This window comes from Phyllobates terribilis, unplaced genomic scaffold, assembly GCF_046119375.1.
Source record: "Phyllobates terribilis strain yellow unplaced genomic scaffold, ASM4611937v1 Scaffold_8__6_contigs__length_399053987, whole genome shotgun sequence".
Taxonomy (NCBI): Eukaryota; Metazoa; Chordata; class Amphibia; order Anura; family Dendrobatidae; genus Phyllobates; species Phyllobates terribilis.
The window spans coordinates 301189651-301261739 of NW_027362768.1; positions in this window are offsets into that span (position 1 = coordinate 301189651).

Genomic DNA, 72089 nt, shown 5'->3' on the forward strand with positions numbered 1-72089 from the left:
AGCCCATGTGTATAATTAATACCTGCATTCTTGAGAAGAGATATTCCCTTATAGAATGCTGCACGGGTAGTAAGCAAATGAGTTTTTTGGAGACATGGAGGTCCAGCTGCTCAGGTAAGAGATCACAATGGCCGTTCCTTAAAGAAGTTGTCCTGTACTTTTTTCAAATGCCCCAATGTATTTAGCATGTGCCCATAAGTCTTTTTGTAATTACCTTTAGTTGTATGTATGGCCTGTGAGCGGCGCTATAGCTGGCCGCTCACAGGCATCACGTGACCCCCGGCTTTTTCTTCCGCTGATGTCATGTCAAGTGAGGCGTGACATCAGTGACACGGTCCCCGCGGTGGCTGCTGGGTTGTGGGCGGGGTTACCCCACTGCATCACACCCAGCATCCACCGCGCTCCACTCCCAATGAATGAGGAGAGGCAAAGCGCACGGTGGATGTTGGGTGTGACGTGCGGGGTAACCCCGCCCACAGCCTGGCATCCACCATGTAGCACAGCACTCAGTCACGCCCGGCTGCAGCCGGAAGTTGACGTGACATCAGCGGATGTCAGAGTCGGCTGCAGCCGGAGGTCACGTGATGCCTGTGAGCGGCCAGCTATAGCGCCGCTCACAGGCAATACATACAACTAAAGGAAATTACAAAAATACTTATGGGCACATGCTAAATACATTGGCGCAATTGAAAAAAGTACTGGGCAACTCCTTTAATAACGCTTATTCTGTCTTGATTGACGCCCTTCATCAGGATTTTTCTGACGCTAGTCAGTACTCACGCACAATGTCAGCCTGAAGAACATTGGGCACATCAGAGGATTTGATTCTAAGGCCCCACCTTTCTCCCCCACTCAAGAGCCCCATAGCAGCTGCAAAGTTTACACTATGAACTCTCCTGAAGGAGAAGTCAGGGCCCACCGGAAGATTTTCCGGTTTTCTGGTGGGCCAGATAAGCCGTGAGGCTGGGTAGTCAAGAGGACCAAGGTCAAAAGCCAAGAGAGCATGTCATAGACAGAGGGGTGAGACAAAAGCGTAGTCAGGAAACAGTTCGAGGTCAGTATTCCAGAAGGTAGCGGATCAGGACTAAAGGGCTAGGCAAACGGATGGTCAAGACAAATTCTAGGTTGAGCAGCAAAAATAAGAATACCAGATTAGGATCACAGAGCAAGCACACACCTCATGAGAAAAGTTAAATAGCCAGGTACTCAAGACAAAAGACACATGGCTGAAGCCCCAGCACACCCTGGCCCTGATTGGACAGCTAAACTGTCTCTCCAGACACTGACAGATAAATGCACCCCAGCATCTGATTGGATAACTGAGCTGTCCATCACCATACCGACAGCTCAGGACGCACCATTCCTACATCGGACAGCAGAACTGTTATTCACTGCGTCCAGACACTCAGATAAGGAGGAATCGTGACAATTATGCTATCACTGCCCATTCTAATTCATATAAGGACATGCCGATGGCTTCTGACGCATGCTCCGTACACTGATAAAGCCAAGGCAAGTACATCCAGCTAAAACGCAAAGATTAGAATAGATTTGGGGTGAGGTATTCCCGTCAATAGGACATGAACCAAGCCAGAAGAGTATCATTAGAGAACAGCTACCGTGACTGTTGACTTGAGTAACTACGCCCCCAGGACTCCCAGAAACGTATCATGCAGCATTTAAGGTACACTTTACACAGATAGCAGTGGTGTAGCATGGACTGCCAGCAGCCTGGGCAAGGATTTTACTCCACAGAACCTGTGGACCGTTAGTACTCTCTTAGTTCCCTCCATAAGTCCATTATTGAACCCTATTATTTCCCCAAGCACATGTATTGTATTTTAATAAAATATTGATGTAATTATAGTTTACCCTTCAAACCACTATTTTTTTATTTTTGTTGAAATCCAACATAAAATGTTAGCAATAAAAAGTTACACATTGTTATATATATTTTTTTACTTTTTATTACTCTTTTTAATGTAAATATTTTATTACACTAGCTGCTCTTCTAACCCTAACCCTAGTCTATACCTAACCATAGCCCTAACCTTAACCAGCGTTTCGTAAAGATTGAATCTAATAATAAAGTGAACCTGACATCTGATATATGCTGCCCAATCCATGTATCAAGCGCTGGCTGTGCAATCACAGACAGGAATGTTTGACTCTGAAACGTTGCTGGGTTTCAATAGCCGCTGGGGACCGAAACGCGCACGGTATACTAGTCAGACAGCCTGGTCTCCGCTAGCTTCTCCCTGCCCGCTGACTATGACTGACAGGTCTCTGCCTATGCGTGTACATGGGTAGAGACCTGTCAGTCACTGGAAGTGGGCTGGAAGTAGCCGCCGGGCACCCGTCTGTCCGCTAGTATGCTGCATGGCTCAGTCCCCGGCGGCTATTTCAGTATATTTTTCTCTGAAACGCCGCAACGTTTCAGAGTCAAACATACCTGATTACGATCATATGCACATCCACAGTCTGATGCATGCTGCCCAAGAATTTGGCAGTATGTATGAGAAGTCAGGTTCACTTTAAGCAGTGCACATGACAGAATACTGTCTTCATTCATTACCAGCTGTTTTGGTGTCATCTCATTTGCTGCCTATGCAGAGTGAAGCAGTTGAAATGAGTTTGTCATCAGTTCTGCACTGCAAAGGCAGCGACTGAGATGACAAAGCATACTGAATTTTACTGAGAGCTTTGTCATTTCAGTTGCTGGCTCTGCAGAGCGCAGCAACTGATGACAAACTCTTGTCGACTGCTATGCTTTGCATAGGCAGTGGTGGCCTGGCACTCCCTGCACAGCTGTAATCCACTTATGGCAACATGTTGTGCCCCTTTAGACTTTACCACCCGAGGCAACCACCTCTATGGCCTCTCATGCTACTTCACTGAATTTAGGGATATATACAGTATATAGACAGCTATTTTTACACATTAAAGGTAGTTTGGCATTTTGAGGACCTAAATCTTCCTGATAATGTTGTTAAACCTAACACAAAAATAATAATAATAATAATAATCATAATAATAAAAAAGAGAAGGTTCTGGGAGTTTGGGGGCAGATTGACAAAGCTAAATGTGCTAATGTAAATATTCTGGTGCACTTTGCGCATGTCTTGCACCACATTTATTATGTATTTTATGCATTTTTTGCACCTCACTCAACAAGGAGGTATAGCTTAGTAGGTGTAACTTCACGCCGAACACTTATGGCTTAAGATGAAAGAATGCAACAAAATTTTATAGGAAATTTTTAGTGCAAAATAAGTTAATAAGAGGTGTAAAGTTAGAACAAATAGTCTAAAGATGCAACAAAATTGTTATCTAGCGTTGGCCAATATGATAAATTTGACTCATTAAAACTTTACATTGTGTAAAAATTAGTTTTAGTAAATCTGCCCCAGTGCTACATTGTTACATAGGTTAAAAACTGGCATTACTTTTGACCTCTGTATTTTACATTTCTGCAATTATTAATACATTATCATAGAAAACTTTTCTATTAACCATTTATACATCCAATCTTTATCTCTTTATAACCACCATGCATACCTGCTGCATTTACATTATTCTGACATTGCAGTAAGTGACAGATTTGAACACATCAATTCAATCTTAGAAAAGACTTCAGTCCTCCGGGAAATAACGGCAGGCAATAATATAGAAGAATTATATCAGCTGCAGTAATAAAGTACAGTAAATGACACAACACTAAGTATTTACCATTATACTTAGATGCCAACCTGCATAAAACATGACAGCCCAGTTATTGTCGCTGCTGTCATTGGTTGTTATGGGCTCCTGCATAATTGCACAAGTTTTCCTAAAGGGAAAATACGCTTGAAATATTAATATTTCTTCCCTTCCTGAAATTGCATTTTGTTATTTTCAGTATCGACAAAGTATGGCACTGGTGGCCAAATAGCAGATCCTGATCTACCCGTAGATCTCAGAGTAAGGACCAGCAGATCTCAAGATTAGGCTATGTTTTATATAGAGTGCTTTAAGGGGTTCTCCTGTTTAGTGAATTTTGGCTTAAAATGTTTTTCCCATAATGAAAACTTCACGAATAAGTGTTAAGTTGTTTAGTGATGTAAATATATTGATCAACTGCTCTTTGTGACCACACCCCACTAGTGATTAGCAGATTTCTGCCTATGCACAGTGTACACAGAAAGCTGCCAATCAGTGATGAGGGCGGGGTTATACAGAGCTCAGCATTCTGAGCTCTACTAGATCTGCAGCCGAGAATACTTTGATTGTATCACAACTGCTGCACCCAGTAAGCTAACTGACACCCCTGGAATCGGGGTCTCAGCCCCTACATCATGCTGCTGTCGGATTACATAGCACAAACCTGGTGACAGATTCCCTTCAAATTGGAAAAATTGCAAAGTCGTTTTTAAAATGAGAACATTTTCAATTTACCTCTTATTTAAAATTCTTTCCAGTCTCAAGATTTTTACTTTCTTTTATAGTTTATTGCTCATTACCTTGGTTACCAGCCACCTCTGCAGTCTTTCAGTGACTCCTGGTCTTGAGTGCTGCAATTGCCAGCCCTTTGCTTTAAAGTTTGCAAGCACTGACCAGGTCGCTGGCAGCTTCAGTGCCCCTGCACTTTTCCAAAGCTGCAGAGACAAAGCGTCCTCTGCTTGCAGCATCACACAGTTTGGACCAGCGGCACAACTATGCTGGTGGCCCAAACTGTTAATCATCAGTAGCAGCACGGAAGCCGGGAAGTAGGGAAGCAGTGCATTCCTGAATATTGTGCATGAGTCAACCCCCTACTAAGTTACAAGATTTCTTAAAGAGCACTTCTATCAAACTTTTTATCTTCTTAATATATTACAATCATCATATTATATAGCACTGTGTACTTACAATTGCTCATTTTGCCTTTCTACCCAGTTGATTCTTCTCTTTTCTCTACTCTGTGTAGAAACAGGAAGTCTCTTTTCCCTGCATCCCCCTCTTCAACTCCTGACCCAGCTGCTCCGTTACTCCCTCCTGCCAGGGACTTTTGCAGTGATGACACAAGCAGGTCAAGAGGGGTACAGGGCCAGTGCTGTGGGCCGGTTCTGACTTCTCTACGCCCGTCTTCTAAACGGGAACCTGACATATGTGTGCTATGTTGTGAGATACGTTCTGTACTCTCTTGTCGTTCGAGAGTCCTTGTTACCTCTCTGTCCTTAGGACCGGAAACAACTGCACACATATCAGGAGACATTTGGTCCGGTTAAACAGGTTCAGTTTTACTGTAAGAGTCGGATTCAATCAGTTGCAGCATACAGAATGAGACAGAGTCCTCTCCAGTTGCTGTTCCCGTTGCCCAGTACAATTGCCTCCATTCTGCCCGAACTGCCCCCACCTCAAAAGCTCCTGTTGGTACCAGGGACTTCTTATCCGGCATTACAAGTTCTCTGAGGCCAACCCTCTTTCCTTCTCGCTGTGACCCAACTGACCTCTTCCGATGCCTCTTCTGGGCCCTAGACCATGGAATCAGATGCCTCTTCTGGGCCCTAGGCCATGGGCCGCCCCGAGATAAGATAAGATAAGATGTGTCCTTATACTCTTAGGAGATTTGAAACTGATAGGACCCTTCACCGCTTATGCAGCCAATGAACTTGGATCTTTCACTACTGACAATGTCTTAGACTTTCTCTCCAATCGGAAGTGCTTGCCCACTTTAACTGATCTAATCACTACCAATATGTGGGCCATTCCCAAGCTTTTAAACTATAACGTGCCCACACTCCTGCTAACTGTACACCTAAGCCTTGCAATGGTTCCCCTAGTGGTCAGACCTCCCTAATCCCCGGGGACAGCCTTGAGGTGAAACCTCCAGGAAAACGGAGACACAAACCGGCCATAAGGATAAAATGCAGATTTATTTAAAAACATGTAACAATAAAACATTCTTATGAAATTTAGCTCTTTCTTGACTTGGCATCTTCTTCTCACCCCCTTATACAGGGAAAAGAGACTTAGAAGGATTCAGCTAGTCAGTCTTTAATCGCGTGATGTCATAGACGTAATGTAAAAGAGAATAATTAACTGGGTAGAAAATCAAAATTAGCAATTGTAAGTGCACAGTGCTACAGTGGGTACGGAAAGTATTCAGACCTCTTTCAATTTTTCACTCTTTGTTTCATTGCAGCCATTTGGTAAATTATAAAAAGTTCATTTTTTTCTCATTAAAGTACACTCTGCGCCCCATCTTGACTGAAAATAACAGAAATGTAGAAATTTTTGCAAATTTATTAAAAAAGAAAAACTGAAATATCATACGGTCATAAGTATTCAGACCCTTTGCTCAGACACTAATATTCAAGTCATATGCTGTCCATTTCCTTGTGATCCTCCTTGAGATGGTTCTACTCCTTCATTGGAGTCCAGCTGTGTTTAATTAAACGGATAGCACTTGATTTGTAAAGGCACACACCTGTCTATATAAGACCTCATAGCTCACAGTGCATGTCAGACCAAATGAGAATCATGAGCTCAAAGGAACTGCCCAAGGAGCTCAGAGACAGAATTGTGGCAAGGCACAGATCTGGCCAAGGTTACAAAAGAATTTCTGTATTACTCAAGGTTCCTAAGAGCACAGTGGCCTCCACAATCCTTAAATAGAAGAAGTTTGGGACCACCAGAAGTCTTCCTAGACCTGGCGGTCCAGCCAAACTGAGCAATCGTGGGAGAAGAGCCTTAGTGAGAGTGGTAAAGAAGGACCCCAAGATCACTGTGGCTGAGCTCCAGAGATGCAGTAGGGAGATGGGAGAATGTTCCACAAAGTCAACTATCACTGCAGCCCTCTACCAGTTGGGCCTTTATGGCAGAGTGGCCCGACGGAAGCCTCTCCTCAGTGCAAGACATATGAAAGCCTGCATAGAGTTTGCACAAAAACACATGGAGGACTCCCAGACTATGAGAAATAAGATTCTCTGGTCTGATGAGACGAAGATAGAACTTTTTGGTGATAATTCTAAGAGGTATGTGTGGAGAAAATCAGGCACTGCTCATCACCTGCCCAATACAATCCCAACAGTGAAACACGGTGGTGGCAGCGTCATGCTTTTTGGTGTTTTTCAGCTACAGGGGCAGGACGACTGGTTGCAATTGAAGGAAGCATGAATGTGGCCAAGTTCAGAGATATCCTGGATGAAAACCTCTTCCAGAGTGCTCTGGACCTCAGACTTGGCCGAAGGTTCACCTTCCAAGAAGACAATGACCCTAAGCCCACAGCTAAAATAACAAAGGAGTGGCTTCAGAACAACTCTGTGACCATTCTTGACTGGCTCAGCCAGAGCCCTGTCCTAAACCCAATTGAGCATCTCTGAAGAGACCTGAAAATGGCTGTCCACCAACGTTCACCATCCAACCTGAAGGAACTGGAGAGGATCTGCAAGGAAGAATGGCAGAGGATCCCCAAATCCAGGTGTGAAAAACTTGTTGCATCATTCCCAAGAAGACTCATGGCTGTACTAGCTCAAAAGGGTGCTTCTACTCAATACTGAGCAAAGGGTCTGAATACTTATGACCATGTGATATTTCAGTTTTTCATTTTTAATAAATTTGCAAAAATTTCTACATTTCTGTATTTTTTTTCAGTCAAGATGGGGTGCAGAGTGTACTTTAATGAGAAAAAAAAACTTTTTAGAATTTACCAAATGGCTGCAATGAAACAAAGAGTGAAAAATTTAAAGGGGTCTGAATACTTTTCTATATAATATGATGACTGCAATATATTAAAGGGGTATTCCCATTTCCATGTGCAGGCATTGCAGGACCCTGAGTATCCATGGTTATGACCATTAGCAACTAGCTAACTGTCACTATATCAGTTATCAGTGGTCGTAACCATGGAAAACTAAGGTCCTGCAATGCCTGCACGTTAGGAAAGTGACATAGAGAATCAGAAGAACTATACTATATTTCTAATTGGAGGTATTTGCTAATATTATTATTATTGCACCTACTACATTTTGGGATAGGAATGGATCTTGGAGATGGGAATATCCATTTAAGAGGAATGGTTCTTTAAGGTCATATGGAGAAATGTTTTTGAAAGTAAAAAGTTTTATTTTCTGGTAACCCATTTTAACTTAGATACACATTTGGGAAAAGGTAGAGAGGGATTTTCCAGATGTACATTTTTCATTACAAAAATATTACAAAAAATCACAGAATGTAAACTCAGGATTATAGTAATGACAATACAGTATATGTAATCGGTGCGGTATCATTATTTCCACATCTCTATAGAATCATTTTGGCTTATGTAAAACAATTTATTTAAAAAGGGTTTTTGAAAAATTCAAGTTATCTCATGAATGTAACTAGAAAACTGAATATGGAATACATGGATAATATATGGAAAGTCTTTGTGAATTTTCACCATTACAGAAAACTATACAGATAATTTGGGTAAAACTGGAATATTTAATATGTATACTGCAGACTTGTAGAACTTGGGAGACTTAGGATCTTTGATGCAGGAACCCAACTATCTAAAAAGTTAGAACAACGCAGTTAAGTGGCCAAAGAATATCAAGTTTACAAGACCCTGAAGGGCACATAAATCTTCGCTTTTGTACATTCCCATGGCCTTTTTCAATGTCTCAATGCTTTACTGAGCTTGCGTTGGTTGTCAATACCTACGTATGCTCAGTAGGATCTTGTCACTGTGTAATATTCTTTTTAATGCACATTGAAAGTGCGCTCCCTCACCGGCTCAGATGAGAAATGACGAGGCGGCAGGACAACGCAATGTCAATGTGAATTGTATGGAGATTACCCAGCAAGCAGGAAAAGCAAAGGCCAGCCCTCTCCCACCCCCCCAGTGAAGTCAGTTTCAGGGGAGGGGCTGGTCGTTCGGTCATCTTCTTACAATGGGCACTGACAGTGCGCTCTCTTGCCTGTTCTTCACTTCTCATCAGAGACGACGAGGGAGCGCACTGTTACTGTTCATTAAAATCCATATTGCACAGTGACATGATCCTACTGAGCATACTTCAGAATTGACAACCGACCATGCTCAGGACAGCAGGGACAAGCCCAGCCCCTGAAATGGATGTCACTAATGATGCTTCATTTCAGGGTGGGGGAAGAGACTGCGGCAGTGACCACAGCCTCTGCCCCCTATGATGTCTCGTTTGAGTTTCCCAGCATGCACTGGGGATTTTCAAATAGCAAGTTGGAAAAAAAATCTAAATAAAGCAGTTAGATAGAGGAGAGATGGAACGATAGGGGATTTTTAATTAAAGTATATAAAAAAAAAGGATGGAACTATAGTTTCCCAAAAAGATGAGAAAAGTTAGAAGCCGCGTTGCAGAATACAGAAGGAGAACAAAGAACATTAAAAGGAGGTATTCAAGGAGTTATCCTCGGAATAATAAAAAAACGGTTATTTTTTTATTTTACAGGAACAATGCTGTTACGCTCGCGCCTTGACTGACTGGCGTGAGCATGATTAGTGATCACACTGTACCATGAACCGAGGAGTGCCTGGAGGGGCGTAACTAAGTATCAACCCGATCCGACCAAGGTCGCACAGCGGCTTAGTCGACTCCGGGGACCAAGGAGGAACCGAGCAGAGGGACCAGGTGCGACTCCAGGTCAGACCCCGGTCACAGTTGTTGACCCACACCGGGGAATGCAGGAACAGGCAGGTTAGACTGGCATACAGGCAGGTGGGTATTGGCAAGTACGGCTGGTATGCAGACAGGTGGGTACTGGCAAGTACGGCTGGTATGCAGACAGGTGGACACTGGCAAGCACGGCTGGTATGCAGACGGGTGGGCACTGGCAAGCACGGCTGGAGTGCAGACCGGGAGGCACTAGCAGGTTGGAGCGCAGGCTGGATAGGGTCCAGTAGAGACTGGGAGACAGGTACAGAGCCGCAGATGTGGTAGACAAGCAGAGTACAGCGAAACCGCCGGAGCGGAGGACAAGGCTGAGCAGAGAGGAACTGCTGGTGCGGTGAGCAAGCAGAGCGGAGCGAAAACCGCAGGTGCGGTGGGCAAGGCAGAGCAGAGCGGAACCGCCGGAGTGGTAGACAAGGCAGAGCAGAAAGAAACCGCAGGTGCGGTGGACAAGGCAGAGCAGAGCGGAACTGCCGGAGCGGTGGGCAAGGCAGAGCAGAGAGAAGCCGCCAGAGCGGTGGGCAAGGCAGAGCAGAGAAAAGCCGCCGGAGCAGTGGGCAAGTCAGAGCGGAGCGAAAACCGCAGGTGTGGTGGGCAAGGCAGAGCAGAGCGGTAGACCGCCGGAGCGGTAGATAAGGCAGAGCAGAGAGAAACCGCAGGTGTGGTGGCAAGGCAGAGCAGAGCGGAACCGCCGGAGCGGTGGGCAAGGCAGAGCAGAGAGAAGTCGTCGGAGCGGTGGGCAAGGCAGAGCAGAGAGAAGCCGCCGGAGCGGTGGGCAAGGCAGAGCAGAGAGAAGCCGCCGGAGCGGTGGGCAAGACAGAGCATAGCGTAACCGCCAGAGCGGTGGACAAGGCAGAGCAGAGAGAAACCGCAGGTGCGGTGGACAAGGCAGAGCAGAGCGGAACCGCCGGAACGGTAGGCAAGGCGGAGCAGAGTGAAGCCGCCGGAGCGGTGGGCAAGGCAGAGCAGAGAGAAACCGCCGGAGCGATGGGTAAGGCAGAGCAGAGGGAAACCGCCGGAGTGGTGGGCAAGTCAGAGCAGAGAGAAACCGCTGGAGCGGTGGGCAAGGCAGAGAGGACAGGGCTCTGTTCACATGGAACAGACTGGAAAATTCAGGAAGATACGGAGGAAGGGTAAAGGGACAAGCAGAACCAGATACACACAAGGTACTTCCTATGAAGTAGCGAGTGGACACAAAACTCACAAACAGAAGTAAAGACAACGAGTTGGAGTTAGGTGCAGGTTCAGATACTGCAGGAAAAGGGAAGGTACGGACATACAGACAAACAGATAACAGGCTAGGATACAGTTCAGACAGGAACTGCTACTGCAAAGAGATATAAGAACGAGCCTGGGTATACAGCCCCCAGAGATGGCGGAAACGGACAAGAAGTCACAGATAACAGGTCTGGGTATGCAGCCCCCAGAGATGGCAGAAATAGACAAGAAGCAGAACTGGACCTGGCAACTTCAGAGTCAAGGAGCACACTGAATGTTAGTGTTGCTCAGGCACCTCCTTCTGGGTGGAGGGGGGTTAAATATCCAGTGACTCACAGCAATAGGCTGGAGACGCATTAGGGGTGCGCCCACAGCAGCTATAAGAATCAGGAAGTAACCGGGCCGCCGCCCTAAACAGTCAGTCAAGAGACATGCACACAGCATGAACTGGAGCCAGATTTGCCAGCTGGACTGACAGGTAAGATTGCGGTTTTGCATAGTGGGAGGTGATGCACTATGCAAGCACGCTGCCAGGGATGTTACAGTACCCCCCCCTTTACGCCCCCTCATCTTCAAGCCTGCAAGGGTCTTCTGCAGAGAATTTGGAGGCCAATCCTTCTCTTCAAGAAGATTACCTCTTCTGTCCATTAGAGGAAACAAAACTGATCTCATCATATTGGTGACTAGGATGCTTCCTCCTATCAAGCCATCCTCAGCAACAGATGAAGTGGGTGAAGTACCAGGAACAGAACACAGGAAATTCTCTCTCCGTTTGTTATCAGGTAGCACCCTGGTGGATTCAGGAGACAACTGGAGGTCCTCCGCCTGGTTGGAGGGATGCAGAGACTCGGGGGTAATCATTGCTTCGAGGTACATTTTGCTAAGCTTACTGGATGAAGTGGGCGGCGTACCAGGTACCGGGTGTAAGAAAGTCTCTCTCCGTTTAACAGGTAGCACCCCGGGGAATTCAGGAGACAACTGGAGGTCCTCCGCCTGGTTGGAGGGGTGCAGAGACTCGGGGGTAATCACTGCTTCGATGTATACCTTGCCAAGCTTACTTGATGAAGAGGGCGAAGTACCAGATACAGGGTGTAGGAAAGTCCCTCTCCCTTTGTTATCAGGTAGCACCCCGGAGGATTCAGGAGACAAATGGAGGTCCTCCGCCTGGTTGGAGGGGTGCAGAGGCTCGTGGGGTAAACACCGCCTTAATGGACATAGGACCAGATTTATTAGAGATGGAGGGTCCTTGCTTTAGGACCATCTTCAGACTGGTTTCAGAGATGACTTGTCTGTAAGGCGGGACGGTACGTGAAGCCAGATCATTGGTACAATCGTCGAGACTGTGTGGGGACAACGCCTCTGTTTCTCTTCCTTCGGAGACTTCAGCGCACAGCGAGTCAGCGACTAGCAGATCTGGTGAAGAAGAAGAAGAAACTGCTGACTGTCCTGAAGATGTGGGGACTGGACACCCCTTGTACCTTAGCAGTCCCCCAGGATACACCATGCAGGATCTCCAGACCTGAGCGGGCACTAGATCTCTCGGCTCTGGACGACCTGTGGGTAAGCCAGTCAGCACCTGGAATGTGAACTTCTTCATATGTAATGATGGAGCTTAATTTGTACAGACATATTTTGACTGTTTCTGAGTAGGGCTCGTCCTTCTGCTGACAATGCCCAAACCGGTTTCTGGAGTTGTCGGATGGGAATCAGACACCGACTCTTCAAGGCTTTAAGCCCGAAACTTCCGGTTAATCCGAGGCCTTCACTTGCCACGGAGACAGTCATGGTCATCTGTGGAGAGGAAACACTAACGCCAAGGGCAGCCTCTCCTACAGGCCTAATGTCTTGGGATTCTCCAACCTTCGAAGGACAAAGACCGCCAGGGGGTCCCAAACCACCGCAGCGGGACCGCAATCTGATTTTGTGACTGAGTTCTGGCTTCTGCTTTGCCTGATGAACATAGTCATCCTTCATGGATTCTGTGCGGAAAGCTGCCTCTACAGGCTGGGGAACAGGAGGTCTTTGGGAGGACAGAACCTGGCGTGACGATTTACCTCTACGGCTTGCACGTCTGGACTGCCTCTTGAGGTTGGGAAGAGAAGTATTCTGTGGAGCATAGTCATCCTGTGTGGATTCTGGGTGGGCAGCAGTCTCTTCGGGCTGGAGGACTGGTAGGCTACCTACACACATTACCCATCGGGGCTGCTCTGGGATATTGGGAAGGGGAGCTTTAGCAGAGGCTTCAGGATTAGGGTCATCGAAGACCATTAGAAAGGCCACCAGGAAGGCCTGCAGGTCAAAGATGATAGGATCCCATGCTTCCCATAGGGGGGTGATCCATTTCAAGGCATCACCCGCTAGGTAGGACATCATGAATGCTACTTTAACCCGATCAGTAGGAAAATAGTGAGCATAGAACTTGAAATGCAGCATGCATTGCTCCACAAATGCACGGCTTCGTTTCGGATCCCCATAGTACCGTGGTGGATCTGCAGGAACGAGTGCTGATAGATCCATTTGGGCTGGTGCATAAATCGCCTGGGCCATAGCTTGAGATAAAAAATTTTCTTGATGCACGTATTCGCCAGAAAAGGATTCAAAATGTCTCTGAGAGCGAAAGGCCGTGGGGCTCAACGGGAACCATGGCCTGAGCAAACTGTTACGCTCGCGCCTGGACTGACTGGCGTGAGCGTGATTAGTGATCCCACTGTACCATGAACCGAGGAGTGCCTGGAGGGGCGTAAATAAGTATCAACCCGATCCGACCAAGGTCGCACGGCGGCTTAGTCGACTCCGTGGACCAAGGAGGAACCGAGCAGAAGGACCAGGTGCGACTCCAGGTCAGACCCCGGTCACAGATGTTGACCCACACCGGGGAATGCAGGAACAGGCAGGTTAGACTGGCATACAGGCAGGTGGGTATTGGCAAGTACGGCTGGTATGCAGACAGGTGGGTACTGGCAAGTACAGCTGGTATGCAGACAGGTGGGCACTGGCAAGCACGGCTGGTACGCAGACAGGTGGGCACTGGCAAGCATGGCTGGAGTGCAGACTGGGAGGTACTAGCAGGTTGGAGCACAGGCTGGATAGGGTCCAGTAGAGACTGGGAGACAGGTTGCGGTGAGCAAGCAGAGCGGAGCGAAAACCGCAGGTGCGGTGGGCAAGGCAGAGCGGAACCGCCGGAGCGGTAGACAAGGCAGAGCAGAGAAAAACCGCAGGTGCGGTGGACAAGGCAGAGCAGAGCGGAACCGTCGGAGCGATGGGCAAGGCAGAGCAGAGAGAAGCCGCCGGAGCGGTGGGCAAGTCAGAGCGGAGCGAAAACCGCAGGTGCGGTGGGCAAGGCAGAGCAGAGCGGAACCCCGGAGCGGTAGGCAAGGCAGAGCAGAGAGAAACCGCAGGTGCGGTGGGTAAGGCAGAGCAGAGAGAAGCCGCCGGAGCGGTGGGCAAGTCAGAGCAGAGAGAAACCGCTGGTGCGGTGAGCAAGGCAGAGCAGAGTGAAGCCGCCGGAGCGGTGGGCAAGGCAGAGCAGAGAGAAACCGCTGGTGCGGTGAGCAAGGCAGAGCAGAGAGAAGCCACCGGAGCGGTGGGCAAGTCAGAGCAGAGAGAAACCGCTGGAGCGGTGGGTAAGGCAGAGAGGACAGGGCTCTGTTCACATGTAACAGACTGGAAAATACAGGAAGATACGGAGGAAGGGAAAAGGGACATGCAGAACCAGATATACACAAGGTACTTCCTATGAAGTAGCGAGTGGACACAAAACTCACAAACAGAAGTACAGAGACAACGAGTTGGAGTTAGGTGCAGGTTCAGATACTGCAGGAAAAGGGAAGGTACGGACATAGAGACAAACAGATAACAGGCTAGGATACAGTTCAGACAGGAACTGCTACTGCAAAGAGATACAAGAACGAGCCTGGGTATACAGCCCCCAGAGATGGCGGAAATGGACAAGAAGTCACAGATAACAGGTTTGGGTATGCAGCCCCCAGAGATTGCGTAAATGGACAGAAGTCACAGATAACTGGTCTGGGTATGCAGCCCCCAGAGATGGCGGAAATAGACAAGAAGCAGAACTGGACCTGGCAACCTCAGAGTCAAGGAGCACACTGAATGTTAGTGTTGCTCAGGCACCTCCTACTGGGTGGAGGGGGTTTAAATATCCAGTGACTCACAGCAATAGGCTGGAGACGCATTAGGGGTGCGCCCGCAGCAGCTATAAGAATCAGGAAGTAACCGGGCCGCCGCCCTAAACAGTCAGTCAAGAGACATGCACACAGCATGAACTGGAGCAAGATTTTCAGGCTGGACTGACAGGTAAGATTGCGGTCTTGCATAGTGGGAGGTGATGCACTATGCAAGCACGCCGCCAGGGATGTTACAAATGCCACTACTTTTCTGAGCTGTGTATAGTATTACAGCTAAACTAGATTAAAGTGACTAATGATGATTATATTCACTTAAAGTGATACATGAGTGATAACAAATCCTCAAAATGAAAGATGGTTTGTGCATTGCCCCCCTACAGGACTGTATATACCACACTGTTTTTTCTTGCCCTTACAAGGCTCTGATAGTCCAGAAAACTCATGTATATAAGTATTATAAAGATGATAACATTCTTTCTGTTACCACTAGGGGGAGGTTTACTGCTTTTGGATCTATCGTGTAGTTCAGTGAGAGCTGTATACATTCCTACCCAGTGAGCTCCCCCTAGTGGTGGCTGTAGGCAGACAAAAATTTTATCATGTCTGTATGATTAGAAGAGAACTTGGTGCTTGGTATCAAAATAAAAAAAATGCACTGTATGAGTCACAATGTGCAGCAAAGCATGTTTTTGTATGATATGATCTAAAACAAGAGAATACGGGGTTACAGTATGTTATGATAAATCTCAATTTTGGTTGTTTCCCTGTCTTGCAATGTTTAGCTCTATTTAACTTCCCTGTCAATTTGCGTCTCATACTTGCTCGGTTTGTGTGAAATTATTTGGACAAGCTCCATATTCTTCTATTGAAATGTCTAAAGATTTCATTCAGGAGCAATGCCTTAAGGGAAAACACTTGTCTAAACGACAACGCTGTTCAGTATTCGTGTTATTATTTCATCGTTCCTCATTTGTAAACCGGATACATAATGTGTGAAGCCGCCGACCTCGTGACTATTAAACACATTTTCATGCTAGAGAAAGATTGACTTTAAAGCTAATTGGAACGATTCGGATAAACTGTTTTCACGTCCAAGTGAAAAATTGTATATTATGTTTGGAGCTGAGCTGTAAAGGTGAAGGTATTATAGAAAAATCAGATGAAAAATGGATCTCACCAGCACACGGCTCACTCTACATAGGCTTCCTCTCACTGAGAATTACCACTTGCTATTGAAAGATGATATCAGTTATTACTTTGTATTAAGTCGTAAACTAAGGGGCAACTGAATATGCAAATCTCAGTAAAATTGACTAATTAGAGTAATTCCAGGTTTAGAGAACACAATCGTGGAACGTTAAAGAGTAACCATCCTTTTTTTTTTTTTCATAAATCAATAGTACACCTGGAAAAAAAAGAAACATTGTAATATATCTTATTAGAGAAATCTGCTTCTTTCTCTTCCTGGACTGATAATTAATTTTCAAAATTCTCAACTCATGAGTAAAATGTGACTTCAGTGGATATAGATTTTTCCATTACTGAGATAGGAGATGACAGTTGGTGCTCATAATGTTCTATGGAGAACTGCAACTGTCATTTCAGGAGAACTTGCAGCAGAATATCTGTTTCGGCCTCTAGGTCCTCCTCCATAGGATTTTAAAAGCACCAACTGCCATCTCCTATCTCAGTAATTGAAAAATATCACTGAATGCAGATTGTATCCATGAATTCAGACTAAAACATGGGTGGACATACCATTGGTGCAACCTGGGCAGCCGCTCACGGGACCAAGAACTAAGGGGGCCCACTTCTACCTCCAAAATTGTACATTATGCTGAGCTATTGATTTACAAAATTAAAATGACGATTACTCTTTAAGGGTAAATACCCACAATAAGTATTTTTTTGTTCACATTTTCCTGCACAAAAAAAAAACACACGGTATTGTAGTGCCAGTAAAGTGGATGGGATTTATAGAAATCTCGGCCCACTGTGATTTTTTTAGATGCTGCGGAAGGTGACTTGGGGTGCAATTTTGAAATCTGCAACATGTCAATTCCTCTTGCGGAAAATATGCTTTTTATTTGCCGATTTTCCCCATAGACTTGAATGAGATAAGGAAATTCTGCGATTAAAAAAAACTAATATGAATTTTTACTATGTTTCTGTAGTGGAAACATACTAAAAGCATATGTTATCCGCACATGACTTTATCAATAAAGTTTTAACAAATCTAAGTAACAGGACGTTTCCAAAACAAAGCTGTTTTATTTCAAACATGACATATTAAAAAGAGACAAAAAACCGCAGCTGAAAAAATGCTTGTAGAAAAAACACACTCTAAGGCCACATTCACACCTTCAGTATTTGGTCAGTATTTTACATCAGTATTTGTAAGCCAAAATCAGGAGTGTAAGAATCAGAGGAAGTGGTTTAGCAACAGCATAGGACATAAAATAAAGATAATAAGTTTAGAATATGAGAAAGGAAATAGTTAATGATAGAACTATCCCAGTGGGGGCGCACTAGTTTTGATAAAAAGGGGGGCACTTCCTGCTAAAGTATGGTTAGTGAGTAGTTAGAGAAGTGCATAGTGAAGGTCAAGTTCAGGTGCGGTGGGCTGCTAGGGGCAGCATGTGTCGCTTGTTCCAGGCAGTGGGAGGCATCACGAGCGGTCACTTCTGTCATGTTCAGAGCCTAAAGTCTGGTATAGGGGCTGCCAGACACATTGTGCCATCTGACGTACAGGGGAAGATGGATAGGGACCCGCATAGATGGAAGGTGATGGCCAGTCACAGGTGCATGGCCGAGGCGGATGAGAAATCCCTGAGGTTGACAGAGTCAGTGGGCTTAGGGGTAGTCCAGGACGAACTAATGGCAGGACAGAAGAGAAGTTGTACTAAGGAGGAAGAAAACATGAATTGCTGTGCCCTATCCCACCAGTGAATCTGTCACCAGGTTTCTGCACCTAATCTGAGAACAGCATAATGTAGAGACAGAGGCACTGATTCCAGAAATGTGTCACTTACTGGGCTGCTGGCTGCAGTTTTGATAAACTTACATTTCTATCAGCAGGATATTATCACTAGAGGACTAGTAAACCTGCTGCCAGGTAGTCTTCCATATTCATGACTTCTGTATAACCCTGCCCCCACCAGTGATTGGCAGTTTTCTGCCTATGCACAGTGTATGTCACGATTCCTCCACTTAGTGTGGTGAGTGGTATCTCAGCTGTCCAATCTGAAAGGCTTAGGCGTGCTGAGTTGTCAGTATGGTGAGTGATGGTCCAGTCGTCCAATCAGGGCTGGTGCTGGGTTTCCTACAGGTGTGTCCTGTTCGGAATGATTCCCAGGTCATTTAGCTGGCTGGCTGCCTCTGAGCTTTGCCAATTGTAGCTTAGTTCAAATGGTGTGCGCTTTCTCTGTTCTCTGTGTTCCTGTGTTTGATCTGTGCTGCCTGAGCTTGGACCTTGCCTTTGCCCTTTTGTCTTGATCTGCCACCTTCCTGGAATTCTGATCTCGGACTGTGACCTGACTGTGTCTGTGCCTTAACCTTTTGCTTATGACGAACCCTCTTGGTGTCTGACCCCTATCCTCTTGACTACCCAACCTCGTGGCTTGTCCCTGAGTAATGACTAGCATGACAGTGTACAGTACAGACCAAAAGTTTGGACACACCTTCTCATTTAAAGATTTTTCTGTATTTTCATGACTTTGAAAATTGTACATTCACACTGAAGGCATCAAAACTATGAATTAATACATGTGGAATTATATACTTAACAAAAAAGTATGAAACATCTGAAAATATGTCTTATATTCTAGGTTCTTCAAAGTAGCCACCTTTTGCTTTGATGACTGCTTTGCACACTCTTGGCATTCTCTTGATGAGCTTCAAGAGGTAGTCACCGGAAATGGTTTTCACTTCACAGGTGTGCCCTGTCAGGTTTAATAAGTGGGATTTCTTGCCTTATAAACGGTGTTGGGACCATCAGTTGTGTTGTGCAGAAGTCTGGTGGATGCACAGCTGATAGTCCTACTGAATAGACTGTTAGAGTTTGTATTATGGCAAGAAAAAAGCAGCTAAGTAAAGCAAAACGAGTGGCCATCCTTACTTTAAGAAATGAAGGTCAGTCAGTGTGAAAAATTGGGCAAACTTTGAAAGTGTCCCCAAGTGCACTTGCAAAAACCATCAAGCGCTACAAAGAAACTGGCTCACATGAGGACCGCCCCAGGAAAGGAAGACCAAGAGTCACCTCTGCTTCTGAGGATAAGTTTATACGAGTCACCATCCTCAGAAATCACAGCTTAACAGCAGCTCAGATTCGAGACCAGGTCAATGCCACACAGAGTTCTAGCAGCAGACACATCTCTTCAACAACTGTTAAGAGAAGACTTTTTGTGCAGCAGGCCTTCATGGTAAAATAGCTGCTAGGAAACCACTTCTAAGGACAGGCAACAAGCAGAAGAGACTTGTTTGGGCTAAAGAACACAAGGAATGGACATTAGACGAGTGGATTTTTGCGCTTTGGTCTGATGAGTCCAAATTTGAGATCTTTGGTTCCAACCACCGTGTCTTTGTGAGATGCAGAAAAGGTGAACGGATGGACTCTACATGCCGGGTTCCCACCGTGAAGCATGGAGGAGGAGGTGTGATGGTGTGGGGGTGCTTTGCTGGTGACACTGTTGGGGATTTATTCAAAATTGAAGGCATACTGAACCAGCATGGCTACCAGAGCATCTTGCAGCAGCATGCTATTCCATCCAGTTTGCGTTTAGTTGGACCATCATTTATTTTTCAACAGGACAATAACCCCAAACACACCTCCAGGCTGTGTAAGGGCTATTTGACCAAGAAGGAGAGTGATGGGGTGCTACGCCAGATGACCTGGCCTCCACAGTCACCAGACCTGAACCCAATCGAGATGGTTTGGGGTGAGCTGGACCGCAGAGTGAAGGCAAAAGGCTCAACAAGTGCTAAGCATCTCTGCGAACTCCTTCAAGATTGTTGGAAGACCATTTCCGGTGACTACCTCTTGAAGCTCATCAAGAGAATGTCAAGAGTGTGCAAAGCAGTCATCAAAGCAAAAGGTGGCTACTTTGAAGAACCTAGAATATAAGACATATTTTCAGTTGTTTCACACTTTTTTGTTAAGTATATAATTCCACATGTGTTAATTCATAGTTTTGATGCCTTCAGTGTGAATGTACAATTTTCATAGTCAAGAAAATACAGAAATATCTTTAAATGAGAAGGTGTGTCCAAACTTTTGGTCTGTACTGTACATATAAAGATGCCAATCACTGGTGTGGGTGGGGTTATACCGAGATCAGCATTCAGAGAACTGGTAGATCTGCAGCAGATAAAACACTGATTCTATCAAAACTGTGACAAGCAGCCCAGTAAGTGACACATCATTGGAATCAGGATTTCTGTCTCTATATTATGCTGCTCTCAGTTGGGGTAGCAAAAACCTGGTGACAGATTCCCTTTAAGGGTCTATCTCAAATTCATAAATGGGTGACATAAATAACCCGGAATTGTTCCACATAGTGGCGTACTCAACTGAATATCTATAGTTTAGTGCCAAGTATGAGTGTCAACACAGTAATCAATATCAAGACAGTACTTCTTGTAGTGTTGTGCCCTCCACACAGAATTACCCATAATATGGGGCCAGTCACATGACATTATCCATAATATGATTTCAGTCAATTTGCACTTGTGTTGGGATTATTACATTGCTATATGTGCATTAACTTTATACCCCTAATGAAGAACATAATCGTTGGGCAAATTGCTGAAAGTTTCTTGCCTTCTTGATGGCGTGAAACTAAATAGTTTTAATCTTCATATGTCATGTATTTTATTTTTTACCACCTGCAAATTGTTCCAATGTCATGAGACAATTGAGCTAATATGCTTTACGACCTATTATACTGACTTACTACAAACTTGTACAATCTTACTCATCCTTTTACTGTTAATGACTTATTATATCATTTCTCATAAAAAATAATATTGCTGCTAATATAAAGTTGAGGATCATTTCAATCATCGTTACCATAAAAAAGTTGGATTTACAAGATCTCACAATAGATAGACAGACACTCTTGTCACAAACCTTTTTCACATTAGCCGAAACTTTTGTTCTGCATTTTACCGCATTTTTTCCCCACAATATTCTTTATCCATATATTATAGCAACCAGTCTGATACCATCCTGTTGACACATTAATATCATGTAATACATTTATTTGCCTTCCCAATTTAGTAAGGACTTTATTGAACTGCTCTGATCTTAAGTGCCAGGTAGGATGCCAACTGTTGCATGAGCAATGCCTACAACTACTTGCTCAATCAAAAGGTTTTATTTTTTTTTTGTATTTTATTTTCTTTTTATTTAAGTTAACTTCTCATTAGTTGCTGGTTACTGGCAAATTTAGACTTTGGCTGATTGGGTCAAAATCCATCAAATGGGTACAGTGTCAAAGGGCATAATACAGTAGCCAAAATCCCCCTCTGCTATATTAGATGATACAAGTTGTATAATCGGTACATGCAGACAGTGTGTCCCCTCCTCATTTCTGGTTACTTCCTGTATTGAAGAAGATTTTACGTAGAGCCAAGTCACCAAGTGCAATAATACCTGCATATTAGGAGCATGTTCCATTTTTTTGCATTATCCTTAAAAGGGTTTTCCAGGACAGGGCTAATCATCTTCAGGCACTGTGTCATGCTGAATCCTAGCAGTGTGTAGTAAACATACAGTTAGGATTCAGCTCTGCTTGCCAGTCTGATCAGTCGTCATATGATCGCTAATATGCGATTTGCCCACTTGTGGTCTTATGCGGATTTGCTTCTATCCCCATATCTCTCAATGCTTCAACATTAAAATCCAAAAATTGGGAAGATTAGTTTGTTGTCACCTGAGCACACAAGAATGCAAATTGAATATGAGCGATCACATGACAACAGATCAAATCGGCAAGCACAGCTGAATCCTAACATTGTGCCTCTTATGTCAATACTGGAACATACAGTGCCTGATGAAAATTAGAACAGGTCCGAAAAACCCCTTTAATGATAATGCATTGGTTTTATAAAGATGAAAACTGGGCCCTTAGAATAAGGTTCTCTGGTGGGCCCAATGTTCCCCAGTCTGACATTGTTAATATAACCTATCCCAAGGATAGATCTTGATTATTATAGTAATGGAAAACCCCATTAAAGCGTTGTCTAGGATTAATAACGCCTACACCGATCTGATATTGATAACCTATCCCAACAATAGATATTCATTATTATAGTACTGGAAAACCCCTTTAAAGAGTTGTCTAGGATTGATAAAACATACCGCTTCAAAAAAACAGGCCATGCCTGTCCACAGGTGCAACATGGTATTGCAGGTGACCACAGTTCACTTCAATGTTCCTGAACTGTAACACTCACATAACCTATGGAAAAATATGTTTCTGCTGAAATGTTAGACGCACGCTGCTAGGTTCAGATAGGGCGAGACTGGTTTCATGAATTTGTTGGAATCCTGGGGGAACCGTTACTCAGTGCGACCATAGGCTGCAGCTTCTCTCAGGCACACAATAGATTCAGTTGCTGACCAGACACATCTGCCAAGAGTCTTTTTCAACAGTTTAAGAGTGGAATTTAATCTGCACAGCCAGTGCAATTCAGGGATATTACAGCAACAATCTTCATTACAGTACAGTTTAATGAAGCAGGCACAGCAACGTCAGTCTCTTCAGCAGCATAATTCAGCACCGATTAGATCTCTTAGCAGCACACCTCTATGCCTACACAACCACAGGCTTTTCCTTCACAAGGACTCAATAGTACACAGCATTCTTATCCTGCATGGAGATGGAGGGGGGAGGGGTTGATGAGGGAGAAGATCCCTATGACACAATTCCTTCCAGTCCTTATCTTTCTGCCCGATAATACTCTGCACTGTTAGCTCAGGGAGTCTATCTGACCTGTGTTTAGTTTTGTTCAGTTGCCTTCTGTGAGATACAGATCACATACCACCTTTCTCTTCAGCTCCAGCCAGACAGTAAAAAACTTCCCCACAATCCCCCTGGGGCTCTGCTAAAACACTCCATCTTCTGTGACTGTGTTAACCCCTCCAGTTGCTGGATGCTTCTGGAGCACAACACTTCCTGTTTCCTGTGCTTGTGTTACTTCTAATAGTTGCTGGATGCTTTTGAAGCAACAGCACTACTTCTGCATGTCACACTCTTCCCTCCTTTTTGAATGTCGTCCTCGACATTCGTCTTAATTGGTCAATCTGACCAATTTTGAGACAGTGGTAAAAGTTGAATAACTTTATATACAAATTGGCATTGTCAAATTGATATAACGCTCATAAACATTGATAACCTATTCTTACGACTTTTTTTTGTAGGACGCCTGTAAGAAATAAACAATTAACACAATTAAAACAATCAGCAACTGTTCAGCTGGAGCTTTTCATACGTCTTCAACCAGCTCTCTCACTAGACTTTAACAGTTCTTTTATTTTCCTTAAAAGACTTTGTAGAAACAAAGCATGAAAACAAGTCTTTCCACCAGGCAACATCTTCCATACTGTTTCTCGGTCGTGAATACCACTCCAGTGGGCTTACCTGGTCCGTAGGAAGAGATATCTGTTTCCAGTCGACAGTCCTTGGCACGTGACTCGGTTCACCAAGTGTCTCATACGTGAACATTACGGGCCTCCTCACTTCTCGAGTCGACATCCTCCTGGTGGATTGTTCCTCAAAGACCACGGGTTCTTCAGTCACAGGAGTTTCTTCCGCCACACTCATTTTCCGTGCTTCCTCAGATGCTCTTGGAACTGCCTCTGTAAGTTCCTGTACATCTCCTGAATCGCCTGTTTCCGCACGGTCTGGTAATTCCGCTCCCCCTGAGTGTTGATCGGTCTCTTCAGGGACCAATGTTCGATCATCAGATCTGAATTGGACCTCATCTGTACTCCTTGGTACAAACTCTGGAGCCTCGGGACTTAGTTCACTCTCCTAAGGATGGTACATCCCTCTCCTTGCCGGTCCAAGAAACACAATAGTGTGTTCTTCTTCATCTGAACTTTCAAGGTCACTATCCACCTTCGGAGCTGCAGTCTGTGGAGGTCCCTTAATCGATCTCAGACGATGTCGGTCTACTTCTGGGAAGTCTGTTGTGGTGGGAGATAATCACAGGGTAGTAGTAAATTCCGATGGACTATTCTGGCTTTCTTGTCTCCTGTTTAGAATCGGATTTCATACACTGGGTGTAACATACCTGGCGGCGTACTTGCATAGTGCACCATCTCCCACTATGCAAGATCGCAAACTTAATCTTCAGTCCAGTCTGCCAGCCTGGCTTCTGTTCTTGCTGTCTGCTTGTCCCTGTCCTGACTGCTTAGGGCGGCGGCCCGGTTACTTCCTGTTTCTTGTAGCTGCTGTGGGCACACCCCTAATGCGTCTCCAGCCTATTGCTGTCTGTCACTGGATATGTAAACCAGCTCCACCCTGAAGCTGGTGCCTGAGCAACTCTTACCTTCAGAGGGCTCCTTGCCTCTGATGTGCCAGGTCCCGTTCTGTTCTTGCCTGTCCGCCAACCTGGGGGCTGTATTCCCAGGCCTGTCTGAACTATCTCCTAGCCTGTTTGCCCGCCTCTCTGGGGGCCGTATACCCAGACTCGATCCTGTATCTTGTTGCAATGTCAGTTCCTGTCTAAACACTCTCCTAGCCTGTTTGTCCGCCTCTCTGGGGGCCGTATACCCAGACTCGCTCCTGTATCTTGTTGCAGTGTCAGTTCCTGTCTGAACACTCTCCTAGCCTGTTTGTCTCTGTGTCCGTACCTTCCCTTTTCCTGCAGTCTCTGAACCTGCACCTACTGCTACTCGTAGTCTCTGTACTTATGTTGTGAGTTTGGAGTCCACTCGCTACTTCATTGCAAGTACCTTGTGTGTATCTGGTTCTGCTTTTCCCTTTCGTCTGTTCTGTGTGAACAGAGCCCTGTCCTCTTTGCTTTGCCTTGTTCACCGCTCCGGCGGTTCCTTCCTGCTCTGCCTTGTTCACCGCTCTGGCGGTTCCTCTCTGCTCTGCCTTGCTCACCGCTCCGGCGGTTCCTCTCTGCACTGCCTTGCTCATCGCTCCGGCGGTTCCTCACTGCTCTGCCTTGCTCACCGCTCCGGCGGTTCCTGCCTGCTCTGCCTTGCTCACCGCTCCGGCGGTTCCTGCCTGCTCTGCCTTGCTCACTGCTCCGGCGGTTCCTGCCTGCTCTGCCTTGCTCACCGCTCCGGCGGTTCCTGCCTGCTCTGCCTTGCTCACTGCTCCGGCGGTTTCTCCCTGCTCTGCTTGCTCACCGCTCTGGCGGTACCTCACTGCTCCAGCCGTTCCTCTCTGCTCTGCTTGTCTACCGCATCTGCGGTTCTGTTCCTGAATCCCAGTCTGTACTGGACCATATCCAGCCTGTGCTCCAACCTGCTAGTACCTCCCCGTCTGCACGCCAGCCGTACTTGTCAGTAACCTCCTGTCTGCATACCAGCCGTGCCTGCCAGTATCCTCCTGTCTGCACTCCAGCCGTGCCTGCCAGTGCCCACCTGTCTGCATGCCAGTCGTGCCTGCCAATACCCACCTGTCTGTGTGCCAGCCTAACTTGCCTGTTCCTGTATTCCCCGGTGTGGGTCAACAGCCGTGTCCGGGGTCTGGCCTGGAGTAGCACCTGGTCCCTCTGCTCGGTTCCTCCTTGGTGCACGGTGTCGTTAGCCGTCGTGTGACCTTGGTCGGATCGGGTTGATACTTAGTTACGCCCCTCCAGGCACTCTCCAGTTCATGGCACAGTGAAATCACTAAATCACGCACACGCCAGTCAGCCCGGGCATGTGCATAACACTGGGCTGTCATTGGCTTTCCTCCTTATGACCACATACAGCTCGTCTTCCCAGTACGAACAAAGTTTTCCTGGACCACCTTTCTCACGTACGTTCTTGACTAGCACCCGGCTTCCCGGTGCCAATTCTGCTCCATAACATTTTCGATCATAGTACTCCTTACTCTTGCTCTGTCCTTGCGTAACCACTTTGGACGCTATGTTGTATGCTTCTGCCATCAGTTCCTTCTATTTCCGAACGTACTCCGGATACTTTCTGTAAGTCTCTGACACTGGAGTATCGAACATGATGTCGATTGGCAGTCTTGGCGACCATCCAAACAATAGGAAGAAGGGTGAGAAACCCATTGCATCGCTTTTTGTACAGTTATAGGCATGTACCACTTTTGACAGAGAACTCTTCCAGTCTTTCTTCTCGTCAGCTGTTAAAGTACGCCACATCGACAATAATGTCCAGTTAAAACGTTCCACTTGTCCATTACCCTCTGGGTGATAGGGCGTTGTGTGGGATCTCTGAATTCTACAGTACTTTCCTAGCTTGACAAAGAGCTGGTTCTCAGATTCTCTTTCTTGGTCATGGTGTAACCTCCTAGGGAACCCAAACCTCAAAGCAAAATCATTGAAGATCTTCTCTGCCGCTGTTCGACCCGCTTTATTCGTGGTGGCATATGCTTGAGCAAATCAAGTAAAATGGTCCATCACCACCAAGATGTATTCGCAACCACCCTTGCACGTCTCGAGATGTAGAAAGTTTACTGAGACCATCTCAAACGGATATGTAGTTTGGATGTTGCCCATAGGTGCCCGGGTTGATGTGTTGGGATGTTTATCTTTCAGATTCCCACACTCCCTGGACTCGTACCTCTCAATATCTCTCTGCATGTACGGCCAGAAGAAACATTCACGGATCAAGTTTGTTGTCCTTTCCACTCCCAGGTGTCCCATGTTTTCATGGAGTTCTTTGAAGACCAACCTACGGAATACTCTGAGTAGTATCAACTGGCAGTTTTGTCCTCCTTTACGATACAGGATACCATCTTCACTGAGGTAGAGCTTCGTCCATTCTTTAACTAAAACATATACTGCTGGTGACTCATTATCTCTCTCCCACTTACTTGGAAACCGATTTGGTCCACATAAAGTAGTATTCTACCAATTATCTGATTTTCCCGTTGTGCCCTATGGATTTTTTCTTTTGGTAATTGTTCAATAGACAAGGGGCGATCTTGTTTTCTCGCTTTTATGGTGGTTTCCACCGTCAACAGACACCACAATGGTGTGTCTTCCTCTTGATAAGCTTGTACCGCTTGGGTAGTGCTCTCAATTTCTTCCAGACTGACTTACTCCGAGCATTCTTGCATGAACTCCTCAGGCTCTAGTGGCATTCTTGACAATCCGTTAGCATCCGCATTGCATTTTTCTGGCCTGTACTTGATGCTGAAATTGAAGTCAGCTAGTTCAGCGACCCATCTCTAACCCATTGCATTCAGTTTGGCTGTAGTGAGGACATAGGTCAAAGGGTTGTTGTCAGTGTATACCTCAAACTCTTTGCTGTATTAGAGATAATCTCTAAATCATTCACAGATAGCCCATTTCAATGGCAGGAACTCCAATTTTCCTGAATTTTCCGCTAGTTTCAGATAGGGTGAGACGGGTTTCATGAATTTGTTGGAATCCTGGGGGAACCGGTACTCAGTGCGACCATGGGCTTCTCTCAGGCACACAATAAATTCAGTTGCTGACCAGACACATCTGCCAAGAGTCTTTTTCAACAGTTTAACAGTGGAATTTAATCTGAAGCACAGCCAGTGCAATTCAGGGATATTACAGCAACAATCTTCATTACAGTACAGTTTAATGAAGCAGGCACAGTAACGTCAGTCTCTTCAGTAGCATAATTCAGCATAGATTAGATCTCTTAGCAGCACACTTCTATGCATACATAACCACAGGCTTTTCCTTCTCAAGAACTCAATAGTACACAGCATTCTTTATCCAAAAATGGAGATGGAGGGGGGGGTGATGAGGGAGGAGATCCCTATGACACGATTCCTTCCTTATCTTTCTGCCTGATAATACTCCACGCTGTTAGCTCATGGAGTCTATCTGACCTGTGTTTTGCTTCCCTCCGGACCTAAATTCTGTTCCCTTGCCTTCTGTGAGATGCAAATATCATACCACCTTTCTCTTCAGCTCCAGCCAGACAGTAAACAACTTCCCCACAATCCCCTTGGGGCTCTGCAAAAACACTCCCAGTCTCCTGTGACTGTGTTAACCCCTCTAGTTGCTGGATGCTTCTGGAGCACAACACTTCCTGTCTCCTGTGCTTGTGTTACTTCTAATAGTTGCTGGATGCTTTTGAAGCAACAGCACTACTTCTGCATGTCACAGAAAGCAGCCATGTTTTTTATTTATGTAAACCCCTTAAGCCACCATCCATGTATGACACTAGCATGAAGGAGGCTGAAGCTGAGCCCCCCATCATTAGCAGCAGGAACCCAGCTGTAATGGCCGAGATAGGAGCTAGCTCTGTTCCTGAATGTTTCATCCCTTAGATGCTACAGTCAACAGGGACCATGACATTTAAGAGGTTAGACAGAAGAAAGGATCTGACTATGGAATCCAATTAATGCCCCTGTAACCTGATTGTGGGATTCTAAATCAACAAAGGGGCTAATAAAGTCTCCTAGCCCTGCCACCATAACACTTCTATTGGGCCCTGCCACCATGCTGGAGGCAGTAGATATGAGAAGACCATGCTGGTGAAGTCTCGATCTCGCGTTACCGCTGATTTCTGGAATGAATGGTCCCTTTAAAGTGCTTATAACTATTTGGCACTGCTGTAAGATTTCTCACATTTTAGTACAGAAATATCTGGACTGTGCAAATGGTATTCCCTTTCTCAGGGCCAGTGCCGCCCAGCGAATCTCAGCAAGTACCATAGGGACACACTTTCAGGCTCAGACCTGCCCAGAGGGAACAAGTGAATTCCCCAATGGGTCTCTGTGCAAGAGGACACCTCGACCCCTCTATCCGAGAAGTAGTTGGTATTGATTCACTACATCCCTCATTTAACAAATGACCCAATTTATTATTCCAAAGAAACATAGGTAAAATTGTGGATGAGAGTAATGTCAACGTTACTGGTAGACCATTGGCTCCCCAGTCCGACACTGCTCATACCACCAGGTAATGTCATGTTTAATTGGTGATAGGGGCTAGTGTAGCACCCCGAGGACTCGGCTGCTACGGGGGTATTACACCTCAAACCAGAGGTGTGGTATTCCACTCCCGGGTAAGGATGGAGTGTGGGACTGAGCTCAGCTAGCTGCATGCACTACATACACCCCATTTCCGGGGGACAGAACAACGGTACTCCCACCAAATAGATGTGCAGGTACGATAGCGTCTGTCCCTGGCTGGAGTGGGGGGGGGGGAGGAACATCCCAGTAGTGTAGGGCCAGATAGGGGAGGGGCTCTGGGCATAGAGGTAGGAGCCCATTGGGTGCTAGTCACCTGGGCTCACACATAGAGGGAGTATATATGGTGGGCACCATCTTGAGACAGGGTGAGTTCAGAGGGAGAGTTCAGCCAGGAGGGCTGACGGGGAGCTGTGGCTCCGTCTGGGTCCAGCTCCAGGGCCAGGCCTGTAGTGGAGAGGAGGAGGAAGAAAGGCCCAGAGACGCAGGACAAGAGGGAACCCTGAGATCCCACAAGTTGACGGGTGAAGGGTTGGCAGAAAAGGGTACCGGATCCCAAGCTGGCAGAGGCAAGATATCCTTAACCAGGAACCGGAGGTCGTGGTCAAGCTTTGGCACGACCCTCACCACACTCACCAGGAAGGCAGACCACGAATAGGGTCAGGAAAGCCAGAGAAGGTTTTACCACCAAGAGGCCCGAGGGAGCCGGACAAAGGTGGGTCCCTGGTGGGAACGGCCAGTAGGAAGGAAGAGAGGGGAGCTCAGGACCACGCTCTGGAACTGCCTGGGGGTTGGCCGAGTCCCACACCTGGTGGACGCAGCACGACTCGGGTGGTCACTCAAGGCCGGAGTGACCGGGGCAACACCTGTGAGTAAAAACCCTGAAACTGCATCACATGTCTCTGAGCTTTCTTGCTGCACCATCACTACCACCATCATCTACACTTGCTGCCCTGAGGCCGTACCCCTCCCGTTGGGGGTTATACCATCTACGCTGCACAACCATATCACCGGCCTCAGCGGACTGTCCTGCAGCAGCAGCCCTGAAGCTGCATTCAACGGGTGGCGTAGTCGTATAACACCCTACTATTCAAGACACTGCCGCTCAGCTTGACTCCCTAGGCACGGACCGGGTCACCGCCACGAGACTACTACTCCCATCGGATCCGGCTCCGGGTAAGCCCTCCCCCGTGCGTGCGATGCCGCGCAATGAAGGCCCAGGGGCGCGTCAACTTTGGCGTAGTCGGCAGGATAACGTGCCCGCAACCACCGGGTACTGCGTGCCTGAAGAAAAGTTCACATTTACCGTAAAAAGGAGTCTCCCGCCAATTCCAGAGGGTCCCCGCCATCGGACGCCATCTCGGGTCGTTTCCCGCCGTTTGCCCGCCATCTGCAGCCTTTTCCCGCCATCCGCAGAGTTTCCCGCCATTAGGAGACGATTCCCGCCATCTGAGACGATTTCCCGCCCTGGCAGAGCGGACGCCATTATGGGCGTGCCAGAGGGTGGCAAGAGACGACCTCCCATTGTGGGCCTGGTCCCAGAAGAGTGCCAAAAGCAAAGACCGCCCCCACCAGCAGGGACTGCAATGATAGAAATGTCCATCAGCGTGGGGGGACTGCCCCTGGAACTCACAATCACCAAGTTGCCCCGGGACCACCCTCAGTATGGGCGGATCCAGAACAAAAGATAGAGGATGGGTGCAGCCTGGAGGAGTCTGAAAAGATCACACCCGGAGATGGAGGGAGAGTCAGGCAGCACCGACCCTCTGGTCAGGAGCCTGTTGCAGGCCGCCACCCCAGAAGGCCTGGTGGAGATCCTGGCACAGCTCCCCAAAGATCGGGAGCATGCACAGACCGCGCTGGAGGGCCTGGCTCGGAAGATGGCCCGAGTGCAACGAGCAGTACTGACCGAGTGGAGCAGAGAAATGGCCCTGCAGGCTGGAACCTGCCAGCAAAGGACGCCACCCGCAACGAGGAGCACGCCTGCCCCTGAAGATGGTGCAGAAGGGACGACGGCCGGAGACGACGCCGTGGAAGGAGCTGAAGAGACGGAAGCAGGTAAAGGGGACGTCACCACCCCAAGCCTAGTAGCCGTAAGCCTGCCCCAGCTCCCCGTCGCAGAGCCCGAAATCCCACCGACCGTGCCCGTTACTGCACCGCCACCGCTCCAAACTAGGCCTCAAGCGGCAGGAGCCGCGGCCACACCCCCTGTGACGTCACGCGTCTCAACCCTGAGCGCGGCCAAGCAGGAAACGTCACCGGCCTGGTCGCAAGGCCGGGTACCCCCGGGCGCCGCCGTCTCCACAGTGCCCTTCACCTTTAGAGTGCCACCGGCCTGGTCGCAAGGCCTGGTGAATCCGGGCGCCGTTGCCCCCATCGCGCCCTCAACCTCCACAGTGCTGCCCCTAGGCGAAGACCTATTTGCGGAACATACTTGCCCGGATGGGCAGCCCTTTGAGTGGCCGCCGGAATACATCAGTCCCCGATTCCGGAAGGAATGGCCCCTGTGTGAGCCCCTGATTCCGGCTCCGGCGCCCGCCAAGATCACCCCACTCCCGTTGGAGGAGGCGCAGTTCGCATGGGACCCCACCGGTGAAAACCTCATGGGGTTCACCCAAGAGACCCGGGCGGCCGCAGCCCAGCGTGCGGAGTGCTGCCGACAACAACTAGAGGTCTTCAACAAAGAACGGCAAGAGAGGCGGGTCCGCGAGGAGCGGCTGCAGGTACAGAGTGCGGAGCAGAAACGCCGGACCCGGCGAAACCCCCGTGCAGCCCACGGTCCCCGCGCCACCGGGACCGTAATCAAGTTCCAACTGGAGCACGGTTGGGGCTTTATCCGGGATCACAGAACCCCCGGCGATGTCTTCGTCACCCGTAGGGATGTTGAGTCCCACCTGCCAGAGGGACACCGCGGACGTGACCTTTACCTGGGTGATGAGGTCACCTTCACCCGGCATCAGTGTGCCAAAGGACCGTACGCCCTTCACGTGCACCGATTGACGGAGGAAGAGCTGCGGTATGAGGGAGATCAAGAGGACCCGGATGGGTTTGAAGACTACCCTCAGGAAGGAGTAGGAGGGCATCGTCACCAATAAGAGGTGAACAGGACTGTACAAAGTTACCCGTCGGGGTATGAGAACTGTTGCCAATTTAAGTGGTCCCCGTTGGGACTAGTGTGAATTGTTCCCCGTGTGTCCTTATCCCCACAGGCTGAGGACTGTGAGCAGCCATTCCTTATCCCCACAGGCTGAGGACTGTGAGCAGCCATTCCCCTATTCCCCACTGGCCGAGGACTGAGAGCGGCCATACCCTGTAAATAGTTGCGCTTCCTAAAGCGCCCCCTTCTGGTTTTATAAAGAACTGTTTTTTTTTCCTACTAGTGACTGTTGCACTTTACCCGGTCACAAGTTGCACCGTGGCCGGAGGAACAAGAATGCTTTATATGGAAAAGTTTTATATCAAAAGTTTATGCTGCTAAGATAGTAATCTAAAAAGTTACCTGTAATATTATATCTTTTGATAATGTTTTATATGTTAGTGTATATTTTAAAAATTTTGTATGTTTTGTTTTATTCTTTTCCAGCCCGAGGACGTGCTGTGGTTTACCAGGGGGGAATGTAGCACCCCGAGGACTCGGCTGCTACGGGGGTATTACACCTCAAACCAGAGGTGTGGTATTCCACTCCCGGGTAAGGATGGAGTGTGGGACTGAGCTCAGCTAGCTGCATGCACTACATACACCCCATTTCCGGGGGACAGAACAACGGTACTCCCACCAAATAGATGTGCAGGTACGATAGCGTCTGTCCCTGGCTGGAGTGGGGGGGGGGGAGGAACATCCCAGTAGTGTAGGGGCAGATAGGGGAGGGGCTCTGGGCATAGAGGTAGGAGCCCATTGGGTGCTAGTCACCTGGGCTCACACATAGAGGGAGTATATATGGTGGGCACCATCTTGAGACAGGGTGAGTTCAGAGGGAGAGTTCAGCCAGGAGGGCTGACAGGGAGCTGTGGCTCCGTCTGGGCCCAGCTCCAGGGCCAGGCCTGTAGTGGAGAGGAGGAGGAAGAAAGGCCCAGAGACGCAGGACAAGAGGGAACCCTGAGATCCCACAAGTTGACGGGTGAAGGGTTGGCAGAAAAGGGTACCGGATCCCAAGCTGGCAGAGGCAAGATATCCTTAACCAGGAACCGGAGGTCGTGGTCAAGCTTTGGCACGACCCTCACCACACTCACCAGGAAGGCAGACCACGAATAGGGTCAGGAAAGCCAGAGAAGGTTTTACCACCAAGAGGCCCGAGGGAGCCGGACAAAGGTGGGTCCCTGGTGGGAACGGCCAGTAGGAAGGAAGAGAGGGGAGCTCAGGACCACGCTCTGGAACTGCCTGGGGGTTGGCCGAGTCCCACACCTGGTGGACGCAGCACGACTCGGGTGGTCACTCAAGGCCGGAGTGACCGGGGCAACACCTGTGAGTAAAAACCCTGAAACTGCATCACATGTCTCTGAGCTTTCTTGCTGCACCATCACTACCACCATCATCTACACTTGCTGCCCTGAGGCCGTACCCTTCCCGTTGGGGGTTATACCATCTACGCTGCACAACCATATCACCGGCCTCAGCGGACTGTCCTGCAGCAGCAGCCCTGAAGCTGCATTCAACGGGTGGCGTAGTCGTACAACACCCTACTATTCAAGACACTGCCGCTCAGCTTGACTCCCTGGGCACGGACCGGGTCACCGCCACGAGACTACTACTCCCATCGGATCCGGCTCCGGGTAAGCCCTCCCCCGTGCGCGCGATGCCGCGCAATGAAGGCCCAGGGGCGCGTCACTAGGGTAGCATGTGTAGGGGGTCCCACCCTGATCAGAATTTATACTTTGGGGCCATTTTCTATACCATGCAGAATATGGTGAAGTAAGTTGTGCCAAATTTGTGCGTGCATCTCTTAATAAATTTGTTGCTTTTTTTCATTCAGAACACTATCATTACAATTTTCTTTTACAAAAACAGACAGATAGGAGTGTTAGGATAAGCTCAGTCAGAATTTGCAGATCTTGGGTCTCACAATCAGCAGGAATCTTTGGAACAACCTGCTCCTCCGGAGTTTGTATGAAATCTTTTCATCTCTTTGTATCCAAATATAGGTTATCGTCTTCAGATCCTGTTCTCTCGCACAGCAGGTCGGAGTGTAAACTACATATTCCTTCTTTTCTAGACAGATTATTTGCAGTGTTGAGCGAGTATGTTCTATTAACCCTTTCGGCGAGTATGCTCGGGCCGAGCTCCGAGTATTTACAGCTGCTCGGTGATATGGTTGAATCGCTCCCGTGTGCATGATTTGCAACTGTTTGACAGCTTTATTACATGTGAGGAATGTCTATTTCTTACACATTCCTCACATGTAATAAAGCTGTCAAACAGTTGCAAATCATGCACACGGGAGCGATTCAACCAGATCACCGAGCAGCTGTAAATACTTGGAGCTCGGCCCGAGCATACTTGGACAGAACATACTCGCTCAACACTAATTATTTGCCATTTATATTCGAAAATTGAAGATAGATTTTCATTATACCAATTTTCCTATATTGGGAATTTAAAGAGAATCTGTCACAAGGTTTTTGCTCTCATCTGAGAGCGGCATAATGTAGCATCAGGGGCCCTAATTCCACCAATGTGTCACTTACTGGGTTGCTTCCTGCACTTGCGATAAAATCATATTATGGATAATGTCATGTGACTAGCAACAAATTATCGGTAATTCTGTGTGGAGGGCACAAGACTACAAGAAGTACTGTCTTGATATTGATTACTGTGTTGGCACTCATACTTGGCACTACACTATAGATATTCAGTTGAGTGCACCACTATGTGGAACAATTCTGGGATGTTATTTATGTCACCCATTTATGAACTTGAGACCACCCCTCAAAGAGAATCTGTCACCAGATTTTGCTATCCCAACTGACAGAAGCATAATATAGAGATGGAAATCCTGATTCCAGCGATGTGTCACTTACTGGGCTGCTTCCTGCAGTTTTGATAAAATCACTCTTTTCTCTGCTGAAGATTTACCAGTCTGAATATTGAGCTCTGTATAACCCCGCCCACACCACTGATTGGCAGCTTTCTGTGTATTCTATGCATAGGCAGAAAGCTGCCAATCAGAGGTGAGGTTATACAGAGCTCATGAATATGGAGGATTACATGGCAGCAGGTTTACTATTGCTCTAGCGATAATCTCCTGCTGACAAATCTGTGATTTTATCAAAACTACATCAAGCAACCCAGTGAGTGCATCGCTGGCATCAGGCTCTCTGCCCCTACATTATGCTGCTCTTAGATTAGGTGACAAAAACTTGCGGATAGATTCCCTTTAAAGGTTTTAGCTGTTTTGTAAAGAAAGCTTCCTAATTAGAGCTGAATTAATGTTACTAAAGGCCCCTCTACAAAAATTCAGCATCATTTTAATTTTTGTAAAAGCAGCAGTAGCGTGCCTACTAATAGCGTTGCCACCACACTTAGAGGCTGGTCATTGTGTAACCTGAAAGATCTGAACCTCCTAGAAGCGTAGCTACCAAGCTGACAGAGTAATGGACGGGAGATATGTTTCACTGAGGATATTAGCTTCAGTGATGTGAAACCATGAAGTCTTCTCCAGCATGTTATGTGCTGAGAGGGTTAAACCGCCATTTTAGAAGGGCTGTTTTCTTTGTGGCCATAGAGTGGGTGGGAGGCCATTCACCATATCTCCACCCCAGGGTGTGGTCTGGGCTATTAATAGACAGCCTTTTAACTCTGGTATTGTTCAGTATCTGGAGGCCAGCTCCAGAGAGAGGAGCTTGTGTTATTTTATGCTAATCTGAACCACGTGTTTTGCTAACCCTGAGTGGCAGGACCCTGACAGGAACAAGGACTATGCTGGACATTTTCTTTTGCTTTGCCGTTATGCCAGAAGGACCGTGTTTATTTTTATGAACTCTATATTGGTTTATACCGCTTAATAAACCAACAAGAAATTTAAAGAGACAGTGTTCCATGTCTACCTCTGTGTGCAGCTGAGTGAGCCGATCTACCACAGGTGGTGTTAGAAATGCAAGCAGCATTCCCAGCGAACACGTGTGACTGCTACAAGAGGAACTGCATGTCCTGGGTGAAGGCGGCAGTGAGCCAGGAAGCGGAGTCAGACAGCCAGGAAGCGGAGTCAGACAGCATGGAGGATCTGATTAAGCACCTCGTGAAAGTCCAACAGTAGCAACAGATTGAGTTGCTCACAGAGGCGGTTCATGGGAAGCCTGCAGGCCCTCCCCCAAGTCCAGGTGATGACCACACACATCCAGAAAGTGGTAAGACGAGCAATGCAAAAAATGACCCCTTGAGACGATGTGGAAGCCTTTTTGACTGTGTTTGAGAGGGTAACAGGGCAGGAGAAACTGTCTCAGGTGCAGTGGGTGGAGCGGCTGGCCCCCTATTTGAATGGCGAGCCCCAGAAGGCTTATTATGCCCTATCCTTACAGGATGCCCAGGAATATTCCAAACTAAAAACTGAGATACTTGCACGCTCAGGGGTGACTATGTCTGTCCAAGCTCAAAGGGTCCACCACTGGGCGTATTGCGGTGATAAACCCCCTCGCTCCCAAATGTTTGATCTGCTGCATCTGGAACAGAAGTGGTTGCAGCCGGAGTCCTCCACCCAGCCCAGATGGTGGAGCGGGTCGTAATGGACAGATTTAGCCACTCCCTTCCCAGGCCGTTGCAGACTTGGGCGAACCAGAGGGACTCCTGAAATGCAGATAATCTAGTGGGCCTAGTAGAAAGGTACCAGGTGGTAGAGAAGTCACCTGAGGAAGCCGGGCATTGTTGCATCCCCGTACTGGGGTACCCAGAAGGAACCCGAATCTCAAAAGAAGGGTCGTAGAGCCACCACTGGAGGGAGTTTGAGGTCCCAAGGGGTCGCTGAGGGGTTGCCAAAAGTCGCTGGTAAGGACTTGACTTGTTGGAGATGTCACGGTCCTGTACACATAGCCGCCCATTGTCCTATGTCCTCCAAACAGATGGACTGCAGCATGGGGAGGCGCTGTTCATATAATCCATATATAATATACTGCTCAAAAAAATAAAGGGAACACTCAAATAACACATCCTAGATCTGAATGAATGAAATATTCTCATTGAATACTTTGTTCTGTACAAAGTTGAATGTGCTGACAACAAAATCACACAAAAATCATCAATGGAACTCAAATTTATTAACCAATGGAGGCCTGGATTTGGAGTCACCCCCAAAATTAAAGTGGAAAAACACACTACAGGCTGATCCAACTTTGATGTAATGTCCTTAAAACAAGTCAAAATGAGGCTCAGTATTGTGTGTGGCCTCCACATGCCTATATGACCTCCCTACAATGCCTGGGCATGCTCCTGATGAGGTTGCGGATGGTCTCCTGTGGGATCTCCTCCCAGACCTGGACTAAAGCATCCGCCAACTCTTGGACAGTCTGTGGTGCAACGTGACGTTGGTGGATGGAGTGAGACATGATGTCCCAGATGTGCTCAATCGGTTTCAGGTCTGGGGAGCGGGCGGGCCAGTCCATAGCTTCAATGCCTTCATCTTGCAAGAACTGCTGACACACTCCAGCCACATGAGGTCTGGCATTGTCCTGCATTAGGAGGAACCCAGGGCCAACCTCACCAGCGTATGGTCTCACAAGGGGTCTGAGGATCTCATCTCGGTACCTAATGGTAGTCAGGCTACCTCTGGCGAGCACATGGAGGGCTGTGCGGCCCTCCAAAGAAATGCCACCCCACACCATTACTGACCCACTGCCAATCTGATCATGCTGAAGGATGTTGCAGGCAGCAGATCGCTCTCCACCGCGTCTCCTGACTTTGTCACGTCTGTCACATGTGCTCAGTGTGAACCTGCTTTCATCTGTGAAGAGCACAGGGCTCCAGTGGCGACTTTGCCAATCCTGGTGTTCTGTGGCAAATGCCAAGCGTCCTGCACGGTGTTTGGCTGTGAGCACAACTCCCATCTGTGGACGTCGGGCCCTCATACCACCCTCATGGAGTGGGTTTCTAACCGTTTGTGCAGACACATGCACATTTGTGGCCTGCTGGAGGTCATTTTGCAGGGTTCTGGCAGTGCTCCTCCTGTTCCTCCTTGCACAAAGGCGGAGGTAGCGGTCCTGCTGCTGGGTTGTTGCCCTCCTACGGCCCCCTCCATGTCTCCTGGTATACTGGCCTGTCTCCTGGTAGCGCCTCCAGCCTCTGGACACTATGCTGACAGACACAGCAAACCTTCTTGCCACAGCTCAAATTGATGTGCCATCCTGGATGAGCTGCACTACCTGAGCAACTTCTGTGGGTTGTAGAGTCCATCTCATGCTACCACGAGTGTGAAAGCACAACCAACATTCAAAAGTGACCAAAACATCAGCCAGAAAGCATTGGTACTGAGATGTGGTCTGTGGTCCCCACCTGCAGAAACACTCCTTATTGAGTGTGTCTTGATAATTGCCAATAATTTACATCTATTGTCTATTCCATTTGCACATCAGCTTGTGAAATTGATTGTCAATCAGTGTTGCTTCCTAAGTGGACAGTATGATTTAACAGAAGTTTGATTTACTTGGAGTTATATTCTGTTGTTTAAGTGTTCCCTTTATTTTTTTGAGCAGTGTGTATATATACTGTATATATATAATCTAGCCTGCAGTGTGGACTGTCAGCCCGGTGAGGGGCCGCAGGCATGTCCCGTAACAATAAAAGGGATACTGGTGATGGGACTCTTGGACTCGGGGAGTTTGGTGACTCTGATAAGGGCCACACTCCCCCACCAGTTGATCCCAGGGAAAAACGTGGGCGTCCGCTGTATTCATGGGGATGCCAAAGAATACCCTGTTGCCAGAGTGACTATAAAATCGAATTGTGGCGCTGAGTCACAGTAATAGGGAGGGACTTTAGTCTTTTCTGGTACTTATGGCGGAAAGCAGGCGTACCATGTGACTCAGGAAGGAGCCGGTTCCACCATGTTAAATCCCCAACACAGTTAGACACTGATGAATTCCCCTGTGTGTCCTTGCCGGTGGCGAGGACGAGACGGTGACCCAAGAGGCCAAGATTCTTGAGTTGTGGGTTTCTGGGCGGAATTTTGATACTGCTCAGATGCAGAATCTCACATTGAAAAATGCATTTGATAATGCGTCTGTAATAAATGGGTTTGCTGAAGAGCCGGGGGCTGACACCAGGTTCCCATATTTCACACTAAATGAGGAACTGCTTTATTTGGTCACTTAACCAATAGGGTAAGTGGTAGAGCAGTTGGCCGGGTCCCTATAGGCATAGGGTGTTAGATCTGGTCTATTCTCATATCTTGGGTGGGCATCTGGGAGTTGAGAAAACCCAAGAGCGGGTCCTGCAGAGGTTCTACTGGCCTGGATGTCTCAGAGAAATTGTTAATTACTGTCGGTGCTGCCCCACCTGTCAGCTAACTGCTCCCGTGTCCGACTTCCGAAACCCCCTAGTGCCATTGCCTATTGTAGAGGTCTCATTTGACCAGGACTTTGTCGGGTCCTTTCCTAAGTCTGCCAGGGGACACCAATACATCCAGGTAGTGCTGGACTATGCCACTCGATATCCGGAGGCGGTATCACTGAAAAACTCCTCCGCCAGGAGTATAGCCAGAGAACTAGTGCATATTTTCTCCCGGATGGGCCTGCCAAAAGAGATCCTGACTGACTAGGGAACTCCTTTTATGTCCAATGTAATGAGGGAGTTGTGTAAAGCTCTCCTGATTACACAGCTCCAGACGTCGGTATACCATCCGCAGATGGATGTACTGGTGGAAAGATTCAACAAGACCTTGATGTACATGCTGAAGAAGGTCGTGGAGAAGGATGGGAGAGACTGAGATTGCCTACTGCCGTACTTGCTGTTCTCCATCAGGTAAGTTCCCCAGAGATCTATAGGATTCTCACCGTTTGAGCTGCTATAAAGACGGCACCCTCAGGGACTTCTGCAGCATCAGACTGGCCCACCGGGAGATCCCCGGGTGGGCCCCGGTTACTCAGTGGGCCCCCGCTGGTAACCGTGGTCTTTCTGACCACGGGCCTATTAGAGGGCGCCGTGCGCTCAGTGCGCCGCTTAACCTCCTCTTGAGGATGGCGACGGCCTCCGCCGCTGCCACCAGGAACATCTGCTATAGAGGATGCTATATAGGGGCACATGAGGGAGATGATGCTATATAGGTGCACATGAGGGAGAGGATGCTATATAGGGGCACATGAGGGAGGGGATGCTATATGGGGCACATGAGGGAGAGGATGCTATATAGGGGCACATGAGGGAGGGGATGCTATATGGGGCACATGAGGGAGAAGATGCTATATAGGGGCACATGAGGGAGGGGATGCTATATGGGGCACATGAGGAAGAGGATGCTATATAGGGGCACATGAGGGAGAGGATGCTATATAGGGGCACATGAGGGAGAGGGTGCTATATGGGGCACATGAGGGAGAGGATCCTATATAGGTGCACATGAGGGAGAGGATGCTATTTAGGGGCACATGAGGGAGATGATGCTATATAGGGGTACATGAGGGAGCGGATGCTACATAGGGGCCCATGATGGGGGGGGATACTATGTAGGGGCCCATGATGGTGGGGTGCTACATAGGGACCCATGATGGGGAGGGAGAGAATGATACATAGGGGTCCATGATGGGGGGGGGTGATACATAGGGGCCCATGATGAGGGGGGGGAGAGGATGATACATAGGGGCCCATGATGGGAGGGTGATACATACAGGCCCAAGGATGGGTGGGGGGAATACATACAGGCCCAAGGATGGGTGGGGGGAATACATACAGACCCAGGATGGGAGGGGGGAATACATATAGGCCCAGGATGGGAGGGGGGATACATACAGGCCCAGGATGGGTGGGGGGGATACATACAGGCCCAGGATGGGTGGGAGGGGATACATACAGGCCCAGGATGGGTGGGGGAGATACATGGGAGCCTAGGATGGGGGATATTATTAAATAAAGGGGGCCAGGATGGGTGACAATTACAGTATGGGGGCCAGAATGAGGTATTATTAGTTTATGGTGGCAAGTGGGGACATACTTACTGTAGGGGACATTATTGCTGTAATATCATTTATTTTTGAGGATACTGTTCTCCATGGGGGAGTAACAAAAGGGGTCCTGTTACTGTGCAGGGCCGAACTATGTCGCTTTTTTTCTTCATCTGCTGTAGTGTAGAAATCAGGGAATAAGTAGGAATGTGCTGTAGAAGTGATCAGCTATTGATAACTGTGTGTTATTTTCTGCAGCGACAAGTCCTGGATGGAAGAAGTGATGGCGGTCTGTGCCGGATGAAGAAGAAAAGTGAAGGTGAAGGACTTCAACTATACACTGTATAAAGAGCTCCTGTGCATTAGTATTGTTTTTTTTATTCATGATCCTTATGGCAGTATTATTCGGTGACTATGTAATGGTAACGTGTGGTCTGGTCATGGTATGGTGGTATTTGTCACGTGTATGTTGTGGTAATATGTGGTCTGGTCATGATGTGGCAGTATTTGTTGCTTTGTATGTGGTATTATTCAGTCACTATGTAGTGGTAATATGTGATCTGGTCACGATGTGGCAGTATTTGTTCCTTTGTATGTGGTATTATTCGGTCACTATTTGGTGGTAATATGTGGTCTGGTCATGGTGTGGCGGTATTTGTTCCTTGTATGTGGTATTATTCAGTGACTAGGTGGTGGTAATATGTGGTCTGGTCATAGTGTGGGGGTATTTCTCCTTTGTATGTGGTATTATTTGGTCACTATATCGTGGTAATATGTGGTCTGGTCATGGTGTGTTGGTATTTGTCCCTTGTATGTGGTATTATTCGGTGACTATGTGGTGGTAATATGTGGTCTGGTCATAGTGTGACTGTATTTGTCCCCTTCTATGTGGTATTATTGGTCTTGGTATAGGAGATTACGTTGTGTATGGAAGATTCACTTGTTCTCTCTGATATCAATAAGTAGAAGATTTTTTATTTCCAATAGAGATTAAATACTTTGACATTTAACTCCTCCTTGTCCTGTGTCTATTACACAATCGCAAATATGCACTTAGGTTCTCCGGTGAAAACAAGTAATCGCTTATCCTAAGGCCACATTCACACGTTCAGTATTTGGTCAGGATTTTACATCATCATTTGTAAACCAAAACCAGGAGTGGGTGATAAATACAGAAGTGGTGATGTGTTTCTATTATACTTTTCATTTGATTGTTCCTCTCCTGGTTTTGGCTAACAAATAAGTGATGTAAAATTCTGACCAAATACAGAATGTGTGAACGTGACCTAAGGATAAGTTATTGATTGGTGGGGGTCTGACTGCTGGGACCTGCACCTATCTGCAGAATGTGGAGCTTTTCTCCCCATTAGACTGGAGCTCATGGGCAACTCAACCACCGATCCATTAATTCCCTCAGGTGCTGCGAGCTCTGCTCTTTTTTTTTTTTTCTGGAAGCCCCCAAAGAGAATGAATGAAGCTGCAGTCAGACGTCCAAACTGCAGCTCCATTTTAAAATGGGGATAAAAGTGCCCTGTCAGGGATAAAAGTTCCCCATTCTTCTGATCGGTGTGGTTTCCAATGGTCGGATTCCACCGATCAATAAGATATCTCCTACCTAACCTGTGGATCAGTGATAAATTGTTTTCATCAAAGAACCCTTGTAATGTAACATACCGTAATTGTACATCACAGTTAAAGTGGTGCACAGTAGATGTGCAGGAGCCGCCTGTGTTTTACAGGCGACGCTCCACTTTAACAGGGGTAACAGCTAACAGGTATGTGCATATGGCTGTAGGGTAGGCCCTTAGAGTTAATTTCCCCTGTGGGCCCCAGACACCCCAGTCCGACCCTGGACTTCTGGATATAGCGAAGGAGACCTGGAAAGCAGAGGTTACACCCCACCGGAGCATCATCAAGCATGTGACCCAGATGCAGGACCGGATCGAGAAGGTGATGCCGATTGTGAAGGAGAGCCTCCTCCAATCACAAGAAGCCCAGGCAAGGGTCTACAATCAGGCAGCAAAGCTGAGACAATTGAGTCCTGGAGACCGGGTACTGGTGTTAGTACCCACGGTCAAAAGTAAATATCTGACCAAGTGGCAAGGGCCGTATGAGGTGGTCGAGAAGTTGAGTGACGTCAGCTATAAAGTCCACCAGCCAGGAAGAAGAAAGCCGTACCAGATATACCACATCAACCTGCTTAAACCATGGTGAGACAGAGAACCGGTGGAAGTTACCTGTCTGGGGGCCAGTCCTGAAGCCGGAGGTGAGGATATCACAGTGGTAGAAACACTGTCACCGGCCCAAAAGCAACAGTGGCGAGAACTGCTTCAGCAAAACCAGGACTTGTTTTTGGAGTTGCCAGCGTGTACGCAGGTCGTGGAGCATGATATCTTGACGGAACCGCATGTATGGGTGAACCAGAGGCCACATCGAATCCCCGAAGCCCGCCGCAAGGTGATCTCCAAGGAGGTGCGAAGAATGTTGAACCTGGGCGTCATCGAGGAGTCAAAGAGTGGCTGGTCCAGCCCCATTGTTCTTGAGCTGAAGCCAGACGGAGAATGGCACTTCTGTAACGACTACAGAAAGCTAAATGAAGTGTCTAAATTCGACGCATATCCGATGCCCCGGGTTGATGAACTTATTGAAGGGCTAGGGCCAACCAGATACATCACTGCACTGGACCTGACAAAAGGGTATTGGCAAATTCTCATATCTCCAAGTGCCAAGGAGAAGACGGCTTTCTCTACACCCAACGGGTGTTTTCAGTACACCGGGATGCCGTTCGGTCTGCAAGGTGCCCCAGCTACCTTCCAGAGGGCCATGGACTGGATCCTAGCCTCGCACAAGAAGTACGCTGCCACTTACCTGGATGACATAGTCATCTTCAGCCCAGATTAGGGAAGTCACCTACAGGAGGTCAAAGCGGTACTGGATGCGCTAAGGAAGGCCGGCTTTACCATAAACCCGAAGAAGTGCGCTATGGGAAAAGAAGAAGCAAAATACTTGGGCTACATTGTCGGAAGGGGCAAAATAAAGCAGCAAGTGAAGAAGGTGGAAGCGATCCAAAAGTGGCCACAACTGGCCTCCAAGAAACAGGTTCGGGTGTTTCTAGGAATTGTGGGATACGATCAGCGATTTATCCCAAATTTCACCATGATAACTACACCCCTGACCGACCTGCTTAAAGAGATGAAGACGGTGATGGCCAAATAGTCTGCTGAAGTGGAGGGAGCCTTCCAGGAATTGTATAAGCAGCCAGTCTTGATTGCTCCTGACTTCAATAAGGAGTTTGTGGTGCAGACGGACACCTCAGAAGTCGGGTTAGGAGCCGTGTTGTCCCAAGAAGTGAACGGGGAGGAACATCCCATCCTGTATCTTTGCCTGTGAGAAAAACGATGCCATCGTAGAAAAAGAGTGCTTGGCCGTCAAGTGGGCAGTTGACACCCTGATGTATTACCTTTTAGGCCAGAAGTTCAGATTAGTGTCAGACCATGCACCCATTAGATGGATGAGGGAAAGGATGGGGAAGAATGCCCGAGTGACTAGGTGGTTTCTAGCGCTCCAAGACTTTAGTTTTCATGTGGAGCACAGGCCCGGGAAACTACATGGTAATGCAGATGCCCTATCTAGACTTCTCTGTTTAGCAAGTGAAGGTGCCAAAACCCCCAGCTTTGGGCAGATGCGGGGATATGTGACAAAGTCACTGACAGAGTGATGGACGAGAGATATGTTTCACTGAGGCTATTAGCTTCAGTGATGTGAAACCGGGAATTCTTCTCCAGCATGTTATGTGCTGAGAGGGTTAAACTGCCATTTTAGGAGGGCTGTTTAACTCAGGTGTTGTTCAGTATCTGGAGACCAGCTCCAGAAAGAGGAGCATGTTTTATTTTGTGCTAATCTGAACCATGTGTTTTGCTAACCCTTAGTGGCCGGACCCTGGCAGGAACAAGGACTATGCTGGACATTTTCTTTTGCTTTGCCATTATGCCAGAAGAACCGTGTTTATTTTTATGAACTCTATATTGCTTTATGAAGTTTAATAAACCAACAAGAAATTTAAAGAGACAGTGTTCTATGTCTACCTCCATGTGCAGTCTAAGTGAGCCGATCTGCAACACAGTGTAAATGTAAAAGGGTGACTGAGATGCTCATGCATTTTTCCCCCTCAGCTTAAGAATTTGATTATACGTTGTGTTATGCAGAGAACCGTATAGGCACTAAGGTGCACATTTAATGTATAACTGTAATATGTGTGATGACTCAATGTGTTTTATAATACTGTCCTAGTATTGGGAAAGTGCAGTTGTGGGCACTATAGTCCAGGAACAAAATAGGTTTGGTACGGAACTAGTTAATATGTTCAGTGACTTTCCCAATTGGGAGGGGGGAGCTGTTAGAAGAATAGGACACTTCCTGGTTAGAGAGTAGTTGGGGAGGTAGAGTGAAAGGCAGACTCAAGATAGTGCTGGAGATAAGAAGAGGAGTGGAAGACAGGTAGGCCAGTGGGTCCGCTAAAGTACGTAAGAGCACAGTAAAGCAAGATATAGCATGTGGACGGCCGCCAGCAACTGTCGTGGACAATCCCTTAACGTCTGAGACCCCTCGGTCTGCAAAAGGTATGGAGGAGCCAGCCTTACTTACGTCTCAAGAAGGGACAACGGACGGAAAACCACTAATAAGGAGCGGGGTCATATACTTAGAACCTTTGCAGCCAAGAAAAGCACTCCAGGTGCCAGGAGCACAAGAAAGAGAAAGGAGAGCTCAGGAAGAACTATCTGCTATGTGCTGTACTAAACTGGTCTTGGAATGTTTGCCATATAGTAAAGTTGAACTTTTTATAAAGAACCTCGAGTCTGTCTCTGAATCTGTGATGGCTGAAGAAAATCGGGACTGTGGTACATGAAGAAACTACAAACGTGAGTGTTGTACACAGCTCTCAGATCACACGACAGACAGTACACAATTTTCTCTTTGTGGGGAGTCAGGGTGTGGGAGCTCATCAACAGTCCCTCGCCACAACTACCGCCCTGTACCCCTCACATAGCCACCCAGCTTAGAAACTAGTCTTGTCATTGTGTAACCACCAAGCTCTCTGTCTCCTATTAGTGTAGCCATCTAGGTTAGAAACTTGTCATTGTGTAACCAACAAGCTCTGTGCCTCCTACTAGTGTAGTCATCTAGCTTAGAGACTTGTCATTGTGTAACCAACTGTTATGCACACGCCCGGGCTAAGCGGCGTGTGCGTGTGATTGGTAGTGATTCCACTGGACCGTGCCGGAGAGTGAATGCCTGGAGGGGCGTGACTAAGTATTCACCCGATCCGACCAGGGTCGCACGACGGCATACGACGCCAGTGCACCAAGGAGGAACCGAGCAGAGGGACCAGGTGCTACTCCAGGACAGACCCCGGACACGGCTGTTGACCCACACAGGGGAATACAGGAACAGGCTGGTAGGCTGGCACACAGACTGGTGGGTATAGGCAGGCACAACTGGTATGCAGGCAGGCGGGTATGCAGGCAGGGGGGTAAAGACAAGCACAGCTAGAGTGCAGACAGGGAGGCACTGGCAGGTAGGAACACAGGCGGGATAGGACCCAGTACACACCGGGACTCAGGAACAATACAGGCAGAGGGTTACAGGCAAGCACAGCTAGAGTGCAGACAAGGCTGAGCAGGGAGGACAGGGCTCTGTTCACACGGAACAGACAGGAAGGGAAAGACAGAGCCAGATACTCACACAGTACTTGCAGAGACAACAAGCAGGAGTTAGGTACGAGTTCAGACTCTGCAGAAAAAGGAAGGGAACAGACATAGAGGCAAAACAGGTAAAGGACAGGAGAGAGTTCAGACTGGAACTGAGTGTACGGAGGAGACCGACACTGCAGAGGGATACAGGAGCGGGTCTGGGAATACGGCCCCCAGAGAGGCGGAACGAACAGGCAAGGAGCGTGTTCAGACAGGACAGACCAGACGCAGGAGCGGGTCTAGGAAATCGGCCACTAGAAGGCGGAACGAACAGGCAAGGAGCGTGTTCAGACAGGACAGACCAGACGCAGGAGCGGGTCTAGGAAATCGGCCACTAGAAGGCGGAACGAACAGGCAAGGAGCGTGTTCAGACAGGACAGACCAGAGAACACAAAAAGGACACAGTTCAGACACGGGAGCTGATACCGCAAAGCAGGAGACATACAGGACTCAGTTCAGACACGGGAGCTGATACCGTAAAGCAGGAGACATACAGGACACAGTTCAGACAAGGGAACTGATACAAAAAGCAGGAGACAAGAGACGGGACCTGGCACCTTCAGAGTGCAAGCACACACTGAAGGAAACACTATGCTCAGGCCGGGATAGAAGGGAGCTGCTGAGCTATATACCAAGTGACAGACAGCAATAGGCTGAGGACGCACAAGGGGTGTGACCCACAGCAGGTACAAAAGGCAGGAAGTGATCGGGCGCCGCCCTTAAGCAGCAGAAACAGACACAAACAGACAGCATGGAGGGAAGCCAGAGAGACATTCTGGACAGGAGATCAAGTGCGCCCTCTTGCACAGTGGGAGATGGACCACCATGCAAGGACGCCGCCAGGTATGTTACAGTACCTCCCCCCTTACGCCCCCTCTTCTTCAGGCCTGCCAGAATCTTCCGCAGGGAATTCGAGGGCCAGTCGTTCACTGGGTTGGAGGGGGACAGAGACTTAAGGGTAATCTCTGCTTCGAGGTACATCTTGTCAAGCTCACAGGAAGAAATAGACGGGTTATCACGTACATAATGAGGAAAAGTCACTGTCTCTTTGTTATCTGGTGGTATCCCGGAGGATTCAGGAAACAACTGGAGGTCCTCCGCCGGGTCAGAAGAGTGCAGAGGCTCAGAGAAAACAACTGCTTCAGAGTACACTAGGTCGGACTCACTGGAGGAAGCAGGCGAGGTATCGGGTACCGAGTATAGGAAAGTCTCTGTCCATTCACCACCAGGTGGCACCCCGAAGGGTTCTGGAGACAGCTGGCGGTCCTCCGCCTGGTCAGAGGGGTGTAGAGACTCACGGGTAACCTCTGCTTCAGAGTACACTAGGTCGGACTCACTGGAGGAAGCAGGCGAGGTATCGGGTACCGAGTATAGGAAAGTCTCTGTCCATTCACCACCAGGTGGCACCCCGAAGGGTTCTGGAGACAGCTGGCGGTCCTCCGCCTGGTCAGAGGGGTGTAGAGACTCACGGGTAACCTCTGCTTCAGAGTACACTAGGTCGGACTCACTGGACGAAGCAAGCGAGGTATCAGATCTAGGATATAGGAAAGTCTCTGTCCATTCACCACCAGGTGGCACCCCGAAGGATTCTGAACACAACTGGAGGTCCTCCGCCTGGTCGGAGGGGTGTAGAGACTCAGGAGTAACCTCTGCTTCGGAGTACACTAAGTTGGACTCACTGGACGAAGCGAGCGAGGTATCAGGTACAGAGTATAGGAGAGTCTCTGTCCTTTCGCTACCAGGTAGCACCCCGAAGGGTTCAGGAGACAACTGGAGATCCTCCGCCTGGTCGGAGGGGTGTAGAGACTCGGAGGTAACTACCACTTTGGGGTACCCATTGTCAGGCTCACAGGACGAAGCGGACAAAGTATTGAGTACCGGGTGTAGAGAAGTCTCTCTCCATTTGTCATCGAGTGGTATCCCGGAGGGTTCAGGAGGCAACAGGGGATCCTCCGCCAGGTAGTAGAGGTGCACAGACTCTGAGGTAACCACAGCTTTGGAGCATCCTTGGACATGCACACCGGTTAAAGAGAAAGAAGCATCTGATGCCGGGTGCAGGAAGTTCTCCTGTGTGGAGTCTGGATGGGCAGGAGTCTCTTCGGCCAGGAGAACTGGTGCACTACCCACGCACATTACCCATTGGGGTTTCTCCGGGATACAGGGAGATGAAGCTTCAGTAGGGACTTCAAGGTTGGGGTCAGGAGGTCTCAGGGAGGACAGACCCTGGCGTGACGTCTTGCCTCTAAGTCTAGCACGTCTGGACTGCCTCTTGAGGTTGAGAGAAGTATTCCGGAAAGCGTAGTCACCCTGTGAGGATTCTGGGTGGGCAGTAGTCTCATTGGGCTGGAGGACTATTGCGCTACCCACACACATTACCCGTCGGGGCTGCTCCGGGATATTGGGAAGTGAAGCTTCAGCAGGGGCTTCAGAGTTAGGGTCCTCGAAGACCATACGAAAGGCCACCAGGAAGGCCTGCAGGTCAAGGATGACAGGATCCCATGCTTCCCATAGGGGGGTGACCCATTTCAAGGCATCACCCGCTAGGTAGTCAAACATAAAGGCCACTTTAGCCCAATCGGAAGGAAAATAGAGAGGGTAGGCCTTAAAGTGTAGCATGCATTGCTCCACAAATGCACGACACTGTCTTGGATCCCCATAGTAACGTGGCGGATCCGCAGGAACGAGGGCTGATAGATCCATCTGGACGGGTGCGTAATTCGCCTGGAACTCAGCTAAAGGGGGAAAAAAAAATTATTTATTTTATTTTAATGCATGTATTCGCTGGAAAAACTTCTCAAAGAGCGAAGGCCGTGGGGCTCAACGGGAACCATGGCCTGAGCATGCTGTTATGCACACGCCCGGGCTAAGCGGCGTGTGCGTGTGATTGGTAGTGATTCCACTGGACCGTGCCGGAGAGTGAATGCCTGGAGGGGCGTGACTAAGTATTCACCCGATCCGACCAGGGTCGCACGACGGCATACGACGCCAGTGCACCAAGGAGGAACCGAGCAGAGGGACCAGGTGCTACTCCAGGACAGACCCCGGACACGGCTGTTGACCCACACAGGGGAATACAGGAACAGGCTGGTAGGCTGGCACACAGACTGGTGGGTATAGGCAGGCACGACTGGTATGCAGGCAGGCGGGTATGCAGGCAGGGGGGTAAAGACAAGCACAGCTAGAGTGCAGACAGGGAGGCACTAGCAGGTAGGAACACAGGCGGGATAGGACCCAGTACACACCGGGACTCAGGAACAATACAGGCAGAGGGTTACAGGCAAGCACAGCTAGAGTGCAGACAAGGCTGAGCAGGGAGGACAGGGCTCTGTTCACACGGAACAGACAGGAAGGGAAAGACAGAGCCAGATACTCACACAGTACTTGCAGAGACAACAAGCAGGAGTTAGGTACGAGTTCAGACTCTGCAGAAAAAGGAAGGGAACAGACATAGAGGCAAAACAGGTAAAGGACAGGAGAGAGTTCAGACTGGAACTGAGTGTACGGAGGAGACCGACACTGCAGAGGGATACAGGAGCGGGTCTGGGAATACGGCCCCCAGAGAGGCGGAACGAACAGGCAAGGAGCGTGTTCAGACAGGACAGACCAGACGCAGGAGCGGGTCTAGGAAATCGGCCACTAGAAGGCGGAACGAACAGGCAAGGAGCGTGTTCAGACAGGACAGACCAGACGCAGGAGCGGGTCTAGGAAATCGGCCACTAGAAGGCGGAACGAACAGGCAAGGAGCGTGTTCAGACAGGACAGACCAGAGAACACAAAAAGGACACAGTTCAGACACGGGAGCTGATACCGCAAAGCAGGAGACATACAGGACTCAGTTCAGACACGGGAGCTGATACCGTAAAGCAGGAGACATACAGGACACAGTTCAGACAAGGGAACTGATACAAAAAGCAGGAGACAAGAGACGGGACCTGGCACCTTCAGAGTGCAAGCACACACTGAAGGAAACACTATGCTCAGGCCGGGATAGAAGGGAGCTGCTGAGCTATATACCAAGTGACAGACAGCAATAGGCTGAGGACGCACAAGGGGTGTGACCCACAGCAGGTACAAAAGGCAGGAAGTGATCGGGCGCCGCCCTTAAGCAGCAGAAACAGACACAAACAGACAGCATGGAGGGAAGCCAGAGAGACATTCTGGACAGGAGATCAAGTGCGCCCTCTTGCACAGTGGGAGATGGACCACCATGCAAGGACGCCACCAGGTATGTTACACCAACAAGCTCTGTGCCTCCTATTAGTGTAGCCATCTAGGTTAGAGACTTGTCATTGTGTAACCACCAAGCTCCGTGCCTCCTATTAGTGTAGCCATCTAGGTTAGAGACTTGTCATTGTGTAACCAACAAGCTCTGTGCCTCCTACTAGTGTAGCCATCTAGCTTAGAGATTTGTCATTGTGTAGCTACCAAGTTCTGTGCATCTTAGTAGTGTAGCCACCCAGTTTACAGACTATTCTTGTGTAACCTGCAAGCTGTGTGCCTCCTAATAGTATAGTTGCCAAGCTCAGAGACTAGTCTTGTCCTTGTTCAACTATTAAGCTCTTTTTGATGTGTAACCAGCAAGTATGGTGCCAATGCTATTTCCTGATCATTACGCTTGTGCCCACATTGAGAGACTGTAACAAGACATGAGCAATTCAATTTATGCTACTCTGGTCTGTATCCAATCTGATTTTCCATGGAAGCCAGTCTTCTCTTCTGCAGCCGACATCCTGAGCCTGGGATCTTGAGCGCCTTTGAAGCTTACTAGGCTCTGCAACGTCATGACCTAATAACTAGGCCTTACAGGATGTCATGATTTTGCAAGGCCTAATAAGTGCCATAGGCAAGGCACATCTACGTTCTCATCCACTTAAAGATTAATTTAGACCATTTTTAAGGAGAAGGCAATCCTGCAATGATTCTCAGTACTCTGTATCAAAGAGTATGTAACCAACAAGCACTGAGCCTCCTGTCCTAGGGCCCCATACCAGCTGCATAGTTTGTCCTCTGCGTTAAACATCTTTATTTATATACCGGTACTTTTATTACAGAATAATAATTTGCTGGTGATCAGAAAGAGTTGTGATAGTTCATAGAAATTATTTGTACCCGGAGCCCGCAGTAAATCTTATTAACTACAACTGATGGGTAAAAGCCGCTAAACCGCCTGTGATTAAGCTGGACAGATATATATTTCTTGTGTTACCTTATTTTCTTTGGTCTCTGTCATCAAAATTACTGCACCTCAGGGAACACTATTCCAATAAAATCACACATTATAATCACATTGGCTAGAAGAGGTTTTTTTATCCACAACTTAGGGCTTTTAAGTGTCTTCATAAAATGTGATAAAATCAATAGCTCAATCCCCAGTGCAGGGTTTGCTGCTTCAAAGACACAAGTTTTATTCTTCAGGAAAAACTTTAGACCTTTCGCTTCTTCCATTTACCAAATGTCTTGATTTATCTTTGTCTTATTTGCTAAGAAGTTCCTTAGCCCAATTGTTACGATGCTGGAGTACCACTGCTGGAATCCAGTGGCTGAAGGAGCACAACCAAGAACAGCAAGAAGTTCTTGGGGTTAGCAAAGGAGTTGTAGGAAATAGTCCGTAGATAGGTGAGAACAGTCTGGGTAAGACAGTCCAGGACCGGTAAACTGAAACTAGACTAAACAGCTAGACACAATACTCAAGCAATGAGTGAGAGATCCATGTGGCTTAAAGTAGGCCCAAACTGGAAACAGGATGTATTCCAAAGGTTCAGAATCTGCCCTCTTAGTAAAGGGCAATTGCAGAACACAATAGCAGCCTCCAGTGCTAAGGACTGGAATTACAGCACAAGTTTTAAGGTGAACAAGAGCAGCCACTAGTAGTCAAATTGTAGAAGGACAACAGGAATCCTGACACCAAGTCTGCTGAAGAATTTGCGAACTTTACTTTCTATATAGATTTGCAGGGCTGCAATTAACTGGTGGGACCAGACCAGGCACTGCAAAAAGTTCCCATTCCCTGAGCAGAAGTGGATTATAGCCAGTATGTAGTCTCTGGTGGCAGATTATCTCCATGAGAACAAAAAGTTAGCGTAATATCCAACTCCTCAAATCCTAGCTCCCCAAAATCTGTCATTAGAGGAAAATCTGGAGGCCCCCATACACTTTAGATATCCCGCAGAACCCTAAATCAGAGGGTTTGGCTGATCTGCATACAAAGTTTGGCCAGCTAATGTAAGGATGTGGATGGGACTGTCCTGTTCCTGTCCCTGAAAACAACAATCATGTCATGTGTATAATGCCATGCGTCTTTTACATATATTGTCTTATGTGTAGTGTGAACTAAGTCCTGTGGTTTTTCAATGTATATTTTATAGTAAGTGATATAATGTGAATTGCCATGTACTATGGTAATGTGTAATGCATAGTGCATAGTGCAGGGTAAGCACAGGATAAGACAGTGCTTAGTGGATAGATAGTCATTGTAGGTAAGCTAGGACATAAGATACTGAGATAGATAGATACTTTATATATAAAGTATAATTATAAATGTAAACGTACAAACGTGATAAAAGACGGGCTGGGTACATACAATTACGCAGAGACCGTGAAACAGAACCACACATTTGTCCTTACGTGTGTAAAATACACTGTTGATATTTCACAATAGCTGTACTAGTCAATGCATCATATGCCATGCAAACCAAAAGCACATGCGCTGACGTCATTTGCCGGCACCGCGAGCTTGAGAACTTTCTCACGCTCGCGCTGACGTCAATGAGGTGAACGGAGTTCATATGATATGAACCCCGCTCAACTTGATGCCGGCAAAGCGAGTCAATGGGTGCGCATGCTTGCACTCCTCAGTGTCTCTGCAGACCCTTCCCAGGCTAAAAACAGTCCGCATTCCCTCTGCTAGAAAATAAAATTACGAGGGTCTCCGCGCCATTTTTTTCTTAAATTCTTTATTTTAACAATAAATGACATGTACATTAAGCAACACGGTCACTGTACTAATTATATATGTCACTGACATCTTTCTATCTAACTATTCTATGTATGTATAGCTATTCTCTCTATTCTATAATGTCGGGTACGGCTGTGATTTTACAGTATGCGGATGATGAATTGTCGGGTTTCAAGGAGATAGGTATGTGAAAATTGGACAGCACACGCATGGTCCAAGTGCCGTGCGATTGTTTTCTCGCACCCATTGACTTGCATTGGCGAGTCTCGTCAGAGGTATACGGCAATACGCAGCATGCTGCAATTTTTATCTCAGTCCAATTTCAGCTGAGAAAAAAAAAAATCGCAGATGAGATGTAACTCATAGATTAACATTGGTCCAAGTGCAATCTGATTTTTTTATCGGACTGCACTCGTCTGTTTTTCTCGCATATGAGTATGAGCCCTAATGCAGAGTTTCAGGTGAAAAAAAAAGTGAAGCATTATGCACTCAAGGCTATCCTATTAATGCACTGAAATCAGTGGTCATCTGGCTAATATTGAGGGAAGCAAAAGCTCCCCTCCCCCCATCAATTGATTGATTGGGTAAATTGAACTCATGCAAGGTAAAGGTTTCCAAACAAACTACAGAATAAAGACAGATACACTTTTTGCCAAACATATTCTCTAACGATTTGTCAAACTAAATATCCGCCTACGCATAAAGTATATGTAAGGAATGAGCTGCATAATAATAAATTGCTGCACTGCACTGATTATATGGCTCAATTCATAGTTCACAGCACCATCTACTGGCAATGTTGGAGTATGACATGTCTATGCAATTCCTTGCAAAACCAGACAAAAAACATGAAATAGCCACTAATATACAGTGCCTTGAAAAAGTGTTCATACCCATGAACTTTTCCACATTAAACCCACAAACTTAAATATATTTTATTGGGATTTTATGTGCTGTACCAACACAAAGCAGCAAGTATTTGTGCAGCGTAAGGGAAATTATATATGGTTTTCTAATTATTTTAACCCCTTTAAAGCCCATGACGTATTAATACGCGTCTGTGCCCTGGGACTTAAGAGCCTGACCCGTATTAGTACGTCATGGCGATCGCGCATGCACACAGGCTGTCCGGGCGCGATCGCCGCCGGGTGTCCATTGTCACAGCTGACACCCGGTACTATGTGCAGGGAGCGATCCCGCACCGCTCCCGGCACATTAACCCCCGCAATGCTGCGATCGAAGTCGATTGCAGCATTGCGGTGGCTAAGGGGAGGTGATCGTAATACTCACCTCCTCTTCCGGCCAACATCCGGGTCACCAGACAGCAGGAAGATTTTTTGGTCATGCGCAGTGCATAACCAAACTATCTTCTCACTGTGCAATGCTGACAGCCTGCATAGCACAGGTATGGTGCTCCATTGCTGTGCTATGCAGGCGATCAGAATAAAAAAAGTGAAAGTCCCATAGTGGGACAAAGTATAAAAATTAAAAAACTGTCAGAAAGTGAAAAAAAAAATAAAAAAATTGTAAAAATATTGAAAAAAATAAATAAAAAAATAATCCACCAAAAATAAAAATATAATGTACCCATCAATAAATATTATTATTTTTTAAACAATACAATTTTTATTGAAGTTTTTAAACATAACATAAGAGAGGGGTATCAGGTACATCACATGCGATATAGAGTGCAATAAAGTATCTAAAAGAAAATAACAAGAAACTTCTAGTGACATGAACCTGGGGGAAGAGAGAGTAAAGGCAGCAAAATATACGCTAACCTCTCAGTAAAGGAGGAGGGAAAAGGGGGGGGGGGGAACCAGGAAAAAAGGGTGTATTCTCCAAAATGACTACCGTGAGCAAAGTACCTCTAAGATTTTTGGCTATGAAAAAGTGCTTTAATTTCCGGCCATGCACACCAGCGTTGTTGGGTCTTATCTTTTTTCGATCCGTCCCATGAAAGAATCATTTCATAAGAGTTATATGATTCCATTCTCCACCAGATGTCTTCCATTGATGGAGCAGATTGGGATTTCCACTTAGAGGCCAGGGCTTGTCTGGCCGCGGTTAATATAAAGGAAAAGAGCCATCTGTTCTTGTATGGGAGATCGGTAATGCCTATGTTCAATAGGGCCAATGCTGGATTCATTGGGACGTCCTTTCCCGCACCGAGTGATAATATCTTAAATACATCTTTCCAGAAATTATTTAGTTTAAGACATGACCACCAAGAGTGCAGAAGTGTGCCCACTCCTCCGCATTTTTTCCAACATAAGGAGGATGTATCTTGGGATAGGTGAGCTATACGGTTTGGTGGTAAATACCAACTGAGTTGGATTTTTTTTGCAATTTATAAATGGTTTATGCATGATGAACTTTTAAGGGGCCATGATAAGGCTAATTGCCATTGATCAAGGGTAAAAGAAGTGCCAAAATCCGATTCCCATTTAACCATGTACGGAAGTTTAGTATTATTAGGGGGAGAGTTGAGAAAATTATATGCCACCGAAACACCCCTAGAGAATCCCTTCTTCCCCAACACAAAGTGTTGTATTGTAGATGGAGCTAGCCGTGACACAATTGCTGGAGAGGAAGAAAGAAAACTCTTCAGTTGAAGATAGGAAAAGTGAAGATTACCGGGGAGTTGATATATAGCGGATAATTCGTCAAACGTCATGATAGAACTAGTTGAAAAAATAGATTGCAAATTAGAAATACCGTAATCTTCCCAATGGCGGAAGTAGGAGAATGGGACTACCAAATCAACGCTCCTAAGCGAGATATATTTCAACGGAATGTGTATAATCTTTTTAAAAATCAACTCTCTCCACATTTTAAGGGCATGTATAATTATCGGGAGGGAGCAAGATTGAGACTTCGGAAGTAGGAATTCCGCTTCCAACATGAGTCTAGTGGAATGAAATTTGGTGTCAGATTTTTCCATTTGAACAATAAATATTATTATGAAAAAAAAAAAAAACAACAAACAATAAAAGTACACATATTTGGTATTGCTGCGTCCGGAACAACCTGACCTATAAAATTGTCCCACTAGTTAATCCCTTCAGTGAACACGGTAAAAAAACAACAACAAAAAAGATGCAAAAAACAATGCTTTATCATCATACCTCCAAACAAAAAATGGAATAACACGCGATCAAAAAGACGAATATAAATAAAAATGGTACCATTGAAAACGTCATCTTATCCCGCAAAAAACAAGCTGCCATACAGCTCAATCATCCGAACAATCAAAAGTTATAGCTCTCAGAATAAAGCGATGCAAAAAAAAATTTTTTTCTATAAAATAGCTTTTATTGTGTAAAAGCGCCAAAACATAGAAAAATGATATAAATGTGGTACCGCTGTAAACGTACTGACCCGAAGAATAAAGCTACCTTATCAATTTTACCACACGCGGAGCAGAATAAAAAAATGTAAAAATCACAATTCCTGAATTGTTTATTCTGCCTCCCAAAAGCTGGAATAGAAAGCGATCAAAAATTGTCACGTGCCTGAAAATGGCACCAATAAAAACGTCAACTCATCCCGCAAAAAACAAGCCATCACATGACTCTGTCGGCCAAAATATGGAAAAATTATAGCTCTCAAAATATGGCGATGCAAAAACTAGATTTTACAAAATATGTGTCTTTTAGTGTGTGACAGTTGTCAATCATAAAAACCCCATATGATTCTGGTATCTCTGTAGTCGCACCGACCCGAAGAATAAGGTCGTCTAATCACTTATACCGCACTAGGAACGGCGTAAAAAATAAACTCTAGGGCTGGGGTTGGGGTTAGGGTTGTGCTAATGTTAGGGCTGGGGTTAGGGTTGGGGTTAGGGTTGTTTTTTTTTTCAAAAGTAAAAGAAAAAAAAAGATGACGATATGGCGACTAGTGTTGAGCGCAAGTGCTCGCTACTTGTGTTTGCATCGGGTGCTCGGGTATGCATTGAGTATCGCGGGTGCTCGAGTCTCCGCCCCATATGCTTCGCGGCCAAAAAAACCTCGCGGGGATTGCCTGCCATGCATGAGCGATCCCCGCATGTTTTTTTGGGGTTGTGTAATGACCGTGAAACATGCGGGCGGGGACTCGAGCATTTCACTTGAGCACCCGTGATACATGGTGCATACCTGAGTACCCGATGCAAACTCAAGTAGTGAGCACTTGCACTCAAGACTAATGACAACTTATTCAATATGATGACCTAATGTTATCAAATTCTGTGTCGTACCTCTGGGTTCAAAATGTTAACTATACCCCTTGATAAAATCCTTGAGGGGTGTAGTTTCCAAAATGGGGTCACTTGTGGGGATTTCCACTATTTAGGCATATCAGGGGCTCTCCAAACGCGACATGGCGTCCACTCTCGATTCCAGCCGATTTTGCGTTCAAAAAGTCACACAGTGCTACTTCCCTTCTGAACTCTGCAGTGCGTCCAAACACTGTATTTTCCCCACATATGGGGAATTGGCGTACTCAGGAGAAATTGCACAAAAGTTTTTGGGGTCCATTTTCTCCTCTTACCCTTGTGAAAATAAAAAAATTGGGGCTAAAACATCATTTTTGTGGAAAAAGTTTGATTTTTTTATTTTCACTGCTCAATGTTATAAACTTCTGTAAAGGACTTGTGGGTTCAAGGTGCTCACCATACACCTAGATAAGTTCCCTGAGGGGTCTAGTTTCCAAAATGGTGTCACTTGTGGGGGGTTTCCACTGTTTAGGCACATCAGGGGCTCCCCAAATGCAACATGGCGTCCGCTAATTATTCAAGCAAATTTTACATTCAAAAAGTCAAATGGCGCTCCTTCCCTTCCGAGCCCTGCCGTGTGCCCAAACAGTGGTTTTCCCCCACATATGGGGTATCTGCTAACTCAGGAGAAATTGCACAATAAACTGCATGGTGCAATTTCTCCTGTTACCCTTATGAAAATGCAAAAATGGGGGCTGAAAAACATTTTTGTGGGAAAAATGTGAAAATTTTATTTTTACGACTCAATGTTATAAACTTCTGTGAAGCACCTGGGGGTTCAAGGTGCTCACCACACATCTAGATAAGTTCCCTGAGGGGTCTAGTTTCCAAAATGGTGTCACTTGTGGGGGGTTTCCACTGTTTAGGCACATCAGGGGCTCCCCAAATGCAACATGGCGTCCGCTAATTATTCAAGCAAATTTTACATTCAAAAAGTCAAATGGCGCTCCTTCCCTTCCGAACCCTGTTGTGCGCCCAAACAGTGTTTTTTCCCCACATATGGGGTATCTGCGTGCCCAGGGGAAATTGCACATCAAATTTTGGGGTCCATTTTTTCCTGTTACCCCTGCGAAAATAAAAAAATTGGGTCTAAAGTAACATTTTTGTGAAAAAAGTTAAATGTTAACTTTTTTTTTCCACATTCCAAAAATTCCTGTGAAGCACCTGAAGGGTTAATAAAGTTCTTGAATGTGGTTTTGAGCACCTTGAGGGGTGCAGTTTTTGAATGGTGTCACTTTTGGGTATTTTCTGTCATAAAGACCCCTCAAAGTGACTTTTAGGCTGCATGCCCAAGATGCGTTTTTCATGCGTTTCCGCTGCGGAAACGCATCAAAAACGCATGGCAATCCGCACCCCATGGTCCCCAATGGCATTCCGCAACGTCAATGCACATGCTGCGGATTTTTCAGCAGCGTTTCTGCAGCGCTCATAAATCCGCAGCATGTTCATTAATTTTGCGGAAGCGCAGCGGAATGGCCGCCATTGACTTGCATTGAGACGCACATAATCTGTGTCTGTGCATTTGTACACGTGGATTATATGCGATTCAATGTGCGGATGGTACCCAGGTCTGGAGGAGAGGAGACTCTCATCCAGACCTGGGTACCATTGTACCTGTGAAAAAAAGAATAAAATAATAAAAAAGTTTATATTCACCTGTCCGGCGGCCCCTGCAGCGCTTCTCCTTGCAGGACCTGAGATGACGTCGCGGTCATGTGACCGTAGGATGTCTCGCGATGTGTCGGCAACCCGGAAGAAGCCAGGATGAGCGCGACAGCACACGCGGCGGGGGATCAGGGGTAATTATAGCTTTATTTTTTTATTTTTACGGTCACACTATATAAATCCATGCCTTTTGCATGGATTTATATAGTGTGACCTAGTTGTCAAGCACTTTCCAAGTGATGCTATCGCCTGGAAAGTGCTTGTCAGTCCGCATGCGGAAACACATGCGTTAACGCATGTGGATACGCATGTGAATCCGTATGTATTCTGCAGGAAAAACGCATGCACAATCTGCATGCGTTTTTTCTGCCAGGGAGATGCAGAAATGCTGCAGAAATTTTCTGCTTCATTTCTGCATCGTGGGCACATAGCCTAAATATGATGAGGTCCCTAAAAAAATGTTTTTGTACATTTTGTTGGAAAAATGAGAAATCGCTGGTCAACTTTTAACCCTTATAGCTCCCCAATAAAAAAAAATTTTGGTTCCAAAATTGTGCTGATGTAAAGTAGACATGTGGGAAATGTTATTTATTAACTATTTTGTGTGACATATCTCTCTGTTTTAAGGGCATAAAAATTCAAATTTTGAAAATTGCAAAATTTTCAACATTTTCGCAAAACTTCCGTTTTTTTCACAAATAAACACAAGTGATATCGAAGAAATTTTACCACAATCATGAAGTACAATATGTCACGAAAAAATAATCTCAGAATCAGGGGGATCCATTGAAGCGTTACAGAGTTATTATCTCATAAAGTGACAGTGGTCAGAATTGCAAAAATTGGCCTGGTCATTAACGTGCAAACCACCTTGGGTTGTAAAGGGGTTAAAAACATACATTTGAAAATTGTGACGCGCATTTGTGTACAGCCCCCCCTGAAGCAATACTTTTGTAGGACTGTCAAGGTAAAATATATATAGTATAGAAAATCAATTAGTTTCTTTTAATAGATTACCTAATCAGTGTGAATTAATATAGAGATGATGGAGTAATCTATGTGCATGTATGTATGCAAATGTGTATATGCACATGGATTATGTTAATAGTTAATAAATATATAAATAACAGTTTCTATTCTTATTGTAGAAATGATCTCCTGGGAATGACGTATGCATGTGCATGGCTGATAACAGAGAGATTCATGTCGAGTTGGCAAAGATGGCGCTGAGAGACTATCTCACCCCTCCCATCAGAATTCCTAAGGCGTTACTGAGTGCAAGAGATACATAGATGAGCAAATTACAGTGTGCCGAGAAAAGAGCAATAAATTTTACTAATCCCACCTAGAAGGAGAATACTATATAACCCCAGGACTACGTAATAATGTACGCCATTTGCGTGGTTCAGTCTCTGAGTGAAGTTTTTCAACCAGATTAGCAGATTTGGTTAATTAGCTTCTCTGCATGCACTCGGACATCTTTAATTTGGAGGAGACCAGTTACCTGGTGTATCTTAAATTGGTGAAACCTCCACAGGACCAGTTATCGCTGCAATTACTGCTGCAAGTCTTTTGGGGTCTGTCTCTACCATCTTTGCGCATCTAGAGGCTGAAATTTTTGCCCGTTCTTCTTTACAGACTAGCTCTAGCTCAGTGAGATTGGATGGAGACATCTGTGAACAGCAATTTTCAAGTCTTGTCACAGATTCTCAATGGGATTTAGGTCTGGACTGGGACTGGGCCACTCACACACATTCCCAAGGGGCCACATGAGAGACCGTGACAGTTGTGGAGGCCAAACCAATAGGCTGAAATTAATTCAGCTCAATATTAATATTAACATATTAATAATAATTATTATTTTATATTACTTGTATCACTTAATATTGAGCAGAATTGAGTATGCTGACACCTCCCTATATACCATATGAGCCCATACACAGCCCCTATATACAGTATAAATACATACACAGCCCACTACATACAGTATGAACCTTCTCATAGCCCCTATATACAGTATGAGCCCCACACACATTCTCCCTTTATACAGTATGAGTCCCCCACATAGACCCCTATTTACAGTATGAGCCCCCATATAGAGTAGCCTCTATATACAGTATGAGCCCTACACAGTCCCAATATATACAGTATGAGACCCCTACATAGCCCCCTATATACAGTGAGCCCCACATAATTCCCCTTTATACAGTATGAACCCGCATATAGCCTCTCTATATACAGTGTAAGACCCCCATACCCCCTATATACAGTATAATCTCCCATATAGCCTCCCCATACACAATATGAGCCCTCACACAGCCACCTATATACAGTGTGAGCCCCCACATAGGCCCCTATATACAGTATGAGCCCCCACATAGGCCCCTATATACAGTATGAGCCCCCACATAGCCCCCTATATACAATATGAGTCAACACATAGCCTCCCTATACACAGTATGAGTCTTCACACAGCTTCCTATATACAGTGTGAGTCCCACATATCCCTCTATATACAGTATGAACCCCCACATAGTCACCTATATAGAGCACCATGCCCCACATAGCCTACCTATATTCAGTATGAGCCCTCGCATAGCCCCCTATATACAGTAGTGAGACCCCTCATAGCCTCTTATATTCATTATGAGCCCCCACATAGCCTCCCTATATTCATTATGAGCCCTTATATAGCGCCTATATACAGCCATATTTTTCATACACCTATTTAAAAAAAACATACTCAACTCGCTCTCGTTCCCCTGGAGCTCTACTCTAGTCCTTGCTATGTGCACTGACTCTCCGCACAGCAGACGATACGTAGTGACGTCATCACCTCTGCTGTCTCAGTCACACATGCTGATTGGTGGAAGAAGGAGCTGGCGGTTTCATCCTCCACCAATATATTCACCGCTATCTACATCCTCAGGATGCAGATAGAGGTGATATTGTGATGTGGACAATGGATGGCGGAGGGCCTGTGTGCAGCCCGTGGGCCACCGTTTTCAGCCAAACGGCTATCTTAGTCTCCGACCAAACTGGAAGAACCACAAGGCCAGATGTGGTGTGCAGGCCGCACTTTGCCCAGGTCTGATCTAACCCATTCCATTATAGCTGTTGCTGTTATGATCTGCTACAAGCACTAAGGAAAGACAGGAGATCTGTCCCTACAATAGAACTAAACTGGATCCCTACGATGTAACGGGGAACCTGATCCTGCGATCAGACCCGCTAAAGTCCTCAGCTAGTCTGTACGAAGACCTATAGATGCAAGGGAGGGATCCCTACAAGAACTAGGGACTGGGATAAAGTTGGACACCTCCTAGCAGAAACTGTAGCGGTAAAAGACAAACACACAACATAGAACATAGAGGTCAGAAGACCTAGCAAAACTAACAGAGAAAGGTAACAGAGCACCAAGCTAGCTCAAGAGTAGAAATTACAATGAAGTCCAGCAAGGCCAGGAGGGCGGAGCCGGATTAAATAGACAAAAAAGGTCATGTGACCAGCAAACTAGAAAAAAACCAACAGGAGAGTTCTAACAGTAACCCCTCTTCTAAGAGGATCCTCCGGATCCCCTAGGCCCGGGCTTATCAGGAAACCTCCTGTGAAACGCTCTGACAAGTCTGGAAGCAGAAACATCATCCGCCCTCACCCATGAGTTATCCTCGGGTCCGAAACCCTTCCAAGCGACGAGATACTGCAAACTCCCTCTATACCGTCTAGAATTTAGGATGCGGGAAATTTCATATTCCCCGTCCTCCACCACCGGAGGAACAGTGGCAGAGGCGTCACCAACCGACACATCAGCTCTTTTCAACAGAGAAACATGAAACACCGGATTAATCTTCCAGGAGGTAGGAACCTCCAACCTAACAGCAGATTGGTTAACTATCTGAAGCACCTTAAAGGGCCCTACAAACTTGGGACCCAATTTTTTAGAAGGAATCCTCAATCGCAGATTCTTAGAGGACAACCAAACCATGTCACCAATAGCAAACAAAACCTCTTGCCGTTTCCTATCAAAGTACCTCTTAGATTTTTTGTTAGCCTCCTGAAGATTATCACGCACATCCGTCCAAACTCTCTCCAAATCACCGGAAAAACTCTCCTCCTCAGGCACAGCCGATACCAATTTGGAGAATGACCCAAAAGACGGATGTCTCCCAGAACAACAAAAAAAAGGCGAACACCCAGCAGAAGAGGATGTATGGTTGTTAAGAGCAAATTCAGCAAGTGGCAGAAACTCAGACCACCCCTCTTGATTGTCTGCCACAAAGCAACGCAAGAACTGCTCAACATCCTGGTTCTTTCTTTCTGTCTGGCCATTAGACTCAGGATGATATCCGGATGAAAACGACAAATGAACTCCCAACCTGTCACAAAAGGCACGCCAAAAACGAGCCACGAACTGAGGTCCCCTATCAGAAACAATGTCAGTAGGAACGCCATGTAGTCTGACAATTTCCTTGACAAAGGCCTTAGCGAGTGTCTTAGCGCAAGGCAGTTTGATGAAGGGAACCAAGTGACACATCTTGCTAAAACGGTCCACGACCACCCAGATGACCGTGAAACCTTCAGAGGGGGGAAGGTCAGTAATAAAGTTCATAGCCAGATGTGTCCAAGGTGCACTAGGAACCTCCAGAGGGCAAAGCAACCCCGCAGCAGGAGCATGCGAAGACTTAGATCTAGCACACACAGTACATTGACGCACCCACTTAATGACTTCCTTCTGGCATCCAGGCCACCAAAAACTGCGACCCACAAGTCTCTTGGTCTCAGAAATTCCTGGATGACCTGCCAACCGAGACTCATGACACTCAACAAACAAATCTCTCCTAAAGGTCCTAGGCACAAACAACCTCCCATGGGGAGTGTTAGATGGGGCATTCTCCTGAGCTTTAAGAATCTCATCCTCCAAAACGGAGTTCAAAGCAGCAATCACAACACCTTTTTGTAAAATGCTCTCCTCCTCCTCCTCAGCACTGACCATGGGAGAAAAGCTGCGAGACAAAGCATCCGCTTTAACATTCTTGTTACCCGGGATGTAAGTAACGGAAAAATTAAACCGCGAGAAAAAAAGTGCCCACCTAGCCTGACGGGCATTCAAGCGCTTGGCAGCATCAAGATAGATCAGATTTTTATGATCAGTGAAAACCTGAATGAGAAATTCAGCACCTTCCAAGAGATGACGCCAATGTTCAAATGCGAGTTTAATAGCCAGTAATTCCCGATTACCAATATCGTAATTAAGTTTAGTCTCAGAAAATTTTTTTGAAAAAAAGGCACAGGGATGTACTCCATCCTTGCTTTCCTGAGACAACACCGCACCGACCCCCACAGAAGAAGCATCAACCTCAACCAAAAACGGCTTAGTCACATCAGGCTGCATAAGAATAGAAGCAGAGCTGAACCTCTCCTTTAGCAACACAAAAGCTTCAATGGCCTCAGTAGTCTACTGAACCGCATTAGCACCTTTCCTGGTGAGATCGGTCAGCGGTTTGACAATAATAGAAAATTTTTTTATGAATTTTCTGTAATAATTGGCGAAACCCAAAAACCTCGGTATCGATTTCAAACCAATAGGCCTAGGCCATTACTGCACAGCTTGAACTTTAACCGGGTCCATCTCAAAACCTTCACTGGAGATAATGTAACCCAAAAAACTAATTCTCTGTACAGCTAACTCACATTTCTCTAGCTTAGCAAAAAGCGAATTGTCCATTAATAACTGTAAAACCTCACGTACGCTCCGCCAATGAAACTCCAGATCAGGCGAATAAATCAGAATGTCATCCAAATACACAACCACATTTTTGCCGATCAAAGGTCTAAGGATGTCATTAATAAGATTCTGAAAAAATGCTGGAGCATTGGTAAGACCAAAAGGCATAACCTGATTCTCAAAATGACCCACAGGAGTGTTAAAAGCAGTCTTCCATTCATCACCCTCCTTCATGCGCAACAAATTGTATGCCCTCCGGAGATCAATTTTAGAGAACCACTTGGCCCCCACTAACTGGTTAAACAAATCAGGAATCAATGGCAGTGGGTAAGGATTGCGTACAGTAATTTTTTTAATCTCACGAAAGTCCAGACAAGGACGTAAACCGCCATCTTTTTTTTTTACAAAAAAAAATCCAACAGCCACAGGAGACTTGGAAGGCCTAATGTGACCGGCGGCCAAGCTTGTCTGTATGTATTCCTCCAAAGCCTTTCTCTCAGGAATAGTAAGATTAAATAAACGACTTTTAGGAAGAGTCGCTCCAGGGACAAATTCAATGGTACAATCATAGTCTCTATAGGGAGGCAAAATTTGTGACTCCTCCTCAGAAAAAAACTCTCCAAAAATCCTGAATAGGTACAAATAATTCCCCTTTTTCCACCGCACCAATACGTCCTTTACAACACTTGTCATAACATTTAGGGCTCCAGGACTTAATTTCATTGGTAGACCAATCCAGTACAGGATTGTGCAATTTTAACCAGGGCAACCCCAAAATTACTGGAGAAGGCAAATTATATAATACTACCAAATCCAAATTCTCTCGATGAATACCATTAATAGTGAGGGGAAATTCACAGACCTTGTGAGTAACACTTTTCAAGGGAGAGCCATCAACAGAAACCACAGCAATAGGGGATGACAAAGGTTTAGGTTTTAATTTAAGTTTTTCCAAGAATCCCCCATCAATCACATTCAGAGTAGAACCACAATCCACAAATACCCGAAATTCAATTAATTCTTCCTGAGCAGCTGGAGTAGCAGATAGGAATACTCCCTTACAATTTAAACAGGCTATACGTGCATGACTGACCTTTTTTTTTTCTTTGTTCATACGAAGCACACAGTTCTTAATGAAATGACCAGAATTTCCGCAATAGAAGCACAACCCTCCGGAAAGCCTGCAGTCTTTTTCCTGAGAGCGGGGTGCCATCGCCCCAATCTCCATCGGCTCTCCTTTGTCAGCACAGACCCTCTCAAGACTCGGAGCTGACATGGCAGAGGATTTACTCTCATTAACCCTTACACGCAGTCTCCTGTCCACCCGTATAGCTAATTGCATTGCCTCCTGCAAGTTTCCAGGTGTGGGATAAGCAATCAGCAAATCCTTAACCCTTTCACCTAGTCCTGCAAGAAACAAACTTTTCAAAGCTGAATCATTCCACCCCACCTGGGCAGACCACCGACGGAAGTGAGAACAATATTTTTCCACATTACCTGATCCCTGCCTCAGATGTCTCAATTCAGACTCAGCAGATGAGACACGATCAGGATCATCGCACAACAAACCCAAAGCAGAAAAAAAACTATCCACTGATCTAAAGCACGGATCACTAGGTTGGAGAGAAAAGGCCCATCCCTGAGGATGTTTGCGCAAAAGTGACATTATGAACCCTATGCGCTGTGATTCATCACCAGAGGTTCTGGGTCTTAAACGAAAATACAATAAACAAGCATTTTTAAAAGAAAAAAAATCTTGTTGTTCACCAAAAAATAGATCAGGCAGACGTACCTTTGGCTCCACAAAATGTGCTCCAGGACAGCTACTCACGTGTTGTTGGAGCTCGGCCACCTCCAGAGAGAGTCCCTGCAAGCGTTGTGCCAAATCTTGAACCGAGACCATGATGAAAACTGGAGGGCTTTCCTTAGAAAAAATTTTTTTTTTAGGCTGGACTTACTGTTATGATCTGCTACAAGCACTAAGGAAAGACAGGAGATCTGTCCCTACAATAGAACTAAACTGGATCCCTACGATGTAACGGGGAACCTGATCCTGCGATCAGACCCGCTAAAGTCCTCAGCTAGTCTGTACGAAGACCTATAGATGCAAGGGAGGGATCCCTACAAGAACTAGGGACTGGGATAAAGTTGGACACCTCCTAGCAGAAATTGGAGCAGTAAAAGACAAACACACAACATAGAACATAGAGGTAAGAAGACCTAGCAAAACTAACAGAGAAAGCTAACAGAGCACCAAGCTAGCTCAAGAGTAGAAATTACAATGAAGTCCAGCAAGGCCAGGAGGGCGGAGCCGGATTAAATAGACAAAAAAGGTCATGTGACCAGCAAACTAGAAAAAAACCAACAGGAGAGTTCTAACAGTCGCAGTATGTTTAGAGTCGTCCTAAACGACAAGTGTCAAGTGTTTTGCAGCCTCTAACAGGTTATCCTCTAACAGTATTTAGCTCCATCCATCTTCCCATCAATGCTGACCAGCTTTCCTGTCCCTGCTGAAAAAAAGTATTCCCACTGCATGATGCTGCTACCACCATGTTTAATGGTGAGGATGGTGTTTTCAGGGTGATGTGCAGTTTTAGTTTTTTGCCACACATAGCGTCTTGCATTTAGCCAAAAAAAGTTCTACATTTGTCTCCTCTGACCAGAGCACCTCCTTCCACATGCTCACTGTGTCCTCTACATGGCTTTTTGCAAACTGCAAACAGGGCTTCTTATGTTTTGCTTTAAAGAAATAGCTTTCTTCTTGCCACTCTTCCATAAAGGCCAGATTTGGGGAGTATATGATTAATAGTTGTCCTGTGGACAGATTCTACCACGTGAGCTGTGGATCTCTGCAGCTCCTCCAGAGTGACCAGGGGTCTCTGGCTGTTTCTCTAATTAGTGCTCTCCTTTGCTTGGGATGTCAGTTTAGGTGGACAGCCATGTCTTGGTAGGTTTACAGTTGTACCATCCTCCTTCCATTTTTGGATTGAACAGTGCTTTGAGATGTTTAGAGCTTGGGCTATTTTTTTATAACCTAACCCTGCTTTACTTTTCTCCACAACTTTATCCCTGACCTGTGTGATGTGTTCATTGCTTTTCATGATGCAGTTTCATCCCTAATGTTATCAAACCAACCTCTGAGGCCTACTCAGAACAGTTGTAGTTATACTGAGAATAAATTACACACAGGTGGACTCAATTTACTAATTATGCGACTTCTGGAGGCAATTGGTCACTCAGGATTTTACAAATGCATGTCACAATTTTCAGATTTAATTAATAATTAGAACACCATGTATCATTTCCTTTACAATTCACAAATAATTGCTTTTTATGTTGATATAGAACATAAAACCCCAATAAAATACATTTAAGTTTCTGGGTGTAACGTGAAAAAATGTGGAAAAGTTCAGGGGGTATGAATACTTTTTCAAGGCACTGTAATTTATTGTTATAGCTCATAATAAGGAATTTGATTTAACTGTCAGAGTGGAAATAAAATTCAATTAATACACTTTGAACTTATGAACAAGGAATTTGAAAGAGATATGAACCAAGTATAGTGTTACGGATTCGGGTGGTGGAACCTCTGTGCTGCGGTGCAAGGAGGGACCCAGAGGGGCGTAACTAGGTATCAACTCGAAGCGACCAAGGTCGTACGGCGGCTCAATCGACTCCGTGACCAGGGAGGGTCCGAGCAGAAGGACCAGGTGCTACTCTGGGGACGACCTTGTAAGGGAGCAGGTGACTCCCACGGTACAGATGGCAGGGACTGACCGGTACTGCAGATGGGCACAGCAGGCAGGCTGACGAGCGATCCAGGTAGATGGACTGGCAGACACGGCAGGCGACAGGCGGGAGCCTCCAGGTAGGCTGTCAGGTGGTCACGGCAGGTGACAGGCAGGAGCCTCTAGGTAGGCTGTCAGGTGGTTACGGCAAGTGACAGGCAGGCCCCTCTAGGTAGGCTGTCAGGTGGTCACTGCAAGTGACGGGCAGGAGCCTCCAGGTAGGCTGACAGGTGGTCACGGCAAGTGACAGGCAGGAGCCTCTAGGTAGGCTGTCAGGTGGTCACAGCAAGTGACAGGCAGAAGCCTCCAGGTAGGCTGACAGGTGGTCACAGCAAGTGACAGGCAGGTAGCAAGCAGGAGCCTCCAGGTAGGCATGGCAGGTAGCAAGCAGGAGCCTCCAGCTAGGCACGGTAGCTAACAAGCGGGTGCATCCAGGTAAGCAGGCGGGCAGAGCCCATAGACAGACTAGCGGACTGAACGGAAGACAGACTGTCGGGCTGGAGAGTGGTCAGGCTGGCGGACAGGACTAGTAGTCAGGCTAGCAGCGGGACCTGAGGGCTGAAGCAGAGGTAAGTACACTGTGCAACAACTATTGCTCGGGCACCTCCATTTTGGAGGAGGTGCCTTATATATGGGAGGACCTCCGGCTATTGGCCGGGGACTCCTTAGGACGGCGCGCGCGGCCCCTTTAAGAGGGAGGGAGCGCGCGCGCATGCCCTAAGCACAGTGCCCGGGAAGCTGCGCGCGCCGGCAGCAGCAGGAAAAGGAGCGCTGGAGGAAGCCGAGCGGAGAGCGCGGCGGTGAGAGGGACGGCGTCTCTGCCTGGCAGGGGGCAGAGACGCCGATGCTACAGTATCCCCCCCCCCTTTACGCCCCCTCTTTTTTAGGCCGGAAAGAAATTTTTTAAGGAGAAGAGGGGCAGGAATGTTCTCCCTGGGTTCCCAAGTTCTCTCCTCTGGGCCAAACCCCTTCCAATCCACCAGAAAAAAGGTTTTTCCTCTTACCCTCTTGGTGGCCAGAATGTTCTCTACCTCAAAAACGTCCTCAGCGGAAACCGGAGCAGGGGGAGTACCTGGATTGTTGGAAAAAGAATTAAACACAACTGGTTTGAGGAGAGCTACGTGGAAGGAGTTGGGAATCCGCAAGGTGGCCGGGAGTTTTAATTTGTAGGCCACTGGGTTGATTTCTTTGAGGACTTCAAATGGACCGATGAACCGAGGACCCAACTTATAGGAGGGTATTTTGAGCCGAACATGTTTGGAGGAGAGCCAAACCTTGTCTCCCGGACGGAATTGAGGCGGATCCAGACGTCTCTTGTCAGCATGTTTCTTCATCCGCTCGGAGGACTGAAGAAGTGTGGACCTAGTTGTTATGCACACGCCCAGACTGACTGGCGTGTGCGTGTTTAGTGATCCCACTGGACCATGAACCGGAGAGTGCCTGGAGGGGCGTAACTAAGTATCTACCCGATCCGACCAAGGTCGCACAACGGCATTCGATGCCTGTGCACCAGGTGCGACTCCAGGTCAGACCCCGGACACGGCTGTTGACCCACACCGGGGAATACAGGAACAGGCAGGTTAGAGCACAGGCTGGGTAGGGTCCAGTACAGACTAGGAGACGGGTTCAGAGCCGCAGATGCGGTAATCAAGCAGAGTAAAGCGAAACCGCAGATGCGGTGAACAAGGCTGAACAGAGCGAAACCGCAGATGCGGTGGACAAGGCTGAGCAGAGCGAAACCGCAACTGCGGTGGACAAGGCTGAGCAGAGCGAAACCACAGATGCTGTGGACAGGACTGAGCAGAGCGAAACCGCAAGTGCAGTGAACAAGGCTGAGCAGAGCGAAACCGCAAGTGCGGTAGACAAGGGTGAGCAGAGCGAAACCGCAGATGCGGTGGACAAGGCAGAGCAGAGCGAAACCGCAAGTGCGGTGGACAAGGCAGAGCAAAGCGAAACTGCAAGTGCGGTGGACAAGGCAGAGCAGAGCGAAACCGCAAGTGCAGTGGAAAGGGCTGAGCAGAGCGAAACCGCAGGTGCGGTGGACAAGGCAGAGCAGAGCGAAACCGCAAGTGCGGTGGACAGGGCTGAGCAGAGCGAAACCGCAGATGCGGTGGACAGGGCTGAGCAGAGCGAAACCGCACATGCGGTGGACAGGGCTGAGCAGAGCGAAACCGCAGATGCGGTGGACAGGGCTGAGCAGAGCGAAACCGCAGATGCGGTGGACAGGGCTGAGCAGAGCGAAACCGCAAGTGTGGTGGACAAGGCAGAGCAGAGCGAAACCGCAAGTGCGGTGGACAAGGCAGAGCAGAGCGAAACTGCAAGTGCGGTGGACAGGGCTGAGCAGAGCGAAAGCGCAAGTGCGGTGGACAGGGCTGAGCAGAGCGAAACCGCAAGTGCGGTGGACAGGGCTGAGCAGAGCGAAACCGCAAGTGCGGTGGACAAGGCTGAGCAGAACAAAACCGCAAGTGCGGTGGACAAGGCTGAGCAGAGCAGGCAGAAACCACCAGAGCGGTAAGTAAGGCAGAGCAGAGATAAACCACCAAAGCGGTGAGCAAAGACAGAGCAGAGGGGACAGGGCTCTGTTCACATGGAACAGACTGGAAAGGAAAGGCAGAACCAGATACACACAAGGTACTTGCAAAGAAGTAGCGAGTGGACTCCAAACTCACAAACAGAAGTACAGCGACAATGAGTAGGATCAGACTCTGCAGAAAAAGAGAGGAAACAGACACAGAGACAAAACAAGTAAGAGGCCAGGAAACAATTCAGA